General features: G+C 51.6%; 2 protein-coding genes across 4 annotated transcripts; one reads left to right on the forward strand and one right to left on the reverse strand.

The window, feature by feature from the left end:
* Nucleotides 1-2,739: 2,739 nt before the first annotated feature.
* SLC43A3 (solute carrier family 43 member 3) lies at nucleotides 2,740-19,263 on the reverse strand. 3 transcript variants are annotated; one of them, XM_059929703.1, is made up of 13 exons: nucleotides 19,197-19,263; nucleotides 17,743-18,110; nucleotides 17,239-17,368; nucleotides 14,651-14,697; nucleotides 12,211-12,287; nucleotides 11,893-11,985; nucleotides 10,619-10,758; nucleotides 9,422-9,516; nucleotides 8,196-8,369; nucleotides 7,851-7,970; nucleotides 4,350-4,536; nucleotides 3,591-3,714; nucleotides 2,740-2,979 (listed from the first exon to the last, which is right to left on the reverse strand). In XM_059929703.1, exons 2-13 carry the CDS (start codon nucleotides 17,924-17,926, stop codon nucleotides 2,878-2,880), a joined length of 1,473 nt encoding a protein of 490 aa, XP_059785686.1. In that variant the 5' UTR covers nucleotides 17,927-18,110; nucleotides 19,197-19,263; the 3' UTR covers nucleotides 2,740-2,877. The 3 variants fall into 3 exon arrangements, with proteins under 3 accessions (XP_059785686.1, XP_059785685.1, XP_059785684.1); XM_059929702.1 differs by lacking the exon at nucleotides 19,197-19,263 and adding an exon at nucleotides 18,786-18,955; XM_059929701.1 differs by lacking the exon at nucleotides 19,197-19,263 and adding an exon at nucleotides 18,742-18,955.
* A 24,066-nt stretch (nucleotides 19,264-43,329) lies between these two features.
* RTN4RL2 (reticulon 4 receptor like 2) lies at nucleotides 43,330-58,163 on the forward strand. Its single transcript, XM_059929704.1, has 3 exons — nucleotides 43,330-43,360; nucleotides 49,133-49,614; nucleotides 56,821-58,163. Exons 1-3 carry the CDS (start codon nucleotides 43,330-43,332, stop codon nucleotides 57,568-57,570), a joined length of 1,263 nt encoding a protein of 420 aa, XP_059785687.1. The 3' UTR covers nucleotides 57,571-58,163.
* Nucleotides 58,164-58,676: the final 513 nt, after the last annotated feature.

The raw sequence follows: 58,676 nt of genomic DNA on the forward strand, positions 1-58,676 counted from the left end.
AGGAAGAGGGTACAGGAGGGAGGCTCTTGGGACAGAAATGAGGGCTGTACACATGGGCTGCTTCTCTCACGCACTTACCTTCCCCAGAAATCATCCTTGACTCTCTCTGGATACAGCTGTTCTCTGCACTTCCTGAGGAATCCAGGTAATTTTTTTTTTTTTAAATAACAGCTTTGTTCAGATATAATCCATATACCACACAATTCATCCATTTAAAGTGTACAACTCAATGGTTTTTAGTATATTCAGAGTTGTACAACCATCACCATTATCAAGTTTAGAAAATTTTTATCATCCTAGAAAGAAACCCCTTACCGTTAGCAGTCACTAATCTTCCCCGCAGCCCTATGCAATAGCTAATCTACTTTCTGCCTCTATAGATTTGCCTATCTTCTATCTGAAAGGAATCATACTATATTCTGTCTCTTCTGACTGGCTTCTTTCACTTAGCATAATGTTTTCAAAGTTCATGCATATGGTAGCATGTATCGATACCTCATTCCTTTGTATCGCCAAATAATATTCCATTGTATGGACATACCACATTTTATTTATCCATGGTATTAGGCATCCTTTTGAATTTAATATATTAACTGTAATGATAGCTTTGATCTGTTAAGTACCTACCATGTGCTAGGCACTTGACCTAATTTCTAATCTAGTCCAGGGAGGCAGGTCTATTTCTCCAATCACACTGATAAATTAACTGAGATGTAGAGGAGAAGTGGTCCATCGAAGGTCACACTAGTGACAGAGCTGGGATGCCAAAAGGGTTGGCCTGGCTCCCAATTCATACTGCCCCACCCCACCCCGTGTGCTATGCTCTCTCCTTCCAGTTCTTGTTCTGAAGCCAGAACAAGAAAGACTCCACTCATTCAGTGATCATTCTTCCAACAAGCCCTAACTGGCACCACGTGCATGGCAATCAGGCACTAGTCCCTGAGCCTAGTGAGACCCAGATGCTGCTTCCTGGAGTTCCCTGTCGAAGGGAGGAGAGGTGGTCATGGCAGGGGCCAGTCTCCAGGAAGGGTGTGACCAAGGCCTAGGAACTCAGAGCTGCTGGAGAGCCCAAGGAAAGGTTTTCACAGGAGATGACATTTTGAGCAGGACCCCAGTGGACCAGGCAGATTTCCCTGGCAGAGACAGGGTGAGCCCCCAGTGCAGAGGAACTGGTGTGCTCACAGATCCTAAACCAGAAACCTGGGTCCCCAGGGATGAGTTCTGTGTCCCTGAAGGTGGGAGGTGAAGAGGGCAGGGGAGAGGTTGGTATCACATTGCTGACCGCCTGGATTGCCAGGCTGGACTATAGGCTTTGTCCTATGCCTGATGCAGCAGCTCAATAAACCTTTATTGAATGAATGAATGAATCCGCCTGCCAGCCCCTCCCCCTCAGTCCTCTCCTGGCTAAAAGGAATAAAACAAATAAAACACCTGGTGTGTTCCAGATGCTCCCGTCTCGCCCACCCGGTCCCTCACCTTATCCCCCTTTGCTACCGACCTCCTCTCTGGTCATCAGTAAACAAAGGAACAAATGCTCAGGTGCTCTCACTACGTGCTAGGCAGTAGAAATTACCTTAAATTCTCACAATCGCCCTCAGGGGTGCAGGTGAGGACGCTGTGATTGCGAGCGGCTAAGGGACTTGCCCGGCCGCTGAAAGGCAGAACTGAGACTCACACCAGACTTTCGGATTCCATCTAGCGTTTCTAGTTTGGGGGGGGGGGGGGGTCGGGGAGTGGGGGGGGAGCGTTGCAGTAGGGGGAGGGGTGGGGTGGACAGAAAGAGGAGGCAAGGGAAGGGACTGCTGGGGGTCCTCAAGCCCAGGGCCCAGGACCAGGTGGCCAGATCGCAGTCTGAGGGCTCCTGCCCCACCTCTGGGTCCAGCTGCCGCGCCAGGATTCCTCCACTCCAGCCCTGCACCCACTCCCCAAGGCTGGGGCTGGGACAGGAACACGCAGGCACGCAGGCGTGCACATCGCAAGAGCCCCGAAGCCTGCAGAGGCGGAGCAGCTGTTGCCTTAGGCAGAAAGGCTTTATTTTTTAAATAAAACTATTTAATATATAATTCAATATATTATAAAACGATTCCCCAGAGGACATTTTTATATAATACCCAAAGTAAATAATCATCTCCCTTCTTGAAGAGGAAAACATGCCCAAAAAGGCTTCATCAGAAATCCTTTGGTCAAGCAGGCTAGCTGGTTCCCAAGGCCCTTCGGGTGGCCTGCCTCTTTGTCACTGTTCTTAAAACCTTCCAGAACGTGAACTCCAGAAAGAACCTCCAACTCCAAGACCCTCTCCTTCTACAGGTGGGAAAACTGATGCTCGGCGGGGAGAAGGGTCCGCTCAAGGTCACTCAGCATCAGCGGGAGAGCCGGGACTCAGCCCGGGGCCGCCCACCCAACCCGGTCTGCTTCCTCTTTCTCCCCAGGCTCATTCCCTAACAAGGCTGGGGCTCTGACGGAGAGCTGGGTGCCACTTCTGAATGCCAGGGGGGCAAAGCTGAGGCCACGACAACCTCACTCTTCACCTGGAAACTTACCCGGCAGCACAGGGCCCAGGCACACATGGGCTTCAGAGACAAAGAGGGCCGGAGAAGCAGGGGATACACCCTCCCATCACATCACCCCACCTCGGGCCAAGCATCTGCCAGGGCCACGCGCTTCCTACCCTGAAACTAAGAACTTCCACGTGACTTTGCTTCTTGTCTTGCCGATAAGAAGGCTTGGTAGACAGTTAAATATGTCTTTTCGTTTTAAGAAAAAATAATGGCTACTTTATACAAGTAGCCTGGGTGGGCAAAGTCTTTCTGGACACGGGGTGCTCAAAGGTGAAGGAAGATGACACATCCTCAGGGCTGAAAAGTGAGGGCTTCTGAACTAGGCGACCCCAGGGGTGCTTTCTTTCTGCCAGCACTCCCGGTACACCAGGAAGGGGTGGACGAACGTCAGAAGAGTGACGAGCACCAGCATCACATTCACCTGGAGGGAGAGAAAGCAGTGAGGCCAAGTCCACCACTAGTGGAGGGACCAGAATTCTGCCTGGTTTATCCTCTACTTTCCACTCAGACCCAGTGGTGCCCTCTGGGATGGACTCTTGGTTATTTTCCATTCTGCCCCATGCAGCAGGGTGGGTGGGGGGTAGGGGAATATTATATTATGCCTTTTATTTTGGCCGCACCCCGTGGCATGTGGGATCTTAGTTCCCTGACCAGGGATTAAACCCTCGCCCCCTGCAGTGGAAGCAGAGTCTTAACCCTTGGACCGCTAGGGAAGTCCCAATGCCCATCACACAGATGAAAAAACAGAGGCCTAGAGAGTATTCAGTGACCTGGGAAGCTGTGCCACGTTAACCCTTTGGCTTCAGGGACCCCACCCCCACCCCCAGCACAAGGCAGGGTACTCCCACTGACCCCAGTTTGAGAAGCAAGACCAAGGATGTACCCATGTGAAGAAATGCTCCTGCAGGGACCACACCCAGGCCACCCCAGCCAGGTTGGGGGCGCCCCCTGCTGGGGACCAACACAGTTGCCCCAATCTGGACATCCTTGCTGGTCTAAGGCCAGGGTCCCCCAACCCGCCACAGTACTCACATAGAACGGGTCATTCTGGAGGGGGCCTTTGATGAGGGTGAAGATGGGGAACTGGAGCAGAGACACAACAGCCGACAAGGCCATCACTAGCCCAAAAAGCTTCCCAAAGTGCTCTGAAGGGAACCTGGGCAGAGAGACAAACGAGGTTCCAGTGAGCTCTGGGGACCCTCTCTCCATGTAGGGGCATGGCTTTGGTGGGCCTTGGTCAGCCCCCTACTCCCCTAGCCTAAGCCTGCCTTCATCCACCCACACCCACACAGCTCCCCTCCTTCACCTTTGCTTAGGCTTTCAAACGACAGAGCAAAGAGATGGCACCGTGCTTGATCCCGGGGAAGCAGCATGGACCCAGACACCGGCTGTGACCCGGGAGGTCTCAAGGAAAAAACACATGAATAATTCCGCTATATGCTAGATGATGCATGCACTATCAGAGGAAGCAAGAATAGAGAGGCACAAGGAAAGAAAGACACTTTCTTTCTACTCTTCCCTGGGAGAGCTGGAACAGAAGTGGGCTTTGGAGGGTGAATAGGAGTTCACAGGGTAGACAACAGAGGCAGAGGGGAGCAGACATGAAGAGCTTTCATGTACATGAAGGCTCTAACCCTCCCACCAGCCTCCACCTCCTCTATACCTGCTCCCAGACGCTGTGTGCCTCCTCTGGCCACCTCTGGTCCTCACCTCCTGATTTCTTTGCCCCCAGCACACCTCCCTTTGCCCCAAGGGTGCCCCCGTCACGTGACGCATACCAAGCCCACTTACGCGAGGGTGAGGAAGGCAGCATTGCCCCCGTAGAGGAAGGAGCGGTTGATCACTTGCAGGATGAAGGTGGCGTACTGCAGGGGGAGGACAGGGATGGAGGCGCAGAGGGCGAAGCCCAGGCACAGCAGAGACGTCAGGACCAGCGAAGGCACTGTTGAGCACAGGGCCGCCGCCGAGGCCGAGGAACCTGGGCCAAAGGGAAGAGCAGAGGCTGCGTGGATGCCCGCAGGGGGGTCATCCTGAACCCTCTCTCCACGCATGCCCCATCTCCAGGCCATCAACAAATGCTGATAATTCACTTCCTAAATATCGTTCAAATGTATCCACTCGTTTCCAACCCCGGCGACTCATCCTAATTACAGGCCAGCATCACTCACTCATAGATTATCACAATGACCTCCTGACAGGGAGGCCCCTCAACCCACAGACAGACACTCTGGGTAGCACCACGGGTAATAGCAAAAGATTGGAAACCAACCAAATCAGCAGCAGTAGGGGAACGCAGCACCAACTATGCTGCAGTCACATAACAGAACTAGGCAGCGGTTAAAGGCAGAAGGAGGGAGCCTGGCTGTGGGACAAACCCAGGACAGAGAGTTATATAAAGAAAGCTGCAGGACAGCGTGTGCGATACGCTGCCTTTTATCTAAGAAAGAAAAACTGTACATACATAGAGTCTGTCTTTAAGGAAAAGCAAAAACAAAAACAATTACCTAACAAGGGAAGGAATGGAGGACAGGGAACAGAGAAGGAAACTAAACTTCTTTGACTGTATCTTGTTTCATAGTTTCGGCTTAGGAATAATGTCAATGTTTGATATGCAAATGTATTTAAAATAAAATTAAAATAATAGGAAGAAAACAAGCAAAGCAATTCCAAAAAAAATCCAACAAGGTGAAACCAATGAACATAACTTTATATCAAGTTGGTGACTCTTAAAATACTGTAATTTGACTGACAGCTCTTATGGGATGTATCCTCAGGATGAGAATGGAAAGAAGGAAAGAAAGGAGGGAGGAAGGGAGAAACAGCACGCAGCAATCATACTATTATTAATAGTATTGATGATGCTAAACCAGTAATTATGCATAAAATATATTTTTAAAATACTATATATATATATATAGTATGTGTATATAGTATACAGTGTATGTATATACAGTATATATATTAATATAGTATATATTATAGTATTTTAGGAACCATGATTTTCAGAGGAAAAGAGATACAAATGTAAAAATCAAGGAAGTAAAATTTGAATTAAAATATCAGTACTGAAAAAAAAAATATATCAGTAGTGGATACTCATGATGTATTTTTTCATCCAAAAAATTATGTATATCTTACCTCAGAGGCCTAAAAGCAATGACAACCCAGGAGAATTAGAAACCTTAGCATCCAAACTGCAGTCTTTAAATACCGTTTCTCATTTAAAGGGACCCAGGGCTATTTGGAGAAATGGCTGGTTTCAGGTATGGGCCAGGAAACATACCCAATGAAATGGACCTGAATATCTCCTTGTGCCAGAAGGGAAAGACACTCTCTAAAACTAATGGGACTATTTGTTAAGGACACAGATACTGGATTGGTAAAGTTGCCAATAGTCAAAGATGAGACAATTTGAGCATCAAGAAGAATTGTGACACAAATGGATTGAAACATGTCAAATATATTTAAAATGAGATTTTAAAAGAGAAACTATGAATGGTTACCCCTGGAAGTTTCTAAGGCACCAACTCATTTTTCTAAAACTAGTAAATAGAGGAAAAACCATTCATTTATTTCAGGGTAATGAAATAGTTAATAAAGGAAAGTTTTTCTTTCTAGAGGGATTCTAGCTATTAAAAGCAGAAGGAAAGATAGAAATAGAAAATCTCCTTTTTGCAACCCTAATAAAATAATGGGTCTAGGCACCGATCATCAATAGCTGTTAAAATCGTTAGGCCTGCAGCTGATGGGAAACTTTTATAATGGGCGGATCAGACTGACAATGTCTGAACCCAGTGATCAATCTTAACATCATAAGAACAAAACTACGGGTACCAAGGGCCTGCTGACGAGAGCGTGTAGGTAGCCCACGGCTCCACCTCTGAATTATTCTTGCCAAAAAATATTAAATAATAATATTAATAAAAATATTAATCTGCCTGTTTACAGGAAAGACCCAATCAAAGAAACGTTTTTACATGAAAAGGATGCCAAATCCAAAATGTGGGAAATTTGACAGGACAAACAACCTAGTTCCTTCAATAAATGAACAACTAAGGGAAAAAAGGGGGTGGGGGACACAGAGACTTAAAAACATCTAAAAGGCACATCAGTACATTGTGTGGCCCCTGTATGGATCCGAATCTGAACAAACCAACTGTAAAAAGGCATAGTTGAGACCATTAAGGAAATTTGAACAGGACTACCTTATTAGATGATACTAAGAAATGACTAGGGGCTGTTTTACGTATGATGATATTATGGTGATGTTTAATTTAAATAAAAGAGGCCTTATTTGCTGGAGCTACAAACTGATGTATTTACAGATGAAATGATCTGATGTCTGAGATTTGTTTTAAAATACTCCAGCAGCGGTAGGAGAAGCAGCTCACGGAAGGGAGGAGTGGGAGAGATGAAACTACAAGGGTAAAGGGAATTCCCTGGCGGTCCAGCGGTTAGGATGCTGCGCTTTCACTGAGTACGCCGAAGTTCAATCCCTGGTCGGGGAACTAAGATCCCGCAAGCCGTGAGGTGCAAGGCCAAAAAAAAAAATAAAAAAGAGAGACCTCAGCATGCCTGCTCCTCCATTCTTGTCCAAGGATCATGTCCAAGCTCCTTGGCATAACACTGCCTGTCCCTTCTTACCTCCGTCTTTCCAGCCCCCTCCCTACCACCCCTCTGTGCCCTGGCCAGCCCGAATCACTTTCTGGGATTCCTCAGATTCCTCAATGTTTCACTCTCCCCTTCACCACCTTGACTCCTCTGTACTCCTGGGCCACTCTCCCAAGGCCCTCCTCTTCATCTTCTCACTTCTTTACTCTTCCTTTAGGTCTTGGCTTAGATGCCACTTCCTCCAGGAAGACTTCCTTCCCTGACACCCATACCATCCCCACCCAGAACAGGTTATGTGCCTTTCTTTCTGTTTCATAGCTCCCTGCAGGTTTACTTCATGGACTGTAAAGCTTGATTACTGGCATTTCTCCACTCTCTAGACTGAGAACAGCTTCTTGAGAACAAGGATATATCTGTCCTGTCCGTTACTGAATCTAGAACTGTGACTGGCATATAATTGGCACTCAGTGACTACTGGTTGGATGATGGATGGATGGGTGATGAATGGACAGATGAGGGATGGATGGATGGATGGATGGATGGATGGATGGATGAGTGATGGATGGATGAATGGACAGATGCAAGTAGAAAAGGATTTAGAAGAAAAGAGAAGATGGGCATGGAGGAAAATAAAGATCTCTCCCCTCCTGGTTCCCTGATCCTCTGGAGCCCAGGTCTCACCTGTCTTTCTTGCTTCCTCCTGGTACTTGTATTTAAGCCGATCCATGAGCAGGCCATTCCAGGGGGCACACAGCACTCCAAAGAACTGAGTGATGGCAAAGGCATTTGTGTAGGTGCTGACTGCAGAGGGCAGAGAGGGGTTGGGCGGTAAGAACTTTCCAGGAGTGCCTTACAGGAGAGGACCCTCCCACCCGGCCCTTGCCCTGCCTGACCCTCCTCGCCACACCCCTGCTCAGACCTTTCTCTGGAGCACAGAGCCCTGCTGAGCTTAGCACCCCGCGGCTCGAGGTTCCAAGTCCCCAGCTGTGATGCTCAGATGTGCTGCCTCCCAGCCTCGTCACATACCTAGTACCCTGTCCCCACTGGCCAAGTTGCTCAGCAGAGAGTTGAGGGTTCCGATGAAGAGGTAGTGCCACAACTGTATCACAGACAGCCATACCAGGTGCCAGGCAAAGCGCCGAGAGAAAGCGTAGCTCCGGAAAGAGCGGGGTTCCTGCTGCTGCCCTGCTCTTGGGATCTCTGGTGGGGAGAGGAAGATTTGGGCAAGAGTTACAATTAAAGTTGGGGGGCAGGGATGGGCAAGAGTGTAGGGGTCTTGATGGGACAGCCTGAGGTCTGAGCTCAACTGCTCTTCTTGCCTTCCTGGGCACAACGCCACCTCGACGCATCATCCTGTCCCCACCACCTTGAATGAGCCTCCCACGTCCTCTGCCTGCCGAAATCTGATCTATCGCAGCTTGGACTCAATGACGTTTCTTGCACTAACACTTTCCTGATCTTTCTCAGCCAGGATGATGAAAAGAAAGACGAGAGGAGAAAGTTAGAGATGAGGGTTCGCGGCGGACAGCTAGTATTTCAGCTGATCTATATCCCCTTCTTTTCTTTCAGTACCAGGATCCTGAGTCTCCTCTGGAAATCTCCCCCTGCCCTATTCTTCACAGTCCAGATGGGACTGTGAATTAAGCGTTCCATGCCTCACCCAAGGCTGACCCATTTGATCATTCTCCTCGAGAGGCAGACTGGCTGTGATTTTAGACTGGGGCCCCCAGAGGCATCCTGGTTCTACTCTTCCTGGATGGAGCCTGGCAAGTGCACTTTGCCCTTGCTTTTGTGAACTTCCCAGAATCCTGTTCTCGTTTCTACCTTAACCAGCAGTGGTTTGTGATGTTTATAACCAAAGACCCAAAACAGACAGAGGAGAGAAAGGAGGCAGTGATGGAGACGGGACAATGAGAGAGGGCAGACCCAGGGGACCTGCAGAAATGGGGACAAATAAGGCAGACTTAGGAGTGGGGGGAAGGGAAGGCAAATGATGGAAGACTGGCTGCGAGGGGAAGGGGTATGATGAGATGAGAAAGAAAAGGGGGACAAAAAGGAGAGATGAGACAAAAATTTTGCCCCTCTCTGGACCGCCTATAAACTGAGGGGGTTGAGAAGATCCTGCAGGTCTTTTCCCTACCTGACCTTTCCTGATTCTGAGTCCCTGGGAAAGCTCTGGAGGTGAGCAACCAAGTTGGCTGCGGGGAAAGGCCACGTTCTGGAGTGGAAATGGGTTAACCAGTAGGGCTCACCTTTCTTTGGTGAAATGAACTCCTCTGAAAGCTCCAGCTTTTGGGACTCAACCGTTTTCTTCTCTTCCTCTCCGGGGCCATCCCCAGAGCACAGGCTGTGGAAACAGAAGCCCCATCAGCCTGACCCAAAAATTGTGAGCTGAGCCTCAGATTCAGGCTGGTGGGTTGGGGATAGTACATTTCGCTATACATTGGAATCACCTTTTCACAACCCCAATGCCCAAGTCACAGCCCAGACCAATTAAATCAGAATGTCTGGGCATGGGAGACAGGCTCCCATATTTTTTAAAGATCTCCAAGTAATCCCAGCAATTCTAATATGTAGCAATGTTTGGGAACCACCGAAGTGCAGGAAGAATAGGACAGGCCTGGGTTCAAACCCCAGCTCTGCCTCTTCCTGGGGCTGTGCAACATGGCTCAGACCTAACTCTTCTGAGCCTCCTTGTTCCCATTTGGAAACTGGAGATAAGTATGCGTATCTCAGGACTACTGTGAGATGAAATCAGAGCACATGGGGCTGCCAAACAGCAAACAAATGCCCTCTCTCTACTGCTTTGATGAGTGGCGGCAAAAACGGTCCCATTTCTTCCCCTCCTCTGTTCTCCACCCTTTGCAATACAGCTCTGACTACTTCCCTGTCCCCTCCATCTGGGCTGGCTTTGTGAGCTGCTCAGCCAAGACAACCCAGCAGAAGTGATGTTGTGACAATTCTAAGCTTAAAACTGAAAAAACCTTGTGCATTTTGGCATTTATCTTGGAACCCTGAGACCACCATGTGAAGAAGCCCAAGCTAGCCTGTGGAAGGATAAAAGCCATGTGACCCAGAAATCCCTGCCACTCCAAATGGCCAGACAAACCCCATGTGAGTAAGGCCATCCTAGACCAGCCAGCCCCCAGCTAGCCCACCAGATGATGAGAGGCATGAGAAGCCTTGTCAAGATCATCCAAGTAGCTCCCTGATCAGTAGAACTAGCCAGCTACCCATAGACTTGTGGAAATAATAAATGCTTAATGTTTTAGGCCATTAAGTTTTGGGGTAGTTTGTTATGCAGCAGTAGCTAACTAATACATCCCTGGTCTAGTCCTCCTCTCCTGGGACAGGTTTCCGCTGCCTTACCATGTCTGTCCCATCCCTGCTTCCTACTCCAGGTGAGATGAGGGGTTCTGGGCACACCATCACCAGCTCATAGTCCTTACCCGTAGCTGTAGTTGGGGGGCAGCGGGTAGGGGATGTGCCCCCGGGGCATCAGAAGGAAAGTACGCCCAACATGCCAGGCACTGCAGACAGAGATGAAGATGAAGGAGGCCCTGAGACTGATGCCCTGTTCATAAAGGAGCTGCAGAAAAAGGAGAGGAAAGGTCAGTGTAACAGCCACGTTCACAGCAGCATTATTCACAACATCCGAAAGGTGGAAGCAAATCAAGTATCCATCTGCGGATGAATGGATAAAGGAAATGTGGCACATACATACGATGGAACATTATTCAGCCTTAAAAAGGAAGGAAATTCTGACACCTGCTACAACATTGATAAACCTTGAAGACATTACGCTAAATGGAAAAACCCAGTCACGGAAGGACAAATACTATATGACTTATGAGGTACCTACAGTAGTCAAATTCACAGAAATAGACAATAAGACAGTGGCTGCCAGGGGCAAGGGGGAGATGGGGGGGTACCCACAATGGGGATTATTGTTTAATGGGCACAGAGTTTCAGTTTTACAGGGTGGAGAAGAGTTCTAGAGATGGATGGCGGTGATGGTTGTAAAACAACATGAATGAACTTAATGCCATTGAACTGTACACTTAAAAATGGTTAACATGGAAAACTTTACGTTAGGTGGGGTTTTTTTTGCCGCGCAGCTAGCAGGATCCTAGTTCCCTGACCAGGGATCGAACCTCCGTCCCCTGCAGTAGAAGTGCAGAGTCTTTTTTTTTTTTGGAAGTGTGGAGTCTTAACCACTGGACCACCAGGGAAGTCCCTGGGTGTATTTCATCACACAAAAAGTCAGTGTAAGAATTAGGGGCTGGGGCTTCCCTGGTGGCGCAGTGGTTGAGAATCTGCCTGCTAACGCAGGGGACACGGGTTCGAGCCCCGGTCTGGGAAGATCCCACATGCCGCGGAGCAACTGGGCCCGTGAGCCACACTTACTGAGCCTGCGCGTCTGGAGCCTGTGCTCCGCAACGAGAGAGGCCGCGACAGTGAGAGGCCCGTGCACTGCGATGAAGAGTGGCCCCCGCTTGCCGCAACTAGAGAAAGCCCTCGCACAGAAACGAAGACCCAACACAGCCAAAAATAGATTAATTAATTAATTAATTAATTTAAAAAAAAAAAATGAGGGGCTGAAACCTGTTTCTAAGAATGAGTCTTGGCCCAGGCTCTTGCCTTGCACCCTGGAGGCTGGTCATGGATGCCTGGTGCTCCCCAGCAGCAGGGGAGATAGACATGGGCTATTGCTATCTTTTACCTTAATGATAAGGAAGACTGACGAGGAAGAGTCAAATGCTCCATTGTACATGGTGATGATGGTTGAGCGGTGTTTGCCAAATAGGTTCCCGATCTGGAGAACACACGATCAGCCTGAATCACTTATTTATCCGTGAAATCTTTCCTGTGCACCCGGCAAGTGTCAGGCCCTCATACCCAGACCTACCCTCCACCCCAGGAGCTACCACCCTGGCTTGGGCCAACCCCATCAGAGGCAGCCCATGTAGCAAAGTGCTTCTCCCTCCCTCCACCCGCCCCAACCTCCGGCCAGGTGCCTGTGATGAGGGCAGGCTCACACCTGCAGGTTGGTGATCAGAAACAGGATTCCTCCCACGGTGAGCATGGGCATGGCCAGGAAGAGCAGCACAGCTGAGTCTGGAACAATCCAAGACAGAGATGGGGAGGTGTCACAGTGCAACCCAAACATGCAGCCCCGAACTCTGGCCCCCAACTGCTCCCTACAATCCTGGGCTCAGGACCCCAATTCTAGGCAGCCTCCCAGCATCCTCCAAGGATCTTAGGGTCCTGGTCAAGGCTCCTTCACGTGCCCCTGCGGAGGGACCCTGCAGAGGTCTCCTGAGACACCCTCTTCCTCATCAAAGATGACCCTTGGTCTCTGGCAGGGTGGATGTCTACAGAGAGAGGCACGACTCAACCCACCGCCCCCTTCCCTCATTAAACCACAAGCAGCCCCTCTATTCATCCTTGACACTGTGGGGGAGAGAAGCCTGGATTCAGTCCCTGAGTCCAGCCTCTAATTCACTGCTTTGAGCTAGATTTTGAATCTGGGACTCAGTCATTTCATCTGATAAATGGGAATAACAGTCCCTGCTCTTCCCACCTCACCAGGCGCTGTGAGATCTGGGTGTCTCTCTTTTGTTCATTAAACTTTGAGCATTTCCTTTGTGCCAGGCATTGTGCTTGGCACTGGAAATGCAGGATGAATAAATACTTCTTGCCCTTGGAAAGACTGACATGCAAAAAAATCATTCTAACAGGTCTGGCAAGTGTTGGGTAAGAAAGCAGAACTAAAAACAACTAAAGTGCCCAGGACTAGGGAGCCCTCCGTAAATTAGTCTTTCCCAAGTCACAGCCTTCTTTCTGCCCACCTTCATGATTTGGGCCATAACCCACACCTGTCTTATTTGCTAAAAAAAATGTTTTTTTAAGTTGACTCACTTTTATCCAAAAGAAATCTATTATTTTTAAACGAAACTTTATATTGGGAGTTCCCTGGTGGCCTAGTGGTTAGGATTCTGGGCTTTCACTGCCGTGGCCCAGGTTCAATCCTTGGTCGGGGAACTGAGATCCCACAAGCCACTGTGGCACGGCCAAAAAAAGAGAAAACTTTATATCGCTAGTATAAATGAAAAGCAACTTGTGTTGCTTGTTGTGAATAGGAGGTAACTGTAAAAATAAATACAATGAAAACACTGTTATTAAACTTCAGAATGTTCAAAGCCTGATACTTGCTCTTGTCATAGTGTTAAAATCATCCCAGCCCCAAACCAAGACTCTCGTGCATGAAATCAGAGGGCTGAATGAGAAATAAAAAGGGAGTAACTCTCCCACCAGGTGATTCAATGTTAATGCAGCACATGTGTGCTTCCTAAGAATATTCTCCAAAGTAACTATTATCCTAGTAACTTTTGTTCCATACTTTGAGAGGCACTGTAAACCTGCTCATTTTAGAGCATTCACACTCTTTACCATTCAATTTCTGTCTCTATAAAAGGTACGTCTTCAAATGCACTAAAGGTTGGTTGAGATTCCTTTCACAATAGCATGCTTTTTCCAAAACCAAAAAGCCCTATTTTAGAGGGAAAGGGAATATTGTGACTCCAGTGATTCACAAATGTGAGTCAAACATACCCAGCTATCACCTCCACATTCAGCCACTTGAAAATCATGTTTAGGCTTTTAGGTAAGAAGACAGTTTGATGAGCAGAGTGGTTTTAAAATAACTGGCTTGAGGTGCCAGGCTACCTCATGAGATCTGCTCAGAGAGAGACCCTCAGTCAGCCTGCGTTCACTGAACACAAATGAAGTAACAGCTTCAGCACAGGTACTAGACACAGGAGAGTTAGGTACTTTTACTTCCTAACCCCAAAACTGAGCCACGTGATCTGACACTGGGGAGGAATACTGGAAAGCATCTCTTGGCCTCTATAACTGAGATGCTAGCAAAGAGCACAGCCAGGGTCCCAGGACCCCTTCCCACTAACTTGCTCTGTGGCCTTTGGCTAGTCTTTGCGAAGGGTCTCTCTCTGACCTGTTTTCTCCTCTACATAATGGAGGAAGTGGGGAATACACCAGACTGGAATTCCCAGACTTTGGGAATTTTAGACACTTATAGACCAGTAAAATTTGAAAAGAAAACTTCTGACTACACTAGAGTTATCAGTTTGTACCCGGCTAAGTCAGGATATTTTCAAAAACTGCCATTCATATTATCATTTCATTAAAAAAAAAAAAAAAGAGAGAGAGGACATTTAATACATAACAAAAGGAAGGATGTAATCTTTTGAATAAAGTCTTCTCTCTGAAGCAACCCCTCCACTGTCCTTATTTTTTGCACGTCTCACTAGACTAAACTGTTTTTATAGACCAGCAATAACCCTCTCAAGGACTCTTTCCAGCTGAAAAGTTTGTGGATCTCTGAATAACTGCCCATTACCTTCTGCACCTGCCCATCCACCAGCTGCCCCTGAGGTTGTGTCCCTCCCGACGGCACTCACCTGCAGAGGTGAAGGCTATGGTAAGCGTGGCGCTGGTGTAGAGAAATCTGGAACACAGAACGGCAGATGGAGAATGCGGTCAACAAGAGAGAAAGCTGGAGGGGCAGGGAGCGTGGAGCCAAGGTCCTCCCACCTAGAAGTCCCAACCAGCCAAGCCCTTGAAGAAAGGGGTTAGTGCCTCGTTTACAAATCATAATCTTGAGTTCTAATTCCTCTTGCTGTGTGACCTTGGGCAAGGCACTGCCCTTCTCTGGGCCTCAGCAGCCTCTTCTATGAAGAGATGTTTGTGGATGGACCTAGAGACTGTCATACAGAGTGAAGTAAGTCAGAAAGAGAAAAACAAATATCGCTTATGAACGCATATATGTGGAATCTAGAAAAATGGTACAGATGAACCTGTTTGTAAGGCAGAAATAGAGACACAGACGTAGAGAACAAACGTATGGACACCAAGCGGGGGAAGGGGGGGGCGGTGGTGGGATGAACTGTAAGATTGGGATTGACATATATACACTAATATGTATAAAACAGATACCTAATGAGAAACTACTGTAGAGCACAGGGAACTCCACTTTGCTGTATAGTAGAAACTAACAGAACATTATAAAACAACTATACCCCAATTTAAAAAAATTAAAAAAAAAAAAAAACAGAATCTAACCATTTAAAAAAAAGAGATGATTGGACTGACTGATCTAGGCCCTAAGCTTAAAGTTCTACAATGTTATTGTTTAAGGACCACGATCCCAAGGTTATGGGACTCTCTTAGAAGCATGGGGTAATAAAAGCAGTGCTTAAGTGTGACATTCTGATTTATAATAAGAAATACATATTTGGTCCAGGTCCGCAGTCCCTGACACGGGGCTCCTAAGACCCTTATAAATTCCTACATAAGAGAACTAGGAGCATCTTTCATTCTAATGAGGTGACCCTGGATGGGTCCTGGATGCGGGCTGCTTACCAGGAAGACCAGCCATAATTAGACGCTTTTTTCAGCCCTGCCCCCGACTTCTCCAGAGAGGGGAGAGGGGCTGGAAATGGAGTTAATAATTGATCATGCCTACATGAGGAAGCCTCCATAAAATCCTAAGAGTATGGAGTTTGGGGAGCTCCCAGGTTGGGGAACACAGCCATGGACCAGGAGGGTGTGGCACCCTAACTCCACAGGGACAGAAGAGATGCTGGGCTCGGGACCCTCCCTGACCTCGCCCTATGTGTCTCTTCATCTGGCTGTTCATCTGTATCCTTCATCATATCCTTTAATAAACTGGTATATGTGTTTCCCTGAGTTCTGCGAGCCCTTTAGCAAATAACTGAATCCAAGGGGGAGGAGGTCACAGGAATCCCAGGTTTGCAGCTGAAGTTGTGGGTAAACTGGGGACCTACCACTTGCAATTGGCATCTGAGGTGGAGGGCAGTCTGGTGGGACTGAGCCCTTAACCTGTGGGATCTGATGCTATATCTCCAGGTAGACAGTGTCAGAATTGAGTTAAATGATAGGACACCCAGCTGGTGCCACAGTATTGCCTGGTGTGGGAAAGGCTCCCACACATTTGGTGACCAGAAGTGCAGAGTTCTGTGTAAAAGTAAAGGAGAAACACGGGTGGGAAGACTGGGTTTTTCTTAACACACTAAAGGCTGGAGAAGAGGGAGTGGGCAGAGAAGGACGGGCAAGAGGAGGAGACAGGTGACCAAATTCCAAGAGCGACTGACAGAGTCATCGTGCACCCAAAGGCTTAGAGAGCCAAGGACTTGCTTTCCTGCCCGGCTGTTTCCTGGTCCAGCCACCCTCCGGTCCCTCTGACAGCTGGCCTCTCACGTGCCTCCCGGGAGGCGCCGGCTCTGGGTCCTATCAGCTCCCCCGCAGGCCGCTGCTTATCACCGAACCTGGCCAGCTGCGGTGGCACCCTGTGGAGCCAGCAAGTCCCTTACCCTCCGTGACTCGTCTGCATGGGATGGACCCCCACGGCCTCCCCTCCCGTCAGAGGGAAACTGAAATCCCACCGCTGGAGACACCCAGGACGCCTTACTACCTAAGCTTCTGGGGAGTGATGGTGGCGGTAAGGAGGATGGCAATGAGTCACTCGGGTATGATGAGGACAAAGGTCCCTGGCATGAAGGCGAGGGTGGTAATTCTATTTTTATTTTTATTTCTTTATTGGCCACACCGCACGGCATGTGGGATCTCAGTTCCCCAACAGGGATCAAACTGGTGCCCCTTGCACTGGAAGCGCGGAGTCTTAACCCCTGGACCGCCACCAGGGAAGCCCCGAGAGTGACAATTCTAGGCTTTGCTAATTTCATAACCCTGTCCCGGGCCAGCGCTCACAGGAAGCAGGCCTGGGCTCCTGCTCGATTCAGCATATCATACAGCATGCAGTGTCACGTGCAACAGAGGAAGGAGGTGAAGAAAGGGAAGCAGGAGTGTGGGGAAGAGGGAAGGTCGAGACAGAGTCCACACCCTGGGCAGTTTCTAGCAGGGCTGCTGGGGCAGGGATACCCAGTTGCCTGGCCTGGGTCTCCCTCCAAACAAAGCTGATGCCAGAATTCCTCTTGCCCACCCCTGTTCAGATCCCCTTGGGACTTACATGGCTATGAGGCGGGCCACGGTGGTCTTGAAACGGTCAAAGATGTAGCCAGTGGGGAACGTCATGAAGTTGTTCATGAAGGATGCCAGGGTGAAGATGAGTGAGAAGCGCTCGTCCTGGGCTTTGCAGTCTGGAGGAGAGAAAGGCAGATCTCAAGAGCCCAGGGTAGACGGGCCAACCTCCCATCCATCCCAGCCTTCCTGCCAGGCCGGCACCCAGCCTGGCTCCCGTCCAGGGCAGCCTCTTCCATCTCGGACAGCTTGCCTGGTAGAATAAGTTCTCCCTTAGGTACGTGGAGACGTGACTGCCCCTAATTACCTCTTGGGAGCCGGTACTTCCCTCCCCGGGGACCTCCGAGACCAAGGTTGAGGGCAGGGGCAGCTGACACTCCCTTCCTCTCACCATAGACATGCTGGCAGAGGAGGCAGCGGGTGGAGTCCTTCCGACCCCTTCCCGCCACCGGGGAACCAGACTCAGCTTCCTAGAGAAGCCCTCCTCCCTTACCATCCAGCCCCGTGGCATTGCCCATCAGCCTGGCACTCGGTTCACACAGCTCCTCGAAGTAATGTTCTGTTTTGAAGACAAACACCAGGGATGCCCAGCCGAAGAGGACGCCCGCAAAGCCGAGGCATTCCAGCAGCCCCGTCAGCAGGGTGGCCACACGAAGGGGCAGCCTCTGGCCCTGCATGGTCCAAGGTGGAGCCGATCCTCAAATCCCACTGGTGGCCTCCTGGGCTGACCACAGGAGCGGCAAAGCCCGGCTTTCGAGCCACTTGGAAAATTCCTTCGGCAGGCGCTTCTGTTCAGGTGGCTCTCTGGTGCTGGCTGTTTCAGGCCTGGGTGAAAACCATCAGTGGGCGATTCCCTGGATCCTGTAAAATAAGGCAGAGGCTGCTTGGTACACAGGGCTGTGGGAAAGGTAGCGGTGGACAAAGGTTCTCTGTGGGATAGACAAAGAGGCCAGGTGTTAGAAACAGCTGCAAATGCCTCTCCATCCCACAGCTGGCAACAGGTCGGGAAGCTGGATCTGAGCCCCAGTTCTGGAGACGGGCCACTAAAATAACAACAGCAACTGTGAGCCAGGAACAGGGGATAAGGGACTTTACACAGGTCCTCACAAAGCCTCACAATAACTTGGCAAAGTGGGTGTTTTCTTATCTTCAGTTCACTGACAAAAGCTCAGAGGACTTTGTCAACTTCCCAAGGTCACATGGTCCGGTTAGTCACGTCGCAGGCCAGTCTAAGGGCAAAAATATCCCCACCTCCACACGATCCTCCGTGACCCTCGGCTAGGACTCCCAATAACCCCCTTCCTAGCGCCCCTCCTCGCATCACCATCTGCCAGGAAAGCGCTCCCCACCCCCACCCGCTCCCCCTCCAGCACGTGGTCAGCGGCCCTCCCAGCAGGGGCGCCCCGAGGTCTGCCCAGCCACAGAGCCCCTCGCCTCGTCCCCGCGGCCCCGCCGCCCGCACCCCCGGCCCCGGCCCCGAGCCGCGTCCTACCCGCTGGCCTCCTCGCGGAGCTCTCGGGGTTAGCCGCACCGTACCTTGCGAGGTTTAGATTCGCGCCTCCACTCGCCCCTCCCAGACCCTCCACGCCCCCAGAGATCCCGGAAGGGCCGGGATGGGCGGGGCCAGAGAGGTCCTCCGCGACCCACTCTCCATCACTTCCTTCTTCTCCAGCTCTCACAATCCCGTGCTCTTTTTGACCACGCCCTGAGACCTTCCCTCCTGTCACTCTAACCCCAGCAGCATCTGTTTCCCTCTCTTGATCCTCTTGCAGCCTCTCAGCTCCTTTGCCCCTCCTCCCTCCCCTGACCGAGATAGTTTTTTAGTTCTGTTGCGCACAGACAGGCAGCCCCACGGAAAAGATCACACAGTCGCAGCACACACACAGACGGCTTACCTGCAGACACACACACACACACACACACACACACATACACACACACACACACCTTCTTCCTTGTGCTCTACCGGGACCACGCGGGTGGGCACAGAATATGTTTCTCCCCATTTGCCCAGGAGCTCAATCCTTTCTCCTGATCTCATGCTCCTAGCGCTGCCAGCAAATCCCAACACAGAGTAAGAGAACCAAGAGCCGGAACTAGACAGTGCAGACAGGAAAAAAAAAAATGGTGCCTGGCCTTTCAGTGACTGTGTTGCCTGCCATTCCACTACCTGCGGCCGACCAGACGGTGCACCCTGAGGGAAATTCAGGATGGAGAAAACAGGATTCTGGCCCTAGATAGTTAAGATCTTTTTTTTTTTTTTTTTTTTTTTTTTTTAAATTTTTGGCTGCTCTGGGTCTTCGTTGCTGCGCCGGGCTTTTCTATAGTTGCAGCGAGCAGGGGCTACTCTTCGTTGTGATGCGCGGGCTTCTCATTGCGGTGGCCTCTCTTGTTGCGGAGCACGGGCTCTAGGTGCGCGGGCTTCAGTAGTTGTGGCGCAGGGGCTCAGTAGTTGTGGCGCATGGGCTTAGTTGCTCCGCGGCACGTGGGATCTTCCCTGACCAGGGCTTCAACCCTTGTCCCCTGCCTGGGCAGGCGGACTCTTAACCACTGTGCCACCAGGGAAGTCCCAGTTAAGATCTTATGCAGGAATAACTTCAATAAGCCAAGATGCTTGCCTCTTCCCATACTTAGAAAAACGCTAAAATCATGAACTCGAGATGTCTGTTTTTGTGATTGGCAGTAATCTTTTCCTGTCTGACTACATGGGCTGTTATTGTTATTGTTGTTGTTGTTGTTTCTCCAGCAAAAACGTTTAGATATCTGACTCCTCCCTGACCTCTTTGGAACAGTTTCTCAGAGCCGAGAGGCTGCCTCCCAGGCTATAGTCCTCAGGAAGGTCCCCGAATAAAACATAGCTCACAACTTTTAGGTTGTGCTTTTTTTTTTTTTTCCCAGTCCACAACAGCTTTCCAGAAACCGCCCCCTGGCGTGGTGCTCTGCCTTTTCGCCACCAAGGACCCCTTTGATTACTCCCTGCCTCACCCCCAGCCCAGGTTCTGAAAGAGTCAACCTGCCAGACTTTATTGATTAAATATTCATTCATTGCTCCATTTTTTATTAATCAAAGACATATATAATTGCCCGTCGGAGCTCGTGATCAGCATGAACTAGCCAGCTGAACCAGCGGCGCTGCTCTCATTCTGGCCCAGAGCGAGTGAACTAATGGCTTCCGTGGCCATTTCCCCGTATAGAAAGCTGAATCTGGGGGAGAGCTGCTTGTATATTCAATGCAGTCTACAGCTCCCCAAGTCCAGCCTCCTGGATTCCTCCTGGGGCCCAGGGACTCAAGCTATTCCAAACCCACCTTTCTTTTTTAATGTAGAAGAATTAAGAGATTAGGACAGTGGAAAACCAGAACCAGGGAGTATTTTCCAGATTGCTACAAAAACACAAAGGGTAAAGTGTAACCACCCAAGCACGGGCTGTATAGAATAGGGGTGGCTCTGATCCTATATCCGGTACTCACGAGTTATATAGCCCCAAGCCAGCCCTTTGGAAGCCCCACCTGTAAGATAAGGCTGATTAATTACACGAATTGTCACAAAAGAAATATGAGATGGGTTGATGAAGGTATGGTAGACAGTAGCCAGACTGCGTATGGATAGTAAGTACTGGGTTCTCCAGGGTCCAGGTATGCAAACAGAGCCAGAGAAGCAGCCTTGGGAGGGGTCTTCAGAGGAACTTGCCCAAAGCCACTCTGGGAGTGCTTTAACACTCCCAGACTTCACATCGGCTAATGGGACATTAGAGAAAATAAGTCTTTTCTTAAAAAAAATTAATTGATGGGGAAAAAAAAGAAAAGAAAATATAGCAGCCCTGGACAAACAGGACTTAAGATGCAAGATTTTCTATTTTACTGTGAGATACAAAGACACTGAAATTAATTCAAGGCCTATCTCCTGCTCTGGCTTACATTTTGGTCTCCTGAGGACCTGGGGGGATCAGTGAGTGTGGAAGCAGCAAGGGAGGAACACAAAAAGTCAAAGCAAAGAGACAGAGATTTTAGAATGTAAATCTGCAGGAACCGTCAGAAAGGCCCAGCTCCCGGGCTATCTGTGCATCCAGGACTGGAGCTCAGGACCCGGACAGCTTGTCCGGGCTCTGTCCACCTTATCCTGTTATCTTTCTCTGGCTCTCAGTGGCCCCCCCACCCCGCCACCCGCATCGAAGTCTGCAGGAGGCACTCCCTCTGGTAATGTGACCGTCTTACTGAAACCATTGGGACGGAATAATAGAATATTCTTTGAACCATTCCCGTTTTATTTGGTTCGAGTTCCAGCATCTAGCAGAGGCAGATGCTATTTAGATCACCCTCAAGCCTCACTCCGATGAGGATTAGTGTGTAACATCAGAGAGAGGAGCAATTATAATAAGATCTGACGGTGCGCCTGGGGACGTCTTCATTCCTTCCCTCTTCACTTCCTTCTTTCCGCTCCACCCTGCATCTTTTGCAATTGATTGATTCGCTCAACAAATATACGCAGCGCTCTAGGCTTTGTGCCAGGTGCTGGGATTCAGAGCTAAGAGATTCAGCCCCTTCCCTCAAGGAGCTCATTCTCTAGTGGGGGAAACAGACAAAGGAAGCCAAGATTTCTGGAGGGAGGGGATGGTCTTCCAGGCAGAAGCCGGCACACTCCGTTAAGAGGCGTGGAGCCTGAGTAGAGCAAGAACATTCAGGAACCAGCTAGAGCGAGGGGCGTGGCAACACTGGAGGCTGGAGTGGCCGCCTAAGTGAAGGTCTTTGGATGTCAGCCCGTATCAGTCAATCAGGTCCTATTGATTCTACCCCTTAATATCTCTCCTCTCCACCCTTGGCCATTGCCCTGTTCAGACACTCATCCTCTCTCACCTGGACATTACCTGCTTCCAAACCATTCTGCTGCAAGAGTTGACATCCATTGTTCCCATTTAATGACACTACTTACCTGCTCAAAACCCCTCCCAGGCCAGAGAGCCAGTCAACCAGCCAGTGAAGGCCAGTCCAGGCTCTGGGGATACCAGTCATGGGACATTATTGCACTGGGGAAAAGAGGGAACTTAGCACTGGGTATCTTGCTTCCCACCCAAGTACTGGTGCTGGGGGGGCTTTTCCTTCCCATTATGAGCATGTCTGGACGCCCAGGCTCCACCCTATGACAAGGGGGTGGGGAGGTGGGTATATTTATTTAGATCAGGGAAGAATGGTTTGCCAAACCGGGCAATAGGAATGAGCTGCACTAAGTCACCCCCCCCCCCCACACACACACACACACAAGCCGTGGCTGGTCCTCAGCAAGGCCCCCTTCCAATGCCGCCCCTGCCTCTGCACTGACCTCTCTCCTCAAACCTCCTCCAAATAACCTCAGGCAAGACCGAACCCCCGCCCCCCCCCCCCCCCGCCCCAACCAAGGGCCACTCTCGGGGCAAGGTCCACATACTCTTTCCTGCCCTTCATCCCCTTCCAAATTTTTATATGTGGATACATTGTGAACCACTCCTATAAAGGGCTTTGATTTCTGACATGCCAAGCAAACAAACAAAACAAGACAGAAACTTTTATTTCCTTCAAAATCTGGGCTCGCTGCAAATCAAACTGTCTGGTTTTTCCCACCTATGGTCTTGAATGAGGTTTCAGGACCCTGTTTTGGAAGACAAAAGGTAAATGCACATATTTTCTGTTTCATTTCAGCTGGGGAGAAAAATACTAATCATCTTGAGGCAATGCCAAAAAAAAAAAATAAAAGACTTATTGGGCCAATTACTGATCTTACTGACTCCTCTGGGCTTCAGCGGCCTCACCTATAAAATTGGAATCAGGTTGCTGTATGGATCAAAGATGTAAGAAAATTACCCAATTAGCACACTAGCTAATTAATAAATAACAGCTATTGTTGTTAAGAAAAATTAATTACTGAAAAATGGAGAGGAAATCATGGAATCATATTTGAGGAGGATGGGAAAGTGTCCCTAACCTAAAACAGAAATGAGAAAATAATCACTGTATAATGGGTGAGCTCTGTCATCTGTTCCAAAAACTCCACCCCCGAGAAATGATCTCTAGTTGCTCCCAAACACACATCTGTGTAACCCAGGGTGACTGGTTTACATCATTGACTGGACTTGTCCAAAGCAGGGGTGCAGTTTGATTGTACTGTGAGCTGGGGAAGGAAGTCTGTTCAGGAACCAGAATGGTTAGGAAAGGGCACAGAGTCTTAGAGCTGGACACTTCAGCGTGTCTCCTGCTGTGTTCAAAGCCGTCTGACAGGGTGGGGAGCCGCTGCAGAGCCCTGAATAAAGATGAGGCCCCCTGCCCTGGGAAAACCTTTCTTTTCAACCTAGTTTCAACCTAGAGTGAATCTAGAAGGACCCCCAAAGAGGCATTGAGGAGAGGGGGCTGCTCTGGCCGCTCAGGTCAGCCCTGGTGGATGCTGGAGTCGGCAGATGTTGCAACCAGATCAGCCTCCCTTCTGCGCGGTGCAGAGAACAGGGCCCCTTACCAGCCACAGGGAGCTTTGGGACCAGTGTCAGTGACAGAAATGGGAGTCACAGACCCCACCACACTAGCCTGGTGAGCCTCCTGCTGCCCACCCCCCTCCACCCAGCTCTAATTCGGTGCTCATCAAGCAACTGCTTATTGGTAACTTGACCTGCCATGTAGACTCTGCTAGAACAGAGTGCCCTGGGTGCACTGTTGATTTCTGAATCTCCAAAGCTAAGGACCAGGCTGGGGGGCGCTGCCAACACTGAGACATCCCTGCCCCTGAGAAAAAGAATAACAAGTGTCAATAGTACCTAGTCTTCACTGAGCGCTGACCACCTGTCAGGCATTCTTCTAAGTGCTTTGAGTTTATTCTCTCTCTGAATCTCACGACAATCCTGTGGGGATAGGTGTCATTATTAGCATCCATTATCTGGGCCAACTGAGGCCCAGAGGGATTAAGAAACTCCCCCAAGATCACACAGTACCTGGCAGGGCTTGGCCGTACACCCTGATGCGCTAACTACGGCAGACGTTCTTAACCTGTGCCCTACCCATCCCCTCTGAGGGGCCTCCCACAAGTGCTGGACAGAACAAGAGCTGGAATTAGGTTGCTAGGTATCAATTATTAGTAATAGGAATGGGGGTGGGTACCCCTTTCAGAAGGCATCATTGATTAAAAAGAGAGAGAAGCGTTGCCTCTCCATTCAGCCACGGATCTGTGTCTCCCAGCCCTACTTACCCAGCCACCCATACCCACCCCCATGCACTCTCACGAAAATGGGAAATGGGCCCGGGGAGAAGACAGGATTCCTGAGTGAAAATAACAGGATTTTTCAGATGCCCAGCTCCCCCAGGATAAAAAGAACAGGAAAGAGCTAGGGCCAATGAAACACTTTTGTTTTGTGGAAAGGCAAAGGGAAGCAGGAAGAAACTAGAACAGTTTCCATGGTGCCGGAGGGATGGGGGTAGGGGTATCAGGAATTAACCGGGAGGAGGGGTGATCTCCACTTGCCCAGAGAGCATGCACATGATGGAAACCCTAACATGCTGACCTGTCCCTCTCTACCCTTCTTCCCTGAATCAACCAGAATCAAGTTTGTGGTGAAACTAGGGAAGGCCCCACCAGGATCTGTAGACAAAACACTGCATAAAGAAGCAGGAGGCCTGGGGTGCGGGGTCCAGCCCTGGAGAACCCTAGCTGGGTGATCTGGGGCATCTTTTCCTTTGGGAAAGCTGTGAAGCCAGTGCTGAACATCGCTCAGCCCTGACTCTCTGTGAGGCTGGGACTCTGTGCAGAGGCCGAACGTAAACAGGGATCGGTTGGGGGCAGCAGGCAACCCTGGACGCAGCCCTCCCCTTCCCTACACAGAGGAGGCCAGAAAAACACCTAGATGGTGAGTCTGCCCTGGGAGTTTCTGCTTGGAAGCTGAGATGGCCTGACGGTGACTCAGAAACCACGGAAGTTCTCGAGGCTGATGGGTTCTTATAGATTGTACAGGCAGCGCTCCTCGGGGCTGCAAAACCACAGGACGGGCTGTGACCGCTCTCAAGGAAGGAGCCGTATACTGCAAAGAGCTATCTGCCCTCTGGGTCTTAAAGCAAACTCAGACTCAACTCTCCCTCCTTTTGAGACAAAATTGCCTCTGGGGATACAGCAAGCCTCAATGTGTCTCCTTCTCCTAGAATTCTCCTCAATGAAAATATCATTTTGGGTATTAACAATGGCAACACTAATGACAGCCATTCTGAGTGTTGCTTGTGGGCCCAGCACTGTACAAAGAGCTATATATATTATATATAATCATTTCATCTTTACAGCCACCCCATAATGTGGCTACTATTTTTATGCCCACTTTAAAGATGAAGAACCTGAGGCCTAGAGAGATCGAGTAACTTGGCTAAGTCACATAGCCAATAAGGGGCTAGAGATAGACTTCCAACCCGGGTAGGCAGACTCCAGAGCCTGCATTTCGACCTCTGTGCATAATATCCCTCTTCCTGTACCAACATCATCCTTCTCCAGGAAGCCTTCCTTGATGCTCCTTTCCCCCACAGAGAAGCCCTCTCTCTGTCCTCTACATTCTCACAGGGTACATTTTCATACCATTCTTTGCACATCTTTCTTATACTACCCTGATGGTGTTTCCCCTCCAGCCTCTCCCTGGGAACTTAACTGCTGTGATTAGGTGGGGGGCGGCGGGGGGATGGGGCGGGTTGCGGCGGGGCAGGATGACCTACACTAAACAAACTCACAAGAGACTGATTGTTAAACCTGAAGTGCAATTTATTAATTTACACTGAGAAATGAAACCACCTAGGAGACAGGAATCCTGAGGTTGATTGGTCAGCACAATCTCTTTCAGGAAGGACAGACTTTTGGGAAAGGAAATCAATACCAGAAGGTTCTTTGTTCAGTACAAAATCAGATTGAAGGGGATTGATGGACTGACACTTAGGTGAAGGCTAACGTACTCCTGTAAAGCCTCCTACCTGCCAAGGGACCAGAATATCCAAGGCAGGGAGCCATATGGGTGTCCTTTTCTCTGGACAGTGCTGGATTTTTCTGGCTTCTATGAAGATCTTACCTTTCCGGATGCATTTATCATCATCGTGGCTGGCTTTTTTGTTCACTTGTTTGCTTAGATTGAATTCTGCGTATTTGATAGAACTGAAAGGCAATTTCCCATTGAGACCCACTGAAGAATTAGCAATACGTACCAGCCGTTCTGCCCTTTGAAGAACCTTCACATCCATGTTATCATTTCATCTCCACACTGCCTTGCAATGGAGGGATGGCAAATGGTACAAAATCTGAAGCCAGACTGCCTGGGTTTGAATCCTGGTAAAGTGTTTCCCCATCTCTAAGTTGGAAATAATAATAACACCCACCTCATCATTTGTTGAGAGAATTCAATGAGTTAATACACATAAAGTGCTTTGAACAGTGTCTGGCATCTGGTAAGCACTCAATACTTGTTAGCAATGATTAATAATTCATTTTATAGATGAAAAAACTGAAGCCCAGAGAGATAAAAAGTCACTAATATCATACAGCCAGTAAATGGTGGAGATAGAATTCCAAATCAAACTGGCTTCCTTCAAGTGCTAAGGTCTTTCCCCAGACCAGTTTCTTATCCTTTCTCCTTCATGAGAATCCCAAGGAAAGCCTGTTTTTAAAAATGCAGATACCCATCCACCAGAATGGGTAAAATTTGAAAGGATGAAAAGATCAAAGAATGGTGGAACTTTTCTGGCGGTCCAGTGGTTAAGACTCTGTGCTTCCATTGCAGGGATTCGATCCCTGGTTGGGGAACTAAGATCCCACATGCCACAGTACGGCCAAAAAAAAAAAAAAAAAAAATGGTGAGGATGCAGCACAACTGGAGGTAGGGAATAGGAAGAGCCACTTTGGAAGAGTGTTTGACAGTTTCTAATTGAGTTAAACAAACACCTACAGTAGCAGCCAGGTTCAACCAGAGAAGCAGAAGCACTATATATATGGATATATATGGATTTGTCACAGGGATGTGGCCTCTCTCAATGTGGGAGCTGGTTAAGCAGTCTTTTTTTTTTTTTTTTGTTAAATATTTATTTATTTATTTATTTATGGCTGTTTTGGATCTTCGTTTCTGTGCGAGGGCTTTCTCTAGTTGCGGCGAGCGGGGGCCACTCTTCATCGCGGTGCGCGGGCCTCTCACTATCGCGACCTCTCTTGTTGCGGAGCACAGGCTCCAGACGCGCAGGCTCAGTGGTTGTGGCTCACGGGCCTAGTTGCTCCGTGGCATGTGGGATCTTCCCAGACCAGGGCTCGAACCCGTGTCCCCTGCATTAGCAGGCAGATTCTCAACCATTGTGCCACCAGGGAAGCCCCTGGTTAAGCAGTCTTGCAAGGCTGTTGTGGTTGCATCTCATGTTAGAGTTTGAGTTCCATGGGTCAGGCAGTTGGGAACAGAAGGTGGATGTAAAGTGGGGGAGATCAAAAGTAGGCTGGACCCCATAAGCCCTAACGGGAACCACACAAGGATAGACTGAATCCCTGAAACTCGTGTCAGTTTTGTTGCCTCTGTCATTGATGATGTGGGTATTTTGCAGAAGCCAGCATCCCTCACCACCAGAGCTAAACACATACATGCCTGGCTTAGGAGGAGAGGCCAAAAGAGGAACCAGCTGCCGCTCCCTGCCAACAAGGTGTGTCAGCAAAGCAGCCACAAGGTGTGAGCTACACAATGGCTGCTGCTTCCCTTACACCCCCCAAACCCCCTTGAGAATCCCTCCCGTGGCCCACCTGAACCAGAAACATACAAGAAAGGGAATTCAGCCTAGCCAAGTCAGCACATCACAAAGCCATCACACCCACCCCGAGATATTTGTCCGATAGAAATGAGTGCATATGTTCACAAAAGGCACATACAAGAATGCTCCTGGCAGCCTTCTTCATAATAGCCAAAAGCTAGAAACAGCTCGAATGCCCATCGAGAAGAATATGGATAAGCAATTGTCCTATATTCAGACAGTAGAATACTGCTCTTCAATAGAGAGAACAAACCATGGGTACACATGACATAGATTAATTTCACAGATATGATGTGAGCAGAAGAAACCAGACACAAAAGAGTATATGATGTACAATTCTATTTGTGGGACATTCAAGAACAGGCGAAATGAACTGATGGTGATAAAACTCAGAGTGGTGGTTGATTACAGCCAAATGGGGAAAGGTGTGTTAATTGCCTCTCGTGGGAAGTTGTGTGATGGAACCTTGGGGGTGCCTGGAAGGGTTCGATGCCTTGATCTGGGTGGTAGTTATATAGCTCTATTCATATGTAAAATGTCTCTGGGCTATACACTTAAGGTTTGTGCTCTTTTTCCTATGTATGATATACTGTCATTTAAAATGAAATGCAGATTCCTGGGTCCCCCTCCCCCAGAGACGTCTGATGCAGTTTAAGGACCACTCTGGGGAAAACTCTGCCCTGTGCCTCATTTCTTCTTGAATCTGGTCCCCTCTTTGTATAGTCAGTTGTCGAATTCATCCTAAAGCCAACTTTTTTAAGGAGAGAATACGTCCAATTTTAATCCTACGCCTCTGGGATTTGAAAAAACAAATTTCTGTTCAAAAAGTCACCCCGAGCATAGGACTGAATCACACAAAGCTTCCTAGTAACGGCCTCGGAAGGTGTGTTGACAATATCTGAAGTTGAACCGCTCTTGGTTTTAAGATGCCAAGCAGCTTAATAGTTTCCCACTTTCACGGACCATTCCTTTGGGAACTGCTAGGAATTGGAGCTTCTCTGTTTTCATAACAATTTCCCACATCCCAAACTCAGCCACCCTCTCCTGGTGTGAACAGACCCAGTACAGCTGCCTCCATCTTTGGAGGCTGAGTCTTTCAGAGACCGGAAGGTCTCACTCCCTGAGGGGAGGGACATCCTCCCTGGGGAAAGCTCTAGAAAGTCCTCAGAGTCCTGGATGCAAGTGGCCCAAGTTTCCACACAGTTCAAAATAAGCATAATCCGGGACTTCCCTGGCGGTCCAGCGGTTAAGACTCCGTGCTTCTACTGCAGGGGGCGCGGGTTTGATCCCTGGTTGGGGAACTAAAATCCCACATGCTGTGTGGTGCGGCCAAAAATAAATAATAAAATGAACCTAATCCTCTTTCCCCCCACTTAGAGCACAGATCTGCCTGTGGAGGAGATACACCAGCATGCACTGACGTTCCTGTCCGGTCCTCCCCGTATCCCCTCCTCAAGCCGGAGTTTCCATTCTTCAGAGCTGAACATGGGATGCTGCTTCCCGCTGGAGAACAGGGAAGAGACAGAATAACCACTCGGATTGAAGCAGCTCTCTACAACTTGTCAAACAGAGCACTCCCCCAGGTTCCCCCTGAGCGTCCGCCCCACCAGTCAGAAGGGATGCAGCAGAGTGTTTGCGGACAGGTTTGGTTTCAGAGTCCCCAGTGAGAAGCAGATACCTGCCAGAGGTAACGCAGAGATGTTATCAGCTGTTCATTAGCCCACACCTAATAGGTATCTGGGCTCAGGGGAAGTGACACCAAGAGGTGCCACTGACAAATTAAGTGATTAGGCTCTGACCCAGCACCTGAGTCCGCTGAGAGAGGCAGGGGTAGAGTGGTGATACCTAGATTCCATTTTGCAATCGGAAGCCTGAGGCTTCTGGAAGAGCTGACGTGGCTAAGTGTACTTTCTGTGCAATCTTACCCTGCCACCAGGTGACGAGTCAGCCAAGAGGGAACCCTCTTCCATCTCTCAAAGCCAGGTAGTCAGGGCAGCCAGAGAGCCTGGACTGAGGGAGGAAGGTTGCCCTCCTGCCCTCTCCACCTCAATCAATCACCAAACTCACGCTGCCCTCTGTACCTTGAAGTCTGGGCAGGTTGTAGCCCACCTGCCTCATCCTACAACTTGTGCACTCAACGTCGGGGCTCATCAGAGTTTCTGCCCAGCCCACACCCGCACATACGGTCAGCCTCTAAGCTATGTTAAGGTGCAAAGGAGACACCTGAAGTCAAACCTGGAAACAAAGAGGTCCAAAGCAAGTGATGGGATTGGAGGGACGCTGACACAGGGCTCCCGGCAGATTTATCCAGAAAGGGCAACAGGAGTGAACTGATCCCCACTGAGCTCCGTGAAGGGCTTGGTCTATACATGGTGGTGCTGATGGATTGGGTCCAAGGAGGATCCTGGATGTCTACGGTTCCCTGGGATTGGGGACCGGGAGGGCTCAGAGCTGTGAAGGATCCAGGTCAGGCTATAGGACTCAGGAGTTAAGACAACCTAAAAGGAGGCGTGGGAATTGGGGGGAGGCAGGGCGGGGGGAGGAATTCCCTGGCGGTCCAATGGTTAGGACTCCGCACTTCCACTGCTGGGGGTCTGGGTTCGATCCCTAGTCGGGGGAACTAAGATCCTGCAAGCAGCGCAGCATGGTTAAAAAAAAAAGAAAAAAGAAAAAAAGAAAAGGAGGCGGGACTAAACCTGCTCACACCTGAGGGGAGTGCCCAGGGAGGCTGGAATCTGACCCTGAGTGACGATTAGGAGGGCTTGGGGCCACTCCTGGGAGCTCTGGCTTGACAAACGCCCTTGAGAAAGATGCAGTCTGGGCTGGTTTTTGACTTGGCCCCAAGTCACTTGTCCAGACTCCTCAAAACAGGAGACTCCCAGAAAACAGAAGGAACCAAACTGCCTTGGGACTTTCACTAAATAGCTTCAGCATTGGGACTTCCCTGGTGGCGCAGTGGATAAGACTCTGCACTCCCAGTGCAGGGGGTCCAGGTTCGATCCCTGGTCCGGGAACTAGAGCCCACATGCATGCTGCTACTAAGAGTTCACATGCCGCAACTAAGGAGCCCACCTGGCGCAACCAAATAAATAAACAAATATTTTTAAAAAATTAAAAACCTTCCAAAAATAATAAATAAATAAATAGCTTCAGCATCAGTAAGAAAGGAACCCTCCATCTCTCAGCCAGGACGGGAGAGAGGGGCTGCAGGCCCCACCCTGGAGGGAAGGGGCAGTGAGGGGCAGCAGGAGAGGAGGAAGAATGGCTGTAAGATGCATGGGACACTCAGGCAGGGGTGTGTCTGGGAGGGCCTCACCGCCCCCCCCCCAAGTCTACAGAATTGACGATTAGGAGTCAAAGGTCATTATGATCCTCGTCCAAGCCTGTGATGGGCACCCCTGGTCCGTCCACAGCCTCCCTCCAGCTCTGAAACACTCTCCCTGGGTGTCCTTGAATAAGTCCCTTCTCCTCTGAGCCACTTCTTCAACCTGAAAAGAGGAATGCAGTTGCACTGGGCTCCCTCCGGGAACTCCATGAGCATCGTGTGAGATTTGGACACCCTTGCTCTGAATCCACGCGTGCTGTCCTCCGTGTCCTCTCCATCATCAGCATTGTAGAATGCAGGCCACAGAAAGAACTCTGGTGCTGAGTGAGGGCCTCTGGCTGGGAGCAGCTTGGGTGCTGAGACCCTGGGGCACACAGAGGGCCAGGGAGTAGCCAAGGCAGGGGTAAGAGGCATTTGTCACCCCTGAGGCAGGCTACCTGGGCCCAGCACCTCATGGCACCTGTGCATCAGTACTGAGCTCCCATGGCCCTGGGAAGAGCTGCTGCCCTCCCTTTATTAAAGTGATCTGAAACCTGGGACAGGCTGCAGTCCTCCTGGGCCTCACTTCTCCTCGTGGTTCTGTGGGAGAATCCACCAGGCCCAGCCCAGCTCTTGCAGAAGGCCTCCTACTCTGTTCCTCACCCCCTAGCCAACTCCTACTCGTCCTTCAGAGCCTAGCTCGAATATGACTTCCTGAAGGACACTGTCCCCCAGCACCAGGACTGGCACAAGTGCTCTCACTGTGGCCCATACTCTCTCATCATGGACTTTATCCCCGCTTATAATTAACATATTTGTGTTCGGGATTATTTGATTTCTGAGTTCTCCCCCATCACAGGCACAGGTAAACACTCATGGGTACACAGTGGGGGCAAGGACCTTTAGTCACTTATTCAACGACCATTTATTAAGTGACTGCTGATGCCAGGATGGCTCCAAGGGCTGCAGTTACATCAGTTGGATAAAAAGACAAAAACCCCTGCTCTCATGGAGCTTACTTTTTTTTTTTTTTTTTTTTTTTTTGGCTGTTCTGTGTGGCTTGTGGGATCTTAGTTCCCCAACTAGGGATTGAACTCCCGGCAGTGAGAGCACGGAGTCCTAACCACTGGACCGCCAGGGAACTCCCGGAGCTTACATTCTAGTAGGAAGAGACAGACAATAAACAATAAACCCAGTAAATAAACAATAAATCCAGTAAAAACAAACAGCACAAAAGGTTACATAGTAAAACCTAAGTCTCCCAGTAAACGGACAATAAACAATAAACCCAGTAAATAACTAACTTACATTCTGTTGGAAGGTTATGGAAAAAAAAGAAAAAGTAGAGCAGGGTATGGGAAGACCTGTGTGCCAGGTGAGAGCCAGAGGTGCAGGATTAAGCAGGGAGATCAGGGACGCCTCACTGAGAAAGGGAAGCAGGGGCAAAGCCTTGAAGAAAGCGAGGACTTGGCAGACGGTGGCTGTTCACTGCTAAATTTCCAGCCCCTGGTCCCATGGTGGGCCCCCGGTAGTCATGTAATAAATGATTAAACAGATGAATGAGTGGGTGAATGGATGGATTGTCTTTATCTAGCTCAATGTCCAGCCAAGACACTCTTACCTGGACCTGGGGGGCTGTGGTGGTCCTTGTAGTTGACCCCCTTTTGAGCATCTCTTCCCCCCTCTCCGCTGTTCGGCAATAATGTGGCTCTGGGTTTGATCTAGTCTGCAAGACTGCCCTGATGCATCCAAGATAATCATAGCAGTATCACACTCCCTGCCAGGGACTGATTCAGGAACCCCAATCCAAGTCAGTCAGTATGTAATACCCTCCAGGTGACCATTGTCTCAAGTGAGTTTTGACCTAAGATAACCCAGAGAGAAGGGAAAGATTTTTGTCCCGTGATGGGGGAAGGCCTGATTTCTCCTCCCAAAGAAGGACAAGGAGGCCAGATTAAGGCAGTTTGGGTTGGGTTTTCTGTAACCTCCCAGAGCACTCTGGCCGATGAGGGGCGTCCCTTCCACTCCCACCGTGTGCTGGTTTGACCCCCTCATGGTTACCCTTTTTGCCAAGGTCACAGATAAAGCGGTCTGCCCCATCTCTGGGTACCACCCAGCACCAGCTCCGGTCCTCTCAAACCGCCCTGTGAAGTATACATTATTCTCACCTAAATTTTTTTTTTTTTTTAGTTTTTTATATCATCCCCATCTTAGAATAAAGCCCTTGGACTCAGAGAAGCTACTGAAATATGTCTTGACCAAAAACCCATCTCTGAAGCCATCCAGCTGCTGGTCAGAGAAGGGAGAGGATAAAATCTTCAGCTGAAAAAAGAGAGGGTGCCTGGGTCCTGCATGTGCCGTGGAGAGGCTCCAGCTGCAGCCTGGAGAGCCCCCATTTCTTAGGTGGGTCTTGCCTCAGGCAGGAAATTCCTCTTTTTTTTTAAATTTTAAATTATTAAAGAGGTAATACAGGCACAGGGTTTTAAAAAACAAATAGCACAAAAGGTTACATAGTAAAACCTAAGTCTCCCAGGATCTGGGGCAGTGCCTAGGGGTGGCTGTGGTGGGCATGGAGGTGGGGAGATCTCTATTACTTGAATCCACAAGCCCTTCAAATTACCCTGAGGCTCAATACAGTCTGCTGGCTAGACAAACATTGCCCTTCCCTCCCTCTCAACCAGAGTCTTTCCAATACAAAATTCTGGGCAGCTACTCTTACCTATTTTATTTATGCTCTTCCAGAGATTGTCTATGCGTGTATCAGTATATGTGTGTATAATTATATATATATATATATATATATATATATTGTATCCCACAGGGTTTTGATACAAATGATAAATATTATTACACTCTTCTGCACTTTACTTTGTTAACTTAGTATCTTTGATATTGTTCCATATAAAAACATATAGACCTCGTTCATTCTTTTTGATGGCTGTATATGGACGTACTAAAATTTATGTAACCAACCCCTATTGATGATACTTAGGTTGTTTCCTACATCATATGCTACCACAATCAAGGCTACATTGGCTATTGAGCTACACATATCTTCGTGTACATTTCAAGAGTAACTGCAGGAGGGACTTCCCTGGTGGTCCAGTGGTTAAGACTCTGTGATCCCAATGCAGGGGACACAAGTTCCATCCCTGGCTGGGGAACTAAGATCCCACATGCCATGCAGCGCTGCTAAATAAATAAATAAATAAATAAATAAATAAATAAATAAATAAATAAATAAGTAAGTAAGTAAGTAAGTAGAGGAGGGCTTCCCTGGTGGCGCAGTAGTTAAGAATCCGCCTGCCAATGCAGGGGACATGGGTTCGAGCCCTGGTCCGGGAAGATCCCGCATGCCGCGGAGCAACTAAGCCGGTGCGCCACAACTACTGACCCTGCGCTCTAGAGCCTGTGAACCACAACTACTGAAGCCCGTGCGCCTAGAGCCCGTGCTCCACAACAAGAGAAGCCACTGCAGTGAGAAGCCTGTGCACCGCAACGAAGAGTAGCCCCAGCTCACAACAACTAGAGAAAGCCCGTGCGCAGTAACGAAGACCCAATGCAGCCAAAAATAATAAATAATAAATTTATAAAAAATAAAATAAATTCGTAGAGGAAAATTAACTTTAATAAATAAATAAATAAATAAATGCACTCTTTGGAGGAAAAAAAAAAAAAAGAATAACTGCAGGATAATTTCCTAAACAGTGAATTTTGAGATCCATGAGCACGTGCATTTTATTTTATTTTTATTTTTCTAAGTTTTTTTTTGTTTGTTTGCTTGTTTGTTTTTTTGGCTGCATTGGGTCTTCATTGCTGCGTGCGGGCTTTCTCTAGTTGCGGCAAGTGGAGGATACTTTTCGTTGTGGTGCGTGGGCTTCTCATTGTGGTGGCTTGCCTTTGTTGCAGAGCACGGGCTCTAGGCTCACGGGCTTCAGTAGTTGCAGTGCGTGGGCTCAGTAGTTGTGGCTCGCGGGCTTAGTTGCTCTGCAGCATGTGGAATCTTCCTGGACCAGGGCTCAAACCCGTATCCCCAGCACTGGCAGGAGGATTCTTAACCACTGCACCACCAGGGAAGTCCCAAAAAAGAAGATTCTTAAACAAAAAGGAAAACCACTCATCAATTCCCCAACCTTAAATAATTTTCATTTTTGCATATTCTCCTCCAGACTTTGTCAACATGAATACTTACTATTTGTGGTTGCAATCACAGTGTTCATGCAAATTGTGTATCCTGCTTTTTCTCAACAAACATGATGTTATAAACAGTTTCCATGCTTCTGCATATTCTTTATAACTATCATTTTTGTGGCAGCATAATATTGTATTGACTAGATTAGGTAGGCATGGTTTTCTTAACCATCTCACTGCCTGGAAAAATACAGGAGAATAATGCCAGTGGCATGCCTGGAGCTTTTTTCTTCTGTTGAATTATGGTCTTAAGATCAATTCCCAGGAGTGAGATTAATGAGTCAAAAGGTAATAATATTTTCAAGGCTCTTGTTACATTGTACTAGATTGTTTTCCAGAGTTTTGCACACTGCTTCCAGAGACGGAGGAGCACAGACTTCATCCAATCTGGCTAGCACCGGGTAATGGTGTTTGTAAATTCTGCTAATTTAATAAGTATGAAGTGCTATCTCCATACTGCTCTCATTTGCATCTCTTTGATCACTAACCAGTTGAACTATTTTCCAAGCATTTGTTTACTCTCTGCTTATCCTCTTGGGTGAAGAGGATATCCACGACCTTCACCTGTTTATCTGTTGGAGTCCTGAGGCCTTTCTTATTATCAATTTGAATGAGCATTTTAGAGTCGATAAATATTAATCATTTGCCAGCCAGATTTGGCCATTGGAGGCTTCTGAGCAGGTGAGTGCATGATCAAACTACAGCTTGGGAAGATTAATATTTAGGTTGATTGAGGAAAGTGGGCTGAGAGACAGAGAAATCTGTCGGTAGGCTGCCAGGCTTGATCCCACAGAGGGGGCCTGAAGAGCACAGTGGGAGTGGAAAGGGGCAGGAGGGTCCGCGGCCCCCATACTGGAGCTTGTGGTTCTCTGCATTGCCTCCAGCAATGCCCCTCATGCTCCCTTGCAAGTTCAGTGGCTTCAGCCCACAGAATTGGAGGGGAAGGGGATTGTTGTGTCCTGTTCATTCACTCTGCAGATAAGAAATGTCGTGTGTGGAGGACCACACAGCGAGGGGATGCCCTAAGCACCTTCCTCATCTGGTGTCTCCAAGGGGGTGGGGGAGGGGTTGGAGCATTAGTGCAACAGGGAAGGGGGAATCACCAGAGTCTTTTGCCCTATTATTTGGGTTCCCAGACAAATGGAGTCTAAGGTAACTCATCCCATAGCCACCCCCAGGCAGGGCTTCCCAATACTTCCCCATACCCACCTCCACCCCAGATTTTTTTTTTTTCCATTGGATTATTTTATTACATTTCACAACTAGTTTATCTCTGCGAGTTCACCATGGTATCACAAGATTCAAAGTCTGGTGTTATTAAAATGTGCTATTGAGGTTTTTTTTTTTTTTTTTTTTGGAGTATAGTTGCTTTACAACGTTGTATTAGTTTCTGCTGTACAGCAAAGTGAATCAGCCACATGTATACATATATCCCCTCTTCCTTGGATTTCCTTCCCATTTAGGTTACCACAGAGCACTGATAGAGTTCTCTGTGCTATATAGTCTGTTCTCATTAGTTATCTATTTTATACATAGTAGTGTATGTATGTCAATCCCAGCCTCCCAATCCATCCCACCCCCGACCCCAGACTTTTCACACACTGCTGGATACCAGCATGACCAGCGGCACCTTGCACCATGATTGTCTGATTAGCATCTTCTTACTAGTCGGTGGGTCCAATAGGTCAGCCGCACTTGTGCTGAGTGCCTACTCTGGACCGGGCTGTACCAGGTACACGAAATAAAACAAAGTCAAAAAAGATATGGACCCTGCACTCAGTGAACTCATGGTCTCGTGAGAAAGGGAGGCTCTCTGCACCGGGAAGGGCACTCCAGCAGACACAACGGGACCCAACTTTCTAACCAAGAGGCCTCCAGGGCGCCAAAACTCTGACTTACGGTCAGGACTGGCATGGAGCTTCATGAAAGGAGGAAAGGGGGCACACAGACCTGGATTCAGAACCTGGTTCCACAGCTTCCTTGCCCTATCCCCTTTGATGAAGCCATGTGACTTCTCGGTCCAGCTGCCCTTAATATTTGCAGGGCCAGGGCGGGATGCAAACAGAGGCTCTGGGATCCTAGGCTGAGAGGTTCCTCCTCACCCCACCAGCCCACGCCGGGCAACCCGTGCCCACAAGGTACCCCAGCCTCCAGCACAGGAACTTTGCTCTTTTGTGTTCTTCAAAGGGACCCAACATTGGAAGGCTAGGTTCAAATTTCAAATGATCCAACTCCTCGGAGTTCTGTACAGAAATCCAGCCATCTCCTCTTCTCTTCCCAAACACAACTCCACCCCAAACCAGGGGCCTCATGGACATGCATGGGAATATGACACCCACATGTCCAGGCTCCACCCACACCTCCTCCAAACAGATGCCCCTCAGCCACCCGAGGGGCACACATACTGGCACAAAGGTAGAGGGGAGATTATGCCTACACAGGTGCTAGAAGTAGACTTGGGCCATTTGAGCAAGAGATGCCAGGGTTCTGGACGCCCAAAGCGTGCTCTAAAAGGGGGAATGCGGGGAGTTCCCTGGTGGTCCAGTGGTTAGGATCCTGGGCTTTCCCTGCCATGGCCCGGGGTTCAATCCCTGGTCGGGGAACTGAGATCCCGCGAGCGGCGCGGCACAGCCAAATAAATAAATAAATAATCAAAAATAAAAGGGGAATTCAGGCTCTCAGAGGACACATCCCTTTGGTCTCAAGGCCTTTTTCCTCCATGGAAGGATGCTGGCTGGAGGAGGACCAGAGCAAAAAACCCTCTAAATCATGGGACCCAGGGCAAGACCCTTCTTGCCCAGATCTAAAAGTAGTACTACCGCTCTGAGTTTGTATCTCCATCTGTGAAAAGGGGATATTAGTAGACCTCCCCTCCCATAGAGCTGCTCTGAATGTTAAATGAGCCAGCACACATACATTCATGACATGATGTGACTAGTTAACAAAGGTCAGTTATTATTATAAATAATGTAGAGGGACAGAAACTCGAGAAACCAAGCAGGGAAGGAGAAAGCACATTCTGACACCCCTGCCCTTTAAAAAATCTAGTTTAGGTTTTCTCCCCTGTTATAGAGAGGACCCGGAAAGGAGCCCTGTCCCCATCGGGCCAGGCAGAATAGGATGTGGAACTCACTGGCAAGGGTTCTGGGAGGCAAGTGCAGGCCCAGCTTTTTCCCCCTCCCTCCAGGGTATACGATCACCCCGACAGGTTCAGGGGCAGGCCTGGTGGCCAGTGGGAGTCCTGAGGGGCCCAGAGTGGGGTCTGGGGGAATCCCTAGAAATTCTGATCTTCCTCTGGGGCCCACATCACAACCCCAGAGCTGGGAAGTTGGGGACAGCATGGGATCTGGCTGAGATGCTTCACCTTAGCTTCTGATTCCAGAGTCACAGAGAAAGGAGGATGTCACCAAGTCATGGCTTTTTGAGACTTCAGGAGTTTTGAGTCCAAGATGTACCTTTTGATAATGGGGAGCCTGAAGCCCAGAGAGGAGAGAGGTCGGTCCCACATTACACAGCCACTCGGAGGCAGAGTCCAGGCTAGAACTCAAGACTTCTAATTCTCAGGTTTGGATTGCTTTCGTCACACTGGGCAGACAGCCCTGGTCTGTGGCAGGGGCAGGTGGAGATGTGGAGGTCAGACACACACACACAGGGTGGGGAGTTCTAACTAAGAACTGACTCCCAGACCCAGCTCTGCCACTCAGGACTTCTGAGACCTCAGGTCATAACTTTACTTTCTGCCCCTAAACTGCAACATCTATTTCCTCAGGTTGCTGTTAGGCTAAACAAGAAAATTAATATGAATATTATTAGCGTTTATTGAGCACAGGGTCAGGCTCTCTTTCAGGTTCTTTCATGCTTTATCTCATTTCATCCTTAAACAACCTGATGAGCTGGGAGCTACTATTGCCGCCCCACCCCCACCCCGCCTCGTTTTCTGGATGAGAAAACTGAAGCTTAGAAAACTTCAACACCTTGCCCGAGGTCATCTAGCTATGAGAGCAGCAGAGGCAGGGCATGAACCCAGCAAAGCCTCTGCTCTTGACCATTGATTGAGCCAGCCCATCTTGTATGCCAACTGCCAAGTGTCCTACAGTCAAGTTGCCAAATAGGTGAGGAAAAGAAGCAGGGAAGTTCTGTGGACTCACTAAAGTGGTCCCCAAGAAGGAAGAGGGGCCCCAGGTGTCACACTGAGAGTAGGGGTGCTATTAATAAGCGGGAGCTGGTAGATGAAGTCAAGACTCATCTAGTTTGTGTCAATGTCCTGCTTCTTCTACATGACCTCCTTTCCAAAGCGCACAGTTCTCCACACAATGAAGCCTCCTTCTCAGGGAAAATCCGTCCATCAGCCCATTTCCCTGAGATTCCTGGCTTCCCTTGGGACTGCAGGTCCCCCTACAGCCACCAGAGGGTGGGCCAGCTCTGCGGCAAGTCCTGAGGACACAGTAAGCCGCCCACCAGCCCCCTCCCCCAAGTGTCCAGCCAGGAATGGACCTAGATGCCCTATGGCACAGCCCTCGGTTACACTTTGCCTCGGGTACATCAGTTTACTCCCTTAGATCTCAAAAAGTCTAACTGCAGAAGTTCAGTTCGATCAGACGTGGTGTCTGATTCTACTGAGATAAAGATCTTAAGAATCACCACCAAAACAGTAATGACAACAGCTACCACTACAGACACTGGTTAGAACCTCATTCTATGAAGCACATTCTCATACCTTGACTGGCTGGCGATTTACTGGGTAAGCTGAAGCTTATGCGTGAGTGGTATATTCCATTGTACAGATGAGGAAACTTGAGGCAAACGGGAAAGGAAGTAACTCCCTTCGGGTCACCTAGAGGACTCTGGTCTTCGGGGAGAGCTGTTTCCAACTCTCTGCCTGTCTGAAGGAGGGGATGGGGGTTGGGGGGACTGCAAATGTGGATAGGGAGAGGAGGAACAAGGGGTCAGAATGCTCTACTGGGAATATCAAATGCATTGTGGTATTTCCTGTAAACTGAGACCCTGGGCCATCCACCCATGCGCCATTCATCCATCCAACGGTGTTCACTGAGCACATGCTGGGAACACAAAGATGGATGAGAGGAATGTCCTGCCCTCAAAAAGCTGTCAGTCTAGTAGGGGAAAGTCGTGAGTCAGCAGATAACTATAGGAAACCGACGCCTGTACAGTGGGGTATAAGCAGAGGAATTTTTGACCGTCTGGAGCACACCCAAGTTCGGGGTGTCTCTTGGGGCTCCCAGGGCTGAAGGACAGGACTGGAGCCAAGGATCATTGGCGGGGACGCCCCCTTTCCTGAAGCTCATCCCGGGATGGGGGCTCCCCTCCCAGCTTCGGGTCCCCACCTGTGTTGGGGGCCGGGGTCCCAGCCCTCCCCCCCGCAGAAGAGCGCCAGCCCAGGGAACGGATGACAGCACACACCTGAGTCAGCCCGCCGCCCACCCGCCCCTCAGCGTCTGTCTCCGCATCTTGTGATATTTCGCTCGCCGGGAGCCAGCCCCACTGCGCTCCGGAGGCAGCTCGGCAAACAAACCCAGCGACAGATTGTGCCGCGGCTCATTCCGGGGAAGGACGCCAAATCCCACCCTACTACCCCCAACACTCCCTCCCCGCCGCCCCCTCCAGGCCTTCCTCCCAGGCGCGGGCCCTCGGCAGGGTGGGTCCCGGCAAACGCAGGGACCCTGCTTTCTAGAGATGGGAGAGGGACAGGAGCCCCAGAGACGCCCCCTTTTCACTCCCACCTCACCCGAACATAAGACGGGCCGGAAGAGGAAATTTAGTTGCTGGGAGGGCTTGGGAGCCCGGGAAGGGCAGAGGATGGAACCAGCAGGGGGCGCCCGAGGGTCGAGGTGCAAGAGGGCTGGGAGCCCGCTACTGAAACCCGGTGGAAAGGGAGATAAGCGACAGACCTCCGACCCAGAGATGGAGAGACAGGGAGGCAAGGAGGCACAAGGACAGAAGGGAAGCGACAGAGACACGGACAGAAAGCGAGAGAGACAGAGAAGACAGTGACACAAAGAGACAAATCATAAAGGAAGGAAATGGCAGGGAGAGAGTAAGGAGGGGAGGAAGGGAGGGAGGGAACAGAGAGACGGAGACCATAAAATATGAATAAGAGCGGGAGGAGAAAATGAGAGAAATCGAACGAGAACGAGGGAAGAATGAGATTATGGATGGAACAGAAAATGAATGGGAAAATGAGATCAGCATTTATAAAGCGCCGACTGTATGCCAGGCGCTGCGTTGGGCTCTGGCACAGACGGGAGAGGAGGAGCCAGAGAGCCAGGTGGAGGGGCGAAGGGGTTGTTTTTCTTTGCTCGCGGGAGCGGCCGCCCGGGACTCCCGCGCTTCCTCGGGCCGGCTTCGCGCAGATTTCCCTGGCTCTGGCCGTCGGCGCCGCTCCAGCAGCCCCAACCCGGCCTGCGCCGCTTGGCCACTGTCCCCGAAGCGGCTACCCCGAGGGCCCCGCGACTGTCCCGCGCCGGGGCGGCTCCCAAGGTCCGGATGCCCGACGCCCTGGACCAGGTCAAGGCCAGGGTGATCCGCATCGCCCCCTTTATAAGGAGACGCTTAGGTCGCGGGCCTGCAGGTATCGCCCTGAACGAGGCCACGAGGGGCGCAAGGGGTCCCGAAGAGATCAGAATGCCCCCCTCTTTAAAAGGAAGCAGAAGAAGCTCCCGTGAAGCCAACGCTCTCCTCCCACCTTTGAGTCTTCTATCCCCCTCACGGGCGATGAGACACACGCGCACCCAAACTTGCACCCGCTTGCAGATGCATTAAGGGACATACACACACCAAGGTACACATACCCTGGCCACCCATCCCCAAGTTTGCTTGCGCCAAACTCTCACACGTTTCCCATCCGCGCAGACACGCGCGCTGGCTGACACTCAGTGGCTCATCCATTCGCACACTCACGAGCCCCTGCTTCCCCCGGCCCGTACAAAAGATAACGTGCAAGCACTCAGTCACACCTGCACAAGCGTCCTTGCGCGCGCGTGCACGCTCATATGCACTCGATCTCGCACCCACAAACTCTTGCATATACTATTCTTATAGTCGCACACACTCAGGGCTTGGGGTCTGGGAACGGAAGGGACAGTGGAATCTTGGAGCTCTCCCAGAGGACAGGAACATTGGAGGCCTGGGCAAAGGTGCCTGGGGCCCGGCAAGGAGGAGGAGGTGACCCAGGAGCCCAGCTCCTCCCAGAAAGTTGGGAGGGGGGAACTGGGCAAGTCCACGGGGTTCCCTTACACTACCGCACCCCCCCCACCAGGAAGGGATTTCTCTAGAAGCGTGGCGCCGTGACGGCGATCGAACACAGTCCTCCGGATCCCCCAAGAAAGAGAGGGGGCCTGGCTGGAGGGGGCTGGGAAGCCGCTACCGCCTCCTAGTGGCCAGGAAAGGGTTAAGTCGGCAAGCTAGGAAGCGAGGGAGGAGCCAGCGAGTGCGTGAAGGAGGGGGGTGGCTGGGAAGAGCATCCTCGCTGTCCCCACTCTCCCTCGGCGAGCAGCCGGCGCGCACGGACCGACGGACTGACGGACACCGCGCGCTGCCTGCGCTGCTGGGGGGCGCGGGCACCGGGCATCGACGGCCGGCTCGAGCCCCGTCCCGCCGCGCCCCACCCCGTCCCGTCGGGGCCGATGGCTCCTCCCGAGGTTCGCAGCCCGGGGGGCGCAGGGTAGAGCGCCGCGGCCCGGCCACACAGCCCGGGGACTCCCGGGCCCTCCCGGAGCCCCGCGGAGTCCCCGCCGTCCGTCTGGCCGGCTCAGGGAGCGAGTGGGAGCGCCCTCCCCCCCGCCGCCCCCTCCCCCGAGCGTCGAGACAAGATGCTGCCCGGGCTCAGGAGCCTGCTGCAAGGTAGGGACCCCAGCCTGCGGGAGGGCAGAGAGCATCCTGTGGAGGCAAGCGGGGCGCCCCCTCCGCCAGGGCGCGAGGGTGGGGCAGCGGTGGGGGTGGGGGTAGCCTGGGAGGAAAAACGCTTAGCCCCGGGCCCCGCCCCCGCCCCCAGAGCTGCCGGCAGGAGCCGCGGACCCGACTCGGAGCCAGCTGGGCTGTGCGGGGAGCTCGTGACCGAGGGGGGATGCAGGGGGCAGGCGGACCGGCCCCGGGGGGTGGGGAGGGAGGCTCAGGTTCTGCTGTCCCGGCTCCACCTGCTCTGGGGGACGCTGAGGACTCGGGCCGGCTGGGGAAGCGCCGACTCAGCAACTTCTCGTGCCCCGTGCCTCAGCACTTTCCAGTCACCAGGGAGGACGAGGGATGAGGGTAGGGGGCTGTCCGGGAGGATGGGGGAGCAGAGGGAGATCCAAATGGCCCTCCCCGGTAGAACAGATGGAGGGCGCTAGAAAAGGGATAGTTCCACGAACTGAGTGACAGACAGACAAGGGTGTGGGCCAGAGATTGGGGGTGGGGTGGGGAAGGGGTAAGAAGGAAGGGGATAGGAAGGGGCCAAAGATGGAGAGAGTGGTCAGGGGAGGGAGATAGGAGGAGGAATAAAGGTTAGACGGGAAACGCTGGGAGGGAAGTGAGACCCTGGTGAGGACAGAGGAAGAGGGAAAGAGAGGGGAGACCAGATTAGGGGAGGGATGGGGAGAAGACTAGGGCCAGGGACCCAGAACCTGGTGGTGGGAGAAATAGGAAAGAGAATGAGGTCTGGGACCCTAGGGATGGGGAAGGAACGGGGAGTGAGAAGATCAGAAAGCCAGAAACCAGAGGAGGATGGGGATGGTGGACAGAGATGGGGTGTCAGGAACAGGGGAAGAGGATTGGGACGAGCTCTAGGGCTGGGGATGGGAAACCAGAGACAGGAGAGGGGCTGGGGTTGATCAGGATGGGGATGGGGGCTGGAAAGGGAGGAAAGGACGAAGGAAGAGAAAGGGGAGAGAGAGAGAGACCAGGGGGGGCGGCCTAGGGATGAGACAAAGAGACTTCTGGTAACCACTTCCACGTGGGAAGCCCTCCATTTCCAAAGCGCCTGCCTGTCACTTCCCTTCTCTCAGGGAGTGGCCAGTGGGCCAGACCCTGGGCTCTGAGCTCAGGGCCTTGGGGGCGGCTGTGAGGGGGAGAGGAGGAAGACATTCAAGCGGAGTGGCAGCCTCCGAGGGTGGGCACCCCGGCTGGCTCAGTGCTGCCATTTATATCTCCGGGCCCCGTCGTGGGATCCTGCCGCCGCCGCCACGGTGGCTGCTTATTTTGGGGTGTTACATTCTGGCAGAGTGAGAAGCTGTTTGCAGCAGCTCTAAACCTCCATCACCCGCGTCAGTGCCTCCCCAGGCCCCTGCGTCACTGGCATCATCACCACCTCCGTTCTGTTCCCCGGCTCCCACCTCCTCAAGCCCCTGCCACCTCAGCATCTGCCCGGCAGGCCCAGCCCTTTTGGGTGTGGAGCTGTTGCTTCTTGTCTGGGACCCTGTGCCCCTCCTTCAGAACCAGAGGCCTTGCCTCCCTTTCCAGGGAGCACTTGTCCTGGGGCCACTCTGCCCTGAGGGTTGGCACCCTGTTTCCTGCCTCTACACTGGGTCCATCTGCTTCCTTCTCAAGTTTCTTCTTTCACAGGGATCTCTGGACTTAATGGTGGCTCCCGGGCTGAGAACTTTGTTTGTGAGCCTTGGTGCTCCAGGATGATAGCCCAGAGTCCTTGACAGTGGGCCCTCAGTGAATGGATACTTTTTGGCTCTGGGCACCTCAGTCTTCTGGGATCAATACCATGTTCTGACCTCTCTCCGTTCCCTCCCCTGGTCAGTTCTGGCCACATCTTCTGGACACTGGTCATCTCTTCCTGACTCCCAGGTGGGCCGTCCCCTAGAACAACCACAGCCTGGAGCCCAGGAGGGGAAAGTTGGAGAGAACCTGGGTCCTTTACCTTGCCTTGAGCCTGAATAGCCAAACAGACCCGGTGTCATTGCTGGCCCAGCCCTGTGCACCTGGGTGCAATTTCTGTCCTCCCTTTACCCCGAGCGCAGTCACTCTCACACTCAGGGGTGGTGTCTGTGGACGACGTGGGGTCTCCCAAAGAAAGGTCAGAGAGAGTCCCTCTTGACATGGACTTGTCCAGTCTGGCTTCCACCTTGTACCAGCTGCATGCCCTGAGGCAACTCACTTCCTGTCTGTGAGCCTCCCTCCCCTCATCTGCAAATTGGGAGCCATAATATCGATCTCACCTATGTTACGCTGTATTCTGTGCATAAAGACGTGTACAAATACAGTGGCTGGCACACAGTAGGTGTTTCATAACAGATGTTTCTGCCCATCCTTGCTCTATGCTCCCCTGCAACTCTAGCCATCACCTGCTGACTTGAGAAAAAAAAAAAAAAAGAGGATGGATGGAATGAGCAGAGAGGGTGGGGAGGCTGTTAGAATAGGCCCAGATAGTAGTGGGGGCATAAAATGAAGCCTTCGAGAAAGATAACCGAAGGTGGATTGACAGAGGTTCGGTCAGGCCTGGGCTGCTCCCTCAGAAGTGAGCTCTTCCCCTCTCCCGTCCTCAGTGGTGTGGCCTGTGAAATAAGGGGTTTGCTCTTGATGGCCGATGAGGTGTCCCCCACCTTCCTGCTCTGACGCTCTGTGCATCTTGCCCCCGTCTTTGCCAGGGATTCACAAAATGGGGCCGGGAGTGGAACTGTGGTCCTCGGGGAGAGAGGGAAGACCCAGGCCTGGAGGGAAGGAGTGATGGTGAAGAGCCGGGAGAAGCAGGGGGTGGGGAGGCGATGGTGGTGGGAAGGAAAAGGGCACACGCTGGGCAGGGGCTGAGGGCGGAGGAGGGAGAGAGAGGCACAGCTCACCAGGCCCTGCTGCCTCTGTCCAGGAGCACTCCAGCCAGGCCTGGGGGCAGAGCAATCTAGAGCCCCACCTGCCCCTCCTCCTCGCTTCCAGTGAGAGCCGCAGCCTGAATTATGGATGAGGCTCCTTGGGTTACAGCTGCTTTGCACGGCAGCAGCAACGAGGACCAGAAATGGCAACAGAGTCACTGTTACGCAGCAGCTGTCACGGAGGGGCCCCCTGCTCAGGGTCCCCCCTCAAAGAGCCCGCAGGGAGCACCATCTTGGCCTTGGGGAGGTGGGCCATGATGGGGGGAGATATGGGGGCAAGAGGGAGGGGATGTAGGGAAATAAGAGAGAAGCCCCCTAATGAGGGCAAGCAGGGGGCCAGGGAATTGTGGGCTAGAGGAATGCCAGCCCCTGCTGAGCTCGGCCTCCAGGCTGGAAGAGACCCTGGTGCCAGGGGACTGGCTCCGGACTCTGGAGCACTCTGGGATCACGTGTCCTTCCCTCTCCCTCTCCTGGGTTAACAGTTGGCCCTAGAGGCTGAGGAAAGAGCTCCATAATCCTTGGAGGGCTGGCGGCCTTCTGAATGAACACCCTGTGAGCTTGTGGATAAGGGGTGGGATTAAGGGATCAGAGAGGGATTTGGCTTTCTCTGGTGTCAAGTCCTTGGGGAAACGAGCTCAGAGGGTGACTCCACCAGGAAGGGAAGTGCTCTGGCCGGTCATCAGAAGGCTCCTTTCTAGTCCTTGCCCTGCCAATCACGTTGCTGTGTGACCTTGGGCAAGTCACTTTCCCTCTCTGAGGCCCAGCCATCACCTCAGTAGAACCAGAGCTTGAACCAGATGAACCTGGAGGATTTTCCACCTCCAAGATCTCCTGTTCTAAGCCTCAAACCTCAGCCCTCCTGAAACCCACCCAGGGCTCCCTACCGGGCCCCCGCACCCCACCCCTGCCTGGTTGGGTTGAGGGGTGAGAGACATGCTCTTTCACCCAATGTGGCTCTGAAAAACTCGGGAGGAGAAAGTAATCGTGAAACGCCGCACGGGGGAGGGGTGAGAAGGGCCGAGAAACGCGGAGGTGGTGTGAACGAAGGGAACAGCAGCCGCTGTGTCACCGAGTATTACATCACACCCAGCCTACACACGCACGGGGCCCGGCACTCACACACACGCGGAGGACCACCGGCACATGCTTGCGCGCAGCGGTGCGGGGAGGGGCCAGGACGCTCGCCGTGGGCCGGGTGGCAGTGGCGCCGGGGTCCCCCACCCTGCGCCTTTGCGCTCCTCCACGGGAGGAGGCACAGCCCAGCTTCCGTGATGTCCGCGCCACACGCGGGGCCTGTCGTTGTCATGTGCCCACCCCGGGTTCCGCAGCACTTCACGTAGAGGGCACCCGGCTCCCACGCGCATTCACACACAGCAACCTCTGACGCCAGGCCACAGTGAAAGGCACGGACCCCTCAGGCTCTACCCTGAGGACCCAGGATCTCAGGTCCTTGGGTCCAAGAGCAAAGGTCTTCCTCTGCCTTCGCAGGCGGTAGCACACTGTTTGGAGCTACCATGTCATTCTCTGGGCACTCATTCCATGTGTGCCCAGAGAATGACTGCCTGGCTTTTGGAGTGCAAAACCTGCCAGATGAAAATCCCGAGACTCATCCGGAAGTCATGATAAAGGGTAGAGGTCAAGCCAGTTCCAGCCCAGAACTTGCATCAGCTGCCGTGAGGGTCAGAAGGCCAGGGGACAGGGATGGATGAGGGGCCCCAGAGCCCCTGCTATAGCTCAGGGATACGGAGGCATCGACACGACTCTTTAGCCCCCAGGCCCTTGGGTCTCCCTGGGCCTGCCTCTCCATCTGTATCATAAGAAGGCTGGATCATAGCAAACCTTCAAAAGTTACTTTGAAAAAAAATTATTGTTATTTTTTGGCCGCACCAAGTGGGATCAAAGTTCCCCAGGGATCGAACCAGTGCCCCCTGCAGTGGAAGCGCAGAGTCTTAACCACTGGACCGCCAAGGAAGTCCTGAAAAAGAATTTTTAAGTGACTTTGAATGAGAAGAGCCTGGGGTGTAAAATGCAGATTCCTGGGCTATTCCCCCAGGGATGCTGATTCTGCACAGGCAGGGCCCAGGAAGCAGCATTCTTTCCAGGACCCTCTGATGATTCTGTTGCAGGTGGCTGGAGACCCCCTGTCCCTTGGTCCCTAAGATCCCTTCCAGTGTGGAGAGATGAGGGAGGAGGGCTGTGGTCACCAGTGGGCCAGCAAGACCAGACCCCAGAGGCAGCCAGAGGGCCATTTTACATGGGCCTTAGTTTCACAGAGGGTCTCAATTTAGTTCCACCTGTTCTCAAATGGAGTCAGTTTTGCTCCCCAGGTGGTATGTGGCGACGTCTGGAAACATTTCGGTTATCATCGGTTATCATAACGGCAGGGGGAGGGGTGTTACACATCTAATGGGTAGAGGACAGGGGTGAGGCCAAACGCCCTGTACAGGACATCGTCGTATAGGACCGCCTCCAGCAAAGCACTGTCCAGCCCAAGTCTCAAGACCAAAGTCATGGTCAAACCTACCAGAGTGAAAACAGGAATGAAAGCAGACGATCACTCATCAAACAACTTTCAACCTATCACAGTGCTTCCTACAATGTCCTCTTGGCATTTCTTTATTCTCTAATATACCAGGAGCCTCCCAAAGCGGAAGTGGCCAGGGCCTCTCGCGACTCTGAGGCTGCACCCAGAACCCCCGACCCAGGCTAGAAACGCAAGGCTCTCTGCAAGGGTCGCGTTAGGGGGTGGGTGGGCCGGGCCCCTGGCTGGCACTCCCACGCTCACAGCCCGCCCAGAGAGCTCTCCCCCGCGCCCTCCCCGCAGGTCCCGCCCCGGCCTGCCTCCTGCTGATGCTCCTGGCCCTGCCCCCAGCCGCCCCCAGCTGCCCCATGCTCTGTACCTGCTACTCGTCCCCGCCCACCGTGAGCTGCCAGGCCAACAACTTCTCGTCGGTGCCGCTGTCCCTGCCGCCCAGCACGCAGCGCCTCTTCCTGCAGAACAACCTCATCCGCACGCTGCGGCCCGGCACCTTCGGGCCTAACCTGCTCACTCTGTGGCTCTTCTCCAACAACCTCTCCGCCATCTATCCGGGCACCTTCCGCCACCTGCAGGCGCTCGAGGAGCTGGACCTCGGCGACAACCGGCACCTGCGCTCTCTGGAGCCCGACACCTTCCAGGGCCTGGAGCGGCTGCAGTCGCTGCATCTGTACCGCTGTCAGCTCAGCACCCTGCCGGGCAACATCTTCCACGGCCTGGTCAGCCTGCAGTACCTCTACCTCCAGGAAAACAGCCTGCTCCACCTACAGGTGAGCCGGCCCCAGCCCGGCGCGCGCGCGCGCGCGCACACATAGTCCTCTTCTGCTCCCCTCTCTCCCCGGGGCCTCTCGACCCCTCTGTCCCTGCTCACCCTTCCCGACTCTGTCTCAGCACCTCTCTATTTCTCTGTCCCTTTTCTAGGTTTCTGTCCCTCCCACTTCCTCCAGGGGCTTTTCTTTATTTTGTCTCCTCCGTCCATCTTTCTCTGTCACTAACACCCCACCCCCCATCTGACTGCGTCTGCCTCTGTCTCTCCCTTTCTGTCCCTCTCTGTCTCGCTCACTAACTTGCCTCCCCCATCTGTCTCCCTCTGCCTCTTCTGTCTGCCTCCCTTCACACGCCCACTCCACACACACACCCCCATGTCTGTCTGGGTGTATGTGTGTGTCTCTTTCTGTGATCTCTCCTTTCCCCCTTGTTTGCCTTCAGGGGACTCTGCCTTTCCCCAGGCACCCCAGCCCAAAGGGCTTCGTGGTGGCTTCTCTCACCCACCCCCATGCCCTCTCGCAATATGGGGAGGTGGGCAAGAGGGCAGAGCCACTGCAACTGGTATCCCATAGAAGGTTCCACCTCACTGGATCGTGAGACAAGGGAGAACCCTACCCTTTCTAGATTCCGTCCCCCAAACCTATCCCCCAAATCTGTTGTCTCAGTGCAACCGGTGAAGGAAAAAAAGCGTAACGAGCTGTTAAGCAGCTGGAAAATGGATGCTCTGAAAACGGAAGGAATAACAGTAATTGCTATTTATTGTTATTATTATTGATCTAAACATTGTTTATTGTTGTCGTTATGCTGACTGTTTGACAGTCAAATCCTCCCATTCTATTTCCCCAGGAAGCAATAACACACCCTCCAAGCCACTCTGGGAGAAAATTCTCCCTCAGCTACACAACCTCTGGATATCCAAACTCTCCCCTCTCCCTACACCAACCTGGAAGGCACTTCCTCCTCCCCATCCCAGGTTGAGGCCTAACTGGTGGATTTGATGCTGATAATTATAACAACAGCAATAGCAATAATAATTTAACATTTATTGAGCACCCAGAATGTGCTTGGTGCTGAGAAAAGGGCAGCGAACAAAACAGATGAAACTCCTGCCTTCGCAGAGAGCATTCTAGTGGCGGGGAGAGACAAGAAGTAAAATGTACAGTATGTTGGGAAAATATGTTGTGTGTTATTATTATTGCATAAGTAATGATAATAATAGCCCACTAGCACTTAGCAGGCACACTGTGCATCAGGCGCTGTGCTAAGGACTTTATACGGGTATCAACTCTGCCATTTACAGGTGTGTGGCATTTTTTAACCTCCCTGAGCCTCAGTTTTTCCATCTGTAAAATGGGAGTAGCCATAGCACCCATCTTCTAGGGATTTTATAAGTGTTAAGTGCATGAATAATTTGTAAAGCACTTGGAACAGCGTTTGGCATACAGTGGGCACGCTATAAATGCTTGTTAAGATACTATTTTAAAAAGAGAAACAAGCCTCATTTAACACTGGTCTCAGTGAAATGGCCCATCTTGGACCCTATCCGGAAGATATGGGTCAACTTCCAGGATTATACTGAGACCATGGGTGGGTCCCAGAACACTCCCTCCTTTTTCTTCTTCCTAACTTTGCACCTCATGGTTTCCAAAGTGCACTCAGTCACCTCATCTCATTTCTACAGCCCTGTCGGGAGACTGTTTATACTCCCTTACAGATGAGGAAGCTGAGACCAAGGGTCCCAAAGTCTCTTAAATCATTGTCCATGTGCCTGGGGGCTTAACGTGTTCTCAGTATCACGTCAAACCTCACAACAGGCTGGCAGTAGGGACGGTTAGGGGCAGTAGGGACAAAAAATGAAGTTTCTGAGGCCACACAACCAGGAAGAGCTGGTGGCACTTGAGCCTTCATAGTCTGATGACACTTCAGGCCATTTTTATCATTCAGAACTCTCCACTGGGCGCTGACCAGGTGCAGGGGGAATGGTACTCAGAAGGACAGCAGAGCAGGCTTATTTTTGAAAGCACATGCTTTGTTTTGTTTTGGTTTTGGCTGCACTGCGCAGCATGTGGGATCTTAGTTCCCTGACCGGGGATCAAATGCACGCCCCCTGCAGTGGAGCTCTGAGTCTTAACCTCTGCACCACCAGGGAGGTCCCTGAAAGCACATGCTTTGGAGTCTGCCAGACCTAAGTTCACATCCTGGCTCCTATACGACGTTGGACAAATTACTCATTACAAATTACTCTCTCCATTGCCATTTCCTCATCTGTAAAATGGCAATCATGATAGTAATTAACAATAATACTTACCTAAGAAGTTTTGTAAGGATTAAAATTTCGCACAGGGCCACATCAATATATGGGTGCTGTCATTATCATTATTGTTAATTATTACTAGTAGTGCAACAACCGCTACTACTGAGATCCTGACCTCCTTATCAACATATATTAGTTGTGCAGATTAGGAATCTGGAGTCAGCAGGCCTGAGTTTGAATCCCTGCTCTGCTATTTTCTGACTTATTTAACTTTAGACAAGTTGCTGCCCCCTCTGAACCTCAGTTTTCTTATCTTTAAGATGGGAATAATAAAAATAATACCTTCCATAAAGAATGGCTGTAAAGAGTAAATGAGTTCATAAATATAAAGCACATAGTTAAGTGCTGAATAAATTTTGTCGTCATGACCTGATCCTCCATCACAAATGGCAGCCAGGGCCTGGGGTCAGGGAAGACCTGGGCAAGGGAGACCTTGAGTGGACACTGGGGTCTTCTGAAATGGGAAGTGTTCTGCACACACCTGGCATGAATGGTAGGGGGCATCATGGGAAGGAAACATCTTCACACCTGGCCCTATATAGAAGAGAAAGAAAGAGACAGCCTCTGCCTGTGAACTGCCTGGAGAAACTAGGCTGGGAGATGCCACAGGCAGGCGAGGAAGCATGCAGGCTGGGCTGAGATCTGCAGAGTGCAGGTGTGACCCAAGATGGCACCGGGCCTGCCCCGAGAGGGGAGATCTGGAGGAGGCAAGAGGACCACAGCTTTTCAGGATGAGGAAGGTGGAAATGGGAATGGGGTAGAGTGGAGGTTCTCACAGACTGTCTGCTGTAGGCCAGGCACTGTGCCAGGTGCGTTCATCACAGATACTTACTGAGCATCTACTATATGCCAGGCAGTGTTCTGGGTGCCAGGGATTCAGAAGTGAACAAAAACAGTGTCCCTGCTCTCCTGGAGCATATTTCCTACTGGAGTGGAACCAGATGATAGAGGCACCTGTCTCTCTTTTAACTGTTAGAGCAGCCTGCATGGCGTAAAAGAGCAGTCTTTATGTTCAGGCAGATCTGATTTGCTCTGTGGCTTTGGGCAAGTTACTTAACCACTCTGAGCCTCAGTGGACCCATCTGTGAAATGGAGAAAATGACCTGTAACTCAGGGGCTCGTTGTGAGGATTAAAGGAGATGCTACTCGAAAGGGGTTTAGTGCGTCCAGTCCAGAGTAAGCATCGTTTCCCCCATTCAGTGGCTGAGGACCCTGAGGCTCGGAGAAGTTAAGTCACCCATCCAAGGTCACCCAGCTTGTAAAGGGCACAGCCTAGAATTAGCCCAGGTCTGTCTGGCTCCGAAGTGCAACTGTTCAGAGCTCTGTCTCCAGAGTTCACGTCTGCCTTCCACTACATATTGGCTCTTGAACTCTAGGCCAGTCACTTGCCTTCTCTGAGCCTCCCTCTCCTAATCTCTGAAAGGGGGAGAATAATACTATCTGCTTCACAGGACTTCCCTGGCGGTCCAGTGGTTAAGACTCCACGCTCCCAATGCAGGGGACATGGGTTCGATCCCTGGTCAGGGACTAAGATCCCACATGCCACATGGCGCAGCCAAAAAAAAAAAAATTATCTGCTTCATGGGGCTCTGATGATTCGGTTACTACATGGGATCTGTGTAGCACAGAGCCTGGCACACGGTAAGTGCTCGGTTAGTCAGCTGCTGACGCAAACAATGGCGATGATACCCAGCGTAGATCAGTGAGCACTGTGAGTAGGGGTGCCTGGCACGGAGCAGACACTCCTCAATACAGCTTTCTTGAATGAACGAGGTACATTCCGGGACTCACTTGCTCATTAATATCAGATGAGGATGGATCTTAATGATCAACGATCTCAAGTCCCTTGTTTCACAGATGGAAAAAAAACCTGAGGCTCAGAGAGGTGCCCGGAGCTGCCCAAGGTCACACAGCCCAGCAGCTGATTTGATCGGTGCCAGAGACTGGAGCTGGGAGGTTGGAGGGAGGCAAGGTTAAGAACAGGATGCTGTCCAGGGAAGGGGGCAGGGGTGCTGCGTTGAGGTTCCAAATGGATTCAGAGAGCTGTGAACCGGCCACGGGGAGGTGAGGGAAATGTGGTTTTCAAAATGGAAGAGGATGACTTTAACAGACACTCTCTGCCCAGAGGGAGGGCGTGATAGGGAGCGTGGTGGGGGAGGGGGAGGGCTGTGAAGGTCAAGAGCTTATTAATGCACAGAGAACCATTTTAGAGGAAGGACCGGATCTGAGAGCTGCAGCCTAGGAAGTGACAAGAGGATCTGGCAACAGCTTGGATGGGGGTTGGGGGAATGGACCCCCAGGCTGAGGCTCAGAGCAGGAGGGGCAGGACTTCTGCCAGGGGAGGGAGAAGGAGATTGGAATCGAGGAATCCTGTAGCCCAAAAACTGGGGCTGTAGGTCAAAGGTGCCTGAATTCCCTAGCATCTCTGAACTTCTGGTCTTCCCTTCCTGACTTCTGGAAGTCCCCAAAGTGCCAATGACCTCTGCTCCCTCTATACCCCACCCCACCCCGTATTTATCCTTTGACCAGGTATCTCTGGGTGTGTCCTACTCTTGCGGACACTCCATTAAAAAGAGAAACCCTAATTAGGTGTTTGAGTGGAAGGGATTCAGCCCACTCCCTGGGGGGGGGGGGCAAGAAGAAAAGGACAAGGACCCAGGCCTCGCTGGGCCAGGCTGAGGCCACGGACGTGCAGGGAGCCCTCCGCTGGAGACCTGAGCTGGGCATGGGGCCGTGGCAGCAGGAGGTGGAGAAAACTGGTGTCACAGGCAGCCGAGAAGGTTGAGGGGGACGGATCTCAATGTGGCCAAGAGGAAGGTTCTTGGCAGGCTCAGTTCCTGTAGCAGAGAGGGCGGAAGCCAGATGGGAGGGGGCGAGAAAATGCAGGAGCACAGGAAGGCGGAGGCTGTGAGTGTGGGCTGGGAGTCAACGCCCTCCCCCCACCTGAGAGCCTGAGACCAGGCTCCTGGGTGAGGTGGGGGGATCATCTCCCCAGGCAGGGAAGGGTGGGAGAGGCACCGCCAGGAAACAGGAATCCAGGGTGAGCTGGCTTGAGCACAGAGGATACCCCTGTCCACCAGAACCAGACCCCCTGGGTCTGCTGACCACAATGATGTCCTCCACAAGAGGGGAGGACCTCAGCACTGGGGCTCTGGTCCCCTCTCTGGCAAGCCCTTCATCTCTCTGGGTCTCAGTGCTCTCCTCTGCAAAAAAGTAGGCTAGGCTGGTGCAACCAGAAGCGCTAACTCCCAAATCTGGTTGATCATCACCAATACCTTGGTGAACCGGTTAAAATGCAGCGCCAGCCCCCTGCTCTCTCCCCTCCATGGAGCATACCCACTCCTCCACTCCCCTGAACCACAGTTCAAGGTCCTTCCAGCACTAATATGGTCTGATTCAGAGACTCCCCAGCCTTGGGCAGGTGGGACAGCCCCTCTAAGGGGACAGTGAAGCAGGGCATGGGACAGCAGGCTTCCTTCCCCTCCCCTGCTGCCTCTGTGGGGTGGAGCTGATATGGTCCCCTTAATGTCCCAGCCCAGCAGCAGAACTTTGGGGTCCCAGGAAGCTCCTCTATTAGAGGAAAATGGATGGGACCTAATTCTAACTAAGACACTTATTGTCATAATAATCACCATCTATTGATGGTGGTCTGTGTGCCCACCGGGTACGGCATCCTTACAAGACCTCATCTAACCCTCCCTCAGCCTGCTGAAAGAGGTGTTCTCTGAGTTACACACACTGAGGCTAAATAACTTGCCCAAAGTAACGCAGCTGGGAAGAGGGCAAGCTGGATTTGAGCCGGGACTCTGCTGACCCCTGAGCCTGTGGGCTTCATCACTGGACCGAATCCCAATGTGCCAGGCCCTGTGCCCGACACTTCACCCATCTGATAGGTATGGGGATTGTCTTCTTTTTTTTTTTTTTTTTTTATAAATTTATTTATTTATTTTTTTGGCTGTGTTGGGTCTTCGTTTCTGTGCGAGGGCTTTCTCTAGTTGCGGTGAGCGGGGGCCACTCTTCATCGCGGTGCGCGGGCCTCTCACTATCGGGGCCTCTCTTGTTGGGGAGCACAGGCTCCAGACGCACAGGCTCAGTAGTTGTGGCTCACGGGCCCACTTGCTCCGTGGCATGTGGGATCTTCCCAGACCAGGGCTCGAACCCGTGTCCCCTGCATTGGCAGGCAGATTCTCAACCACTGCGCCACCAGGGAAGCCCGGGGATTGTCTTCTTAAATCCTCAAAACAAACCCAGGGGGAGGTACACTCACCTCCATTTTAAAGATGAGGAAACAGATTGCTGGCTTGGCCAAGTTCACAATAATGGCTAACTCATAGAATGCCCACCACATGTATTAATACACGTTGTTTCATTTAATCTCCACATGTTACAGATGAAGAAACTGAGTCATAAGGATACTGAGTGACTTGCTCGAGTGTCAGTTAATAAGGCCAGGATTTGAAAGTCAGGGAGTCTGGAAGTCTGCATACTTAGCCGAATCAGAGGTTCTCATCCTCCAAGTGCGGTCCTCCCACCAGCGGCATCAGTACCACCTGGGAACGTGTAAAGACGTGCAGAATCTCACCCCCACCCCCGCTCCAAGACCTGCTGAATCAGAAACCCTGCTGGCGGGGCTCAGGGATCTGCAGGGGATTCTGATGCACCCCCAAAGTTTTAAGAACTCTATTGCGTTTCTCACATTAACCTCTAAATAGGTTAGAGGAGGCAGGATTAGAACCCAGGACTCTATGAGTCAGAAGGTCAATCCCCTTCTCTTCTACCACAATGCTCCCCTTCTTTCCCAGATTTCTTCGGTACCTGTCTCAGAACCACTCACCACTCTTCTTCTCTCCCCTTTCCCCCCCCCGCCCCCCCCGCCCCCCTCTCCCCCCGCCAGGATGACCTGTTCGCGGACCTGGCCAACCTGAGCCACCTCTTCCTCCACGGGAACCGCCTGCGGCTGCTCACGGAGCACGTGTTCCGCGGCCTGGGCAGTCTGGACCGGCTGCTGCTGCACGGGAACCGGCTGCAGGGCGTGCACCGCGCGGCCTTCCGCGGCCTCAGCCGCCTCACCATCCTCTACCTGTTCAACAACAGCCTGGCCTCGCTGCCGGGCGAGGCGCTCGCCGACCTGCCGGCGCTGGAGTTCCTGCGGCTCAACGCCAACCCCTGGGCGTGCGACTGCCGCGCGCGGCCGCTCTGGGCCTGGTTCCAGCGCGCGCGCGTGTCCAGCTCCGACGTGACCTGCGCCACCCCCCCGGAGCGCCAGGGCCGCGACCTGCGCGCCCTCCGCGAGGCCGACTTCCAGGCCTGCCCGCCCGCCGTGCCCACGCGGCCCGGCAGCCGCGCCCGCGGCAACAGCTCGTCCAACCACCTGTACGGGGTGGCCGAGGCCGGGGCGCCCCCCGCCGACCCCTCCACCCTCTACCGAGACCTGCCAGCCGAAGACCCGCGGGGGCGCCAGGGCGGGGACGCACCCACCGAGGACGACTACTGGGAGGGCTACGGGGGCGAGGACCAGCGGGGCGAGCAGACGTGCCCCGGCGCTGCCTGCCAGGCGACCCCGGACTCCCGCGGCCCCGCGCTCTCGGCCGGGCTCCGCACCCCTCTGCTTTGCCTCTTGCTCCTGGTCCCCCACCACCTCTGACTGCGGTGCTGAGACTGAAGAGGCCGGTGTGTCTCGCTCCCCCTCGTCCCTCATCCCCCATCCCCAGCTGCGGCTCTGGCCCAGTCCCCGCCCTCTGGCCCTGCGGCCTTGCTGCCTTCTTTCCCCTCCCAGCTCCTCTCTTCCTCTGGGACCAGGCCACCTCTCCCTGCCTCCCAGGCTGCTGGCTTATGGCAGCCCCAGGAGGACACATCTGGTGGCTCAGCCCTGTTCTCCCCAACTCTGGCCATTAACCCGTTCCCATCCCAAGGCTGGGGTGGGCACCCCAGGCAGCCGCTGACCCCTTCTCCCAGTGCCCACAGTGGACTCGGGACGGGCTTTGTCTGCAGAGCGTCTTCCACCAGCAGAGCCTTTGGAAGCTCCCGGGAAGGGAGCCCTGCCCAGGAGCCCTTTGGAGGGATGCTTCAGTCGGGGCCAGGCCAACCCTAGGCCCCTGCTTATCCTAGCACCCCTCAACCTCCCGACGCTGGAGAAATACTTTTCTCCTATGTCTACCTTGGACACTTTTTAGGGTGCCTGGAGAGAACTTTCCTCTCCACCGTGGCCCCTGTGTGGTGAAGATCAACAGAAGTTGTTTGGGAAAAAAAAAAAATTTATTAAAAAATTCTATTATTTTATCTTCTGTAAGATTTGTTGGCTCAGGTCCTCAAAAGTGGGAGGAGGGCTTAGAACCATCAGGCTTTCAGGGCCAGGAGGGTTAGAAAAAGGGGAACCATTTCATGTTATCAAAGTACTTCTTGCTGTTTTCCCATGACAAGAAGCTGAAGCCTCAGGAACAGGGTTGTGACCCTGGAGTCCCAGGCAGGACAGGTGAAATCTGACAGCCAGGAGTGGGCGCTAATGGCACCTCACCTCATTTGTCCAGGAGAAGCAGCTACAGACGACCCTGAGTTGTCTATGCCTGAGGAGCTAAGCCTGGGGAAGGCTCTCTCTGAGGCTCTGTTCCTTCAGGGAGGGAGAGCAGTTCCCTCTTTCCCCTGCAAGGAGGAGTAACATGGACAGCCATGGTCACAGCCAGCCCAAACATGACTTTGGGTAAATCTGAAAAAGGCACCTCTTCCCCAGGGGAACCCAGCTGCATACCACAG

This window comes from Balaenoptera ricei, chromosome 8, assembly GCF_028023285.1.
Source record: "Balaenoptera ricei isolate mBalRic1 chromosome 8, mBalRic1.hap2, whole genome shotgun sequence".
NCBI classification, from domain to species: Eukaryota; Metazoa; Chordata; class Mammalia; order Artiodactyla; family Balaenopteridae; genus Balaenoptera; species Balaenoptera ricei.

Excerpts from the sequence above, each read along its gene's own strand:
- RTN4RL2 (XM_059929704.1), top strand. The coding sequence starts at position 43,330 with ATGCTGCCCGGGCTCAGGAGCCTGCTGCAAG. Across the intron at positions 43,361-49,132 it reads GCTCAGGAGCCTGCTGCAAG|GTCCCGCCCCGGCCTGCCTC; the intron begins GTAGGGACCCCA and ends CCCTCCCCGCAG. Across the intron at positions 49,615-56,820 it reads ACAGCCTGCTCCACCTACAG|GATGACCTGTTCGCGGACCT; the intron begins GTGAGCCGGCCC and ends TCCCCCCGCCAG.
- SLC43A3 (XM_059929703.1), bottom strand. The coding sequence starts at position 17,926 with ATGCAGGGCCAGAGGCTGCCCCTTCGTGTGGCCACCCTGCTGACGGGG. Across the intron at positions 14,698-17,238 it reads GTGGCCCGCCTCATAGCCAT|ATTTCTCTACACCAGCGCCA; the intron begins GTAAGTCCCAAG and ends TCTGTGTTCCAG. Across the intron at positions 8,370-9,421 it reads GTTCATTTCACCAAAGAAAG|AGATCCCAAGAGCAGGGCAG; the intron begins GTGAGCCCTACT and ends TCTCCCCACCAG.